General features: G+C 37.6%; 3 protein-coding genes and 1 long non-coding RNA gene across 4 annotated transcripts; 2 read left to right on the top strand and 2 right to left on the bottom strand.

Moving 5' to 3' along the window:
- Positions 1-13,886: 13,886 nt before the first annotated feature.
- On the top strand, positions 13,887-17,648 carry LOC118488951. Its single transcript, XR_004885405.1, has 3 exons — positions 13,887-14,136; positions 14,959-15,024; positions 15,591-17,648. It is a non-coding gene; the product is annotated as an uncharacterized LOC118488951 (long non-coding RNA).
- Positions 17,649-19,372: 1,724 nt separating this feature from the next.
- Positions 19,373-30,470, top strand: LOC110922697. Its single transcript, XM_022166930.2, has 26 exons — positions 19,373-19,699; positions 20,339-20,451; positions 20,568-20,694; positions 20,776-20,874; positions 21,359-21,427; positions 21,511-21,645; positions 21,706-21,774; positions 21,850-21,905; positions 21,983-22,142; positions 22,743-22,907; positions 22,985-23,069; positions 23,669-23,890; positions 24,322-24,416; positions 24,489-24,531; positions 25,069-25,226; positions 25,341-25,451; positions 25,545-25,613; positions 26,522-26,665; positions 26,761-26,835; positions 27,350-27,526; positions 27,613-27,698; positions 28,287-28,341; positions 28,443-28,568; positions 28,669-28,782; positions 29,944-30,063; positions 30,175-30,470. Exons 1-26 carry the CDS (start codon positions 19,583-19,585, stop codon positions 30,238-30,240), a joined length of 2,856 nt encoding a protein of 951 aa, XP_022022622.1. The 5' UTR covers positions 19,373-19,582; the 3' UTR covers positions 30,241-30,470.
- Positions 30,471-31,137: 667 nt separating this feature from the next.
- Positions 31,138-40,934, bottom strand: LOC110922698 (probable sulfate transporter 3.3). Its single transcript, XM_022166931.2, has 13 exons — positions 40,437-40,934; positions 40,261-40,309; positions 39,625-39,832; positions 38,505-38,676; positions 37,914-37,979; positions 35,767-35,880; positions 34,964-35,080; positions 34,764-34,890; positions 33,732-34,018; positions 32,973-33,163; positions 32,290-32,375; positions 31,716-31,792; positions 31,138-31,543 (listed from the first exon to the last, which is right to left on the bottom strand). Exons 1-13 carry the CDS (start codon positions 40,749-40,751, stop codon positions 31,385-31,387), a joined length of 1,968 nt encoding a protein of 655 aa, XP_022022623.1. The 5' UTR covers positions 40,752-40,934; the 3' UTR covers positions 31,138-31,384.
- A 15,490-nt stretch (positions 40,935-56,424) lies between these two features.
- Positions 56,425-57,362, bottom strand: LOC110925307 (myosin-7B-like). Its single transcript, XM_022169263.1, has 3 exons — positions 57,030-57,362; positions 56,667-56,951; positions 56,425-56,565 (listed from the first exon to the last, which is right to left on the bottom strand). Exons 1-3 carry the CDS (start codon positions 57,360-57,362, stop codon positions 56,425-56,427), a joined length of 759 nt encoding a protein of 252 aa, XP_022024955.1.
- Positions 57,363-72,089: the final 14,727 nt, after the last annotated feature.

Below are 72,089 nucleotides of genomic sequence, written 5' to 3'. Positions count from 1 at the left end.
TTAAACCACTCGTCATACGCTTCCACGTCACTAACAATTTTTAGGAACAAAGACTTGGACATACGAAATCTGTGACGAAAAGTATCGTCATTAAATTTTGGATTTTCATCAAAATAATCGGCCATGAGTGTCTCATGGCCCCCCTCACGATCTCGACGGACAACTTTTTTTTTTACTAGACGATGCCGTGTCTAGTAGCTCCGCTTGTTGGATGAGATTTTGGAAGAAAATTAAGCTAGTATCGCTTGACGATGCATCTCCATCGTCGGGAAAGTCGGGTAGGGTAGAAAGAAACGGAAGCTTGGAATCCATTTTGTATTTGAAAGATTTGAGTTTGAGAGTTTTGGTGTGAGTTTGAGAGTGGTGAGTGTGGTAAAAAATTGATTTAGGTTGGTTAGATATATATTGTTTAAAAAAGTTGATTTTTTTTTTTTATAAAAGTGACCGTTGTCAAACGGTCTATTTCCGAAAATCGTGCCAAACCAAGCGGTAACTCCACACCGCTCCCTATCACCGATTCGGGTCCCCGCTTTGATGGCGGGTGTGTTCCCGATCGGTGACTAGGGTCACCGAACCCTCTCCCCGCGAACGCCCCGTACACCCTTAGACTTTAAATTATAGTTCTATACATCTATTATAGTATGTTGAAAATATTATAAACTTGAATTATATAAACTATAGAGTTATTATAGATGTATAAGAGTGTTTATATTTCAAATGTTTTTTAAGAAAAGTTTAAGAATGATTGCAGGTAATGTACATTACGTATTAGAGTATTTGATATTTCAAATTAGAAATGTGGGGCTTATTATGTTTATTTGAAAGGGGTCTGACTTATTATGTTTAGTTTTAGGCTTTGTTTTACATTTGCGGCACACATCTAAGGGGTTGTGCCTTTAGGGGTGTTTAAAAAATTCCGGATCCGAAACTGAATCTGAAATATTTAAAAATCCGTATCTGAAATATACGAAATTTCGGTTATCCGAAAACTAGATAATCCGAATTTTTGGATTCGGATATAAATTTCAGAAATTTCGGGGATAATCCGATTATCCGATATCCGAAAACTATATTTTTTTATAAATATATATAGTATATGACTCTTATATTTTGTTTGAAATATAGTATAAAATGGCAAATAATAAGACGGCAAACAGTTATACCTAATCACTGCTAATCAGATGAGTAATGAATAACTGATACCTAACGAGTATTAGACTATGTATGAGACAATATTATAAACAAGTATGAGTCTGAGATTACCAATGCTCCTTTCATGTCTAGCCTATAGTCAAATTTATTTGTGGGTGATAGTGGACAGTTTGGACGTTTTAAGTTAACATGTTTTATATTCACTTGTGAATAATGGTATGATTTATCTAATTTTAGTATATCTAAATAAACTAATAAGTGATTTATGTCACAATCAAAAAGTTGGAAGTTGTAACTACTTATGTATTTATACGAGAAGTCTAGGTATAGAAAAACTAATAAGCAACCCATTTTCACTGTTTAGCCCATTAATATAAAAATGAATTCGTAATCAAATGGTGTCATTGTGACAGAATCTTGAAAGTAAAGTTAATTGATGGAGCAAAGCAAAGTGGTTGCTATCGGGTCCCATTAGGGTGGGTTAGGAGTAGCTCAGATTAAGTTTATAGATATTTTTTAACGGTAAATTTGGATCACTGACGGATCACTGGGATATTATCGTCGTATCAGCGGAGTCACTCGATTATATCAATAAATCTCCCCTAGGCATAATGCCTATATACCAATTCAAGAGTAGGCCCAATAAATATGAAAAAACCCTCTTGTGGTAATCGAATCCAAGACCTATTGGTCCCAAAGCTTTATGATACCCCTAAAATGTCACTATGTTATAAAACTATGTGCAAGTTTATAAATATTTGAGTGGTTGTTCTCATTTGTTTTTCATTTTCTTTCTTTGATATTTAAATTAATAGTTATCTATGGTTGAGGTTTTTAGTTTATGGTACAATCGGGCCGAAAACTATGATTTTATAAAATCACAAATTGAATTGGGCAGGTTGTGTGCTTCAGCCAAACCGGTCAGTTTTACTAGTTTGCATAAAATGGGTTGAAACATAGTTATCAAATGCGCTAGACGCACTCAAGACGTATAGGTCTCGTCTTAGGCCAAGGCGCAAAGCGCAAAAAAAGCGAGGGACTAATAAAAAAATAAAAAAAAATTATGTATTAGAAAAATAATAGTATTCTTCAAATAAAATAAACAAAAGCTATTATATAACATTTATTGGGGTTTAAACATGTTTTAGATTGTATAAACAATAGTTTCTAACCAATAATTGTTATCTACAACAAAACAAGATTAATGTATAAAACATATCAGAATAAAAAAAGATGTTCATTTAACACAAGCAGTAAAGGAAACGAAAAGAAAAGATATTTAACAATAAAAACGTTAAACTAAAAAATATAAAAGTAAAAAATCATCACACAATGGAGTGACTAGTCATGTTAACAGCACAGAAAAACAAAAGCTGGACACAAATGCGGGACTCACGTACAATAAATTTTAAACTCTACCCTTTAACCCTTCTTCTCTCCCCCTCCCTCGCTCACAACTTGCAACTCCAACAACTACATTTTAGGCTATTTCACGCCAGTTTCAGGCCTCTTTTTGGATGTTTCATACTAATTTTAAATGTTCTGAGCTGTTCAAACCGGATTATGACCGGCATTTGCAGAATCCGACCGGAATTTGCAGAATCCGACCGGAATTTGGCCGGAAACTTGCCTGAGCGCGCATGGACAGCCAAGAGGCATTTTGTTTGCGCCTTGCCTTGTCGAGCGTCTAGATCGCTTTTGATAACTATAGGTTGGAAGACGCTAAAAATATAGTTTTATTGCATAAAACAAATTTGATACTTCGAACAAATTTACTTCTCAATTGTATTTAACACAATATCTATTTGTAAAGAAGTTATAATTTTGGATAACTTATATCATGTCTAACACGTTTTAAAAATTAATTTTCCCTTTTACCACTTAGGCTATGTATTATACACATCCTTTAAAATTATTTTTCCCTTTTACCACTTAGGCTATGTATTATACATATCCTTTATCGTTTAATAATGCAATTACTTCTTATTAATCTTTAACCAAAGTAAAACTAAAACATATAAGATAATTCTTATTAATTTTTTATCCATAGAAAATAAAACCTAATTTAGAAAAAAAAACCAACATCATTTATATTTTTAAAAGCATCATTTTATTGTTAAAAACCTAATTAATATTAACAAAATTTACATCTCTTTAAACTAAAACAATTATATATATAGAAAAATATATCGTACATTACGGCTTAACATACTTCACGTACGACAACGTGCGTGATTTGTTCTATAACAAGCGTGATTAATGTTTTCAATATGCGTGATTATTGTATTTCAACATGCGTGATTTTGGATTTTGGAGTTATAACGTGCGTGATTTTAAAATGAACGTGCGTAATTACCTGTCGTACGTGATGTATGTTAAGCCGTAATGTACATTAACCTTCCCCTCTCTCTCTCTATATATATATATATTGTTGACGAGTCATGATGAATAGTAACTTTATTTTTATAATAATATATATTTTTTTATTATTTTATTATTTAATATATTATAATAGTTTATTATTATATTTACTTTTAATAATAACATATTTTTCTTTTTTTAAACATATATTTCCTTTACCTTTTTTAATAATTGTTTTTTTTTTCTTTTTTTGAACGTATATTAATTTATCGATTAATTTGATACTTCTTTAATAATTTACGTTTATAGCTTTTTTCTAAAAACTTAAGTACGTAGTTATGCTTGATTTCTTTCCCTAACATTCCGTTATAAGTTCTGTTAAAAACGAAGTTGTGCTCAAAATAAAGTATTTATTTGTTATCATAAAACGATACATAGATAAACTAAATCGTTTTAATGGTTTGACTTTCTAAACAACATGTTTTATTTTTAAATCACGTTTGTTTTACATTATCATTTGCTCGGTTTCACGCGCGATATAAAAAAACTAGTTCAATATAATATCAAATATCTAGTCTTCTTCGTTGACTTGACCGAATTGCCATAATGTTCCATCAAATCTGCACGAAGGTTGTTGTGGGTATCTCGGTTGTGTAATGCCCATGTATTAGACTCACGCGGTATGTCATCAATTTCCTCAAAATCATCATCAGTGCAAACAAATCACAAGACCTTCATCTCCGAGATCCGAGAATCATGTTATGCAATATGATACACATATACATTATGTTCTTTGTTTTTTGGCGTGACCATGTGTGTGTCGGATTTTGGACTAATATATACCAACGTTGTTTTAGGACACCAAATTTTTGTTCCACTTCTTTCTTGCTCATTCTTGGCATGCCTTAGATTCTTTCATTTTTTCATGTTTCAGACATGTAAAAGATTTGACTAATATCGCGTATACAGAGTATATTCCGTCAGCAAGATAATATTGGTGCTTGTGTTCCGCTCTTGAAATCACAAACGAAGAATTAAGCGTCACGCTCTTTATAATGTCATTGAAAGGAAGTGTTGGAGAACATTAATGTCATCATTGAGCTGGCAACAACAAAGAAAGCATGTCAAATCCATAGATTTTATGATGACACAACTGCTAACGTTATTGTTAAATGTGACTATGTGAGTGATCACCTCGCAGATACTGACCTCTCCATGCATTTAAACAACTACGACCACGGTTGATGCGTATAATCAATGTTGTCAAACATTCGGGGGAATCTATTTTACGCTTTATGCGCTTCATACAACTATTTGATGTCACTTCAAGATGGTTTACGCAAATACTTCTTATTGTATAGCTTGATGACACCTTTGCTAAATTTATATATATACTTTTCCATGAAGTTTTTCAAACATCTTCAGATACTCATCCCGAAAATCGATATATGTTTCGCATGCCTTTTGACGAATTGCTTTTGTACATTTTTGTAAAGGAGTAAAACCCCATCTACCTATTGCATCCCATGATAATCTAAAAAACGACATTGTCGTTTCCAAATAGTCAATTATTCATCGGAATAGTTGACGGATTTTTCGGAACCGACACTAAAATTGTTCGTCGGTATACACGACGTTTTTGGCAAAGTAGTTGGCAACTAAACGTTCGTGTGCATCTTCATAATCACTATTTAGCTGAGCTTTCCTTGTTCTTGGTTGTGAAGTATTTTGTTCATTCAATAAAACTTATGTCGTCTTCATGAACACTTTGATAAAAAAGAAAAATGATTTAGTCATGATACAAGGGATTTATGTTGAAGTACACAAAATAGACAGAAGATGTGTGTCAACTAGAGGAAGATATAAAGATTGGAAATGGAGTTGTGTAGGTTGTAAAAAATAAGATGTATATGCATCATATAAATAAGTTATAACTAAAAAAAACTTAGATCGTTACCTAACGAGAATACATCTCCTATGGTTATATTTGTGTAAATGATGCACGGGATGGTGGTCATGTTGACCTTGAATTTTCACGTGATGTTCCCCGCAACCCACAACAGCCGGGTCATTGTTTTGCACCCCATGTAAGATTAAATATATTATGTATTAATATTTAATCTATAGCCATCATAATCATTTACATTATAGAGATCAAAATATATTAGAACCTATTAAATAATTAGTTGGTAATTGTTGATGGACCATATTACCCTTATTAACTAATTAGGTTTCCTTCTGGGTGCTTATATAAGGAGAATTATGTGGAGGTTTAAGGGTTACTCAGTTACACAATCACACCACCCCATTAGCCATAACATCATCACGTTGACCTCCTCTCCTAACCGATACCCTTTTCGGTTTCTAAGTCCCCATCATCAGTTAGCACCCTAAGGAGGAACCAGATCACCCTGACAAAGATGTCGAACTCCATGTCGTCTTCTCTCACTGGATTCTCCGCTGCACTATCGGCCATAACAGGTATGTTTACTGTTTTCCTTCATGCATAAACAGAACTGAACCAACATGTGGTATCAGAGCATATGTTGATTAGTCAGTTCTGTTTTCGTATCCATAATTCTGGGATTGAAACTTGGAAAACGGATTTTGTACCTTTAAAACTATCACAGCCGTTTTCGGGTCATGAAGATGGACTCGAAATCATTGTTTTCGGAAAAAGATTAATCATATATTCATTCGAAATTAACTGGGTTTATGTTTTACAACCGAAATCTATTTAGAAGTCTTAAAAGTTTCAGGTTTCGGGTTCCAGAATTTTTTTTTTGTTTTTATGATTAGGGTTCATCATGTTCATGAGAAAATTCGAAAATTCCATTATGTTTTGGAATGATTTAGGATTAATGGGTGTTTTTTCCATGTTTGATCTAAATTTATCTTTTAATTTTATACGAAACTGTTATTAGATAAACAGTTACTATATTTTTTCGAAACATGTTGATAAAATTAGATCATTTTAAAACAGGAAATAATATCTCATAATCCCTTAGATTTCGAATTTTCAGTTATGTTATCACAATAAACAGCTGTAACAGGAAGTTTCGAGATCATCAGATTGCGACTAGAGACCATCAGTCTCGACTAGAGACCATAAGGTCTCGACTCGAGACCATAAGGTCTCGACTCGAAATCATAAGGGAGCAAAGGTCTCGACTCGAGACCATAACGTCATAACTCGAGACCGTGGTTGCGACTCGAGTTCGATCCGCGCTAACGGGTGGTTTGCTATTAATAAATTGGTTTTGTAATTAATTAGTTAAATAATCATAATCAGATAATGTTTTACAAAACCAAAATAGCTTAACTTGCATGAGCTTCTGATGTATCATTTCTGGCCAAAGCTGACTTGATACATCTATTTATCATTCAAGTATTACGAAAGCTATGTTAAGTGTGCATCATAAGCATGAATGTTTTAATATCTGGCCAAAGCTGATTTAATTCTTTCATAGATGGCATACTTAACAAGTGCATGCTGATTTGTTACAACCACTTTACACATATGCTTAAATGATTACACTTCTGGCCAAAGCTGTTTTGTCTTCATTTAAGTAGAATTTTAACTAAGTCTATTATTTTGATGTTAGTAATAGACATTATCACAACTTCATTATGTAAAATGGTCATTATTTTGCCTGCCTTAGTTTAACGTGCCCATAGATCACATTAGGACTTCTTCCTTAGTATCATAACTTGCTCATCTTATTTCCACTATCAGCGCCCAATCAGGGAATTCCATCTTTGACTGGTGACAACTTTGCTGCATGGAAGGATGCTCTCATGCTTACGCTTGGGCTGCTGGATTTCGATTACGCTCTTAGGGAGAATAAGCCAGCGGACCTTACCACTCAGAGTACTGCTGCTGAGCAGATACTTCATGAAAAGTGGACTAGGTGTAACCGCATGTGTCTCATGTTTATGAAGCAGTCCATAAGCAATGCTATCAGGGGAGCTATTCCTGATTCTGAAGATGCTAAAACCTACTTGGCTTCTGTGGAGGCGCAATTCAAGGGGACGTCTAAAGCACACGCTAGTACCCTTATTCTCAAGCTGGTGACAACTAAGTATGATAGGAGGAGCGGCATTCGCGAACACATCATGATGATGAATGACATGGCCAATAAGCTGAAGGGGCTGGAAATGGAAATCAGTGATGGTTTCATTGTTCATTTTATCATCACTTCGCTTCCTTCATCTTTTGAAGCATTTAAGATCAACTACAACACTCAGAAGGAAAAATGGACGATGAGTGAGCTGGTCGCCATGTGCGTACAGGAGGAAGAGCGCATGAGGATGGATCGCACTGCTGATGTTGCCAACTTCACTACCTCCAATCCTAAGAAAAGGAAGAACAATTATCAGAGGAAGGATGCTTCAAAAGTCCAAAGGCCTAATCCTAATCATAATACGAGTGCACCTTCCAGCTCTAAGAACTCCTTGGGCAGTATCCGCTGCAAGTTCTGTAAAAAGACAGGACATATGCAGAAGGAATGCCCTGACTTTAAGGAGTGGCTGGCTAAGAAAGGTAACGATTATTTTATGATACTTGAGTCCTATAATTTAAGTGTTCCTGCTAATTCTTGGTGGTTTGATTCTGGTTCTATGGTTCATGTTACCAATTCTACTCAGGGATTCCTTTCAATCCGGAAGCTGGAAAGAAACCAAAGAACGCTTAAGGTTGGGGATGATCGAGAATTAGAAGTGAAGGCCATTGGAACATTACAATTAGTTATGAAAACTGGTTTATGTATTAAACTTTATGATACCTTATATGTTCCTGAGGTAACTCGGAACCTTGTATCAGGACCAAAGTTAGACATGGACGGTTTTATTGTTTCCCATGGTCATCGCAAACTCTCTATCCTCTATGATTCTGTTCTTTATGGTACTGGTATTCTGGATGGTGGTCTCTATAGATTAGAACTAGAAGATAACTTTTCCAAATCTTTGTTGTCATATAACATTAATGAATCACTCACAAAGATGGAAGAGAAACGAGACTTAGAGACTTCATCCATGTTGTGGCATCAGCGTTTAGGCCACATTTCAAAAGAACGATTAAATCGTCTCGTAAAGGATGAAGTCTTACCTCCTCTCGATTTCTCTGACTTTGGAACATGTGTCAAATGTCTTAAAGGTAAAATGACATTAGCGAATAAGAAAGGTGCCACTAGGAGCTCTAATTTATTAGAACTCATTCACACTGACATTAGTGGTCCCTACCAAATCGCTGGCATAACAGGACATACTTCATTTATCACTTTTATTGATGATTATTCTCGTTACATGTACTTGTATCTTATTAAGGAGAAATCTGAATCTCTTACAACTTTTAAAGATTATAAGGCTGAAGTTGAAAAGCAATTAGATCGTCAGATTAAAGTTGTGAGATCAGATAGAGGCAGTGAGTATTATGGAAGACATACTGATGTGGGTCAAGCTCCTGGTCCATTTTATGAGTTTTGTAAGGGCCAGGGGATTGTGAACCAATACACCATGCCTGGTACACCTCAGCAGAACGGTGTCGCTGAAAGAAGAAACCGTACCCTTATGAACATGGTGCGCAGTATGTTAGCCAACACTAATTTACCATTATTCCTCTGGACTGAAGCATTAAAAGCAGCTGTTCATATACTCAATAGAGTTCCTTCTAAGTCTGTCCCTAAAACTCCTTATGAACTTTGGACAGGAAGGAAACCGAGTCTTAAATATATGAAAGTATGGGGCTGCATTGCTGAAGCAAAACTTTACAATCCTTTCCTAAGGAAACTTGACCCTAAGACAGTTACCTGTTTCTTTATCGGGTATCCTGAGAACTCGAAGGGTTATCGTTTCTATTGTCCTTCCCATGTCACCCGTATTGTTGAGACCAAGCGTGCCGCGTTCCTGGAGGATTTCAAGGTCAGTGGGAGCACTACCAACCCTTACGAAGAATTGCAAGAAGTACAAGACGCGGGGGGGGAGAGACTCGTCGCTTACCATTACTCCGATTACTCCTCTTGTACCCAATGCAATTATTACACCTGAAGCTACTGCACCAACTCCAAATTCACCTCCACAATCAGAACCCATTATACCTCATGACGAAGGCACATCAAACGCTCAAAACCAAGACAACGCTGAACCCGATAATCCACTCAGGAGGTCATCCAGGCAAAGAAGGCCTCCTAATTGGGATGATTATGTTACCTACCTGACTGAAATGGACCCCGGAAAGCTCAATGATCCTATCTCTTACAATGAAGCCATTAGCAGTGATCAGTCTTCTGAATGGAATAAAGCAATGATTGATGAGCTTGAATCCATGAAGAAAAATGACGTTTGGGATTTGGTAGAATTACCCAACGGAGTCAAACCCGTAGGATGCAAATGGGTGTTCAAAACAAAACTGGATCCGAACGGGAACGTTGAATACTACAAAGCGAGATTTGTTGCAAAGGGCTACACTCAGAAAGAGGGAATTGATTATCAAGAGACGTTTTCACCTGTCTCTCATAAAGATTCATTAAGGATCGTCATGGCCCTAGTAGCTCATTTCGATTTAGAGCTGCATCAGATGGACGTTAAAACCGCTTTCCTTAACGGAGATTTGGACGAAGATGTTTACATGAAACAACCTGAAGGCTTTAAACCTGAAGGTCAGGAACATCTAGTCTGTAAGCTGAAGAAATCCATTTACGGGTTAAAACAAGCATCACGTCAGTGGTACCTCAAGTTTGATGAAGTCATGAAGAGGCAAGGTTTTATGAAGAATCAAGTGGATCAATGCACCTACCTCAAGATGAGTGGGAGCGACTTTACTATACTTGTCCTTTACGTAGATGATATTCTATTGGCAAGTAATAGTTTAGACATGTTGCATGAGTCGAAGCGTTTACTTTCGCATAACTTCGACATGAAGGATCTCGGAGATGCTTCTTACGTCATTGGCATCGAAATTCACCGAGATAAAAACAAAGGGATCTTAGGATTGTCCCAAAGGGCCTACATAGATCGTGTCCTTACACGGTACAACATGCAACAGTGCAAACCCTCCGTCGCTCCAGTAGTTAAGGGAGATGTTTTCGGTTCGTTTCAGTGTCCGACAACAGAGGTTGAGAAGGAGCAAATGAGCCAGATACCTTACGCGTCAGTAGTCGGGAGCTTGATGTATGCTCAAGTCTGTACTCGTCCAGATATCGCTTATATTGCTGGAATGCTAGGCCGCTATCAGACTAATCCTGGCTTAGATCACTGGAAAGCAGCTAAGAAGGTACTTCGATATCTGCAAGGGACGAAAGACTATAAACTGACTTATAGAAGAAGTGATCATTTAGAAGTGGTGGGCTATTCTGATTCTGACTTTGCCAAATGCAAAGATGACAAGAAATCCACTTCGGGCTATATCTTTATGTTAGCAGGCGGCCCTATCTCTTGGAAGAGTCATAAACAACAGTTGACCACAACTTCCACAATGATGGCAGAGTACATTGCTGTTTATAAGGCAACCTGTCATGGAATGTTGCTTAGAAACCTGGTCACTGGACTCAAAATCGTTAATTCCATTTCTAGACCATTGAAGCTTTACTGTGATAATTCAGCTGCCGTTAGTTTCTCGAACAGTAACAGTTCGACTGGAGCTGGTTTATATCTCGATACGAAATATCTATTTGTACGTGAACGAGTTGAGGAAAATAATCTTTGTATCGAGTATATTAGTACTAAGGATATGCTTGCGGATCCGATGACTAAAGGTCTCCCTCCTAAGGTTTACGAAGAACATGTTCGGAATATGGGATTTAGTAAAGACCTTATTTGAGCATATTGTACTAGCTTATTTTTTATGATTAATGAAATTTCCTCAGTTTGATTTTGTATGTCTGTTAGAATATGTTCAACCGGTATAATGGCATATAGACAAATAAAGTTACAAGTCAAACAAAGGGCTTACGTGTATTTTGATCATAATGATTAGGTTTTAAATTAAGGCTATAGTATGATTAATAGGGGTCCTGAGTCGCATAATGATTCAACGGCTGTATTTTTCTGCTATAGTACTTGTTTACGCTCTGTTCCCGAGTTAACTTAATAAGGGATAAGAAAAGAAAGCAAAAGTGAGAAAGGAAAGGACGAGAAAGGAAAATAAAAGATGACTTTCCCACCGTTTCCTCCCAAATCGGAAGGAAAGAAAAATTAAAGAATTTAGCCTAGCTTTCCCGTCATTTCCTTTCTTTTCCTTCCTTAAATGAAACTCGGGAACACAACATGTTTTATTTTCCTTTCTTTTCCTTCCTTAAATGAAACTCTGGAACACAAAATATTTTACTTTCTTTTTGTTTCCTTCCCTTTCCTTCCGTTAGTAAACTCTGGAACACAGTGTTAAGGCTAAAATGAGTGTTAACTCCTGAGCAGGCTTATCTAATACTCATAGTAAATGATTACTCGGCTAAGTGGGAGAATGTAAGATTAAATATATTATGTATTAATATTTAATCTATAGCCATCATAATCATTTTACATTATAGAGATCAAAATATATTAGAACCTATTAAATAATTAGTTGGTAATTGTTGATGGACCATATTACCCTTATTAACTAATTAGGTTTCCTCCTGGGTGCTTATATAAGGAGAATTATGTGGAGGTTTAAGGGTTACTCAGTTACACAATCACACCACCCCATTAGCCATAACATCATCACGTTGACCTCCTTTCCTAACCGATACCCTTTTCGGTTTCTAAGTCCCCATCATCAGTTAGCACCCTAAGGAGGAACCAGATCACCCTGACAAAGATGTCGAACTCCATGTCGTCTTCACTCACTGGATTCTCCACTGCACTATCGGCCATAACAGGTATGTTTACTGTTTTCCTTCATGCATAAACATAACTGAACCAACACCCCATGCCACGGGGAAGTGGGAGAGGCATAGTGTTCCTCGCAACCCACAAAAACCTGGTCATTCTCCCGCACCCCATACCACAAGTATAACACTAAGCCTTATAAAAAAAATCTACTAACTTGGTTATAATTTATTTATTTGTGCTTTTCAACAATATTGTACTTATAGGTATACAAAAAATAGTTTGATAATGAATGTTCTAGGAAAAAAAGGAGACAAGAATGTTAAGTTTTCTCACAAGTCACAATATGTTTTTTTTCCTTTTTACAGTCCACAACATGTTAAGATGATGTTCATTTCTTAAAATCATGTATGAGTATTAATAATTGAAATACCGTACAAGTCAAACTACATAATTAATCTATAATACTATAAAAAGGAGAAGTGATGGACAAGATTGTAATTTTACCATAAGTACAAGTCTTGAAGCAGCATGTACAACAAAGTCAAAGCCACTGGAATTGTAATCTGTACAAAATTTTAAGACGATCTGAGGGTAAAATCGACAAACCTCCTCCTCCTACGTTAATTGTCTAAAGCTTTTCAATTACCCTACTCAATGAGAATGAAAGCGAAGAGACATAAGGAGTAAAAACGATAAGGGAGATGAGGATTGAGATCAGGAATGACGAAGATTGAAGCTGCTACGTCTGGTAAACACAATTAGGGTTTCAATCGTGATTCTTCAGTTGTGTTTTCTTTGATTTCATGGCTCTGTTTTCCAGGGACATAACTGTTTGATGGCTTTGTCATCCACAATTGCCGGAATCCTCCATTTTAGGTGCCTCTTCTTCTCTTCTTTGTCCCCCGTTTTCCAGGGACATTATTTAATTATTTTCATCTTGATTTTGGTGTTATTATAAATTGAGTTAGGGTTTTACACTCTTTTAACAGCCGTAATTCGGTTATGAATGGTGGTGGGTTAGGTGGGATGGGGATGATGGGTGGGTTGGGTGGGGCTGGGGGGTTACAGTTGTTGCGGGGTCTCCGGCGGTTTCGTCGGATGGGTTAGGGAAGAGTAATGGGGGTGACACGTCTTCAGTGTCGCCTGTTCCTTATGTTTTAATGGAGTTTTTAGGGGGAGGAAAAATGGGGCTATTGAGAAAGTTGTAGAGAGGAGGCAGAGGAAGATGATTAAGAACCGAGAGTCTGCGGGTGTAGATCATGCGCTTGGAAACATGTTGGTATGCTTAACATTGCTGGTATTAGATTTATTAGTTTTAGTTCCTTTGACAATGTTGACTTTTTCACGTCTATCAAGGTTGAAGATTACCTTAAAATCTTTCGAAGTTTTGCAAAGTTGGTTATCTTCTTATGCAGTTAACCCTTTACCTTTTAATTAGTTTACAAATGAATTTATCCCAAAATTTTTAAAAATGATTTAATTGCAGGGAATTATTTAGAGGACCCCTATATTATGTTTTGATGTTGATTCTATCCACAGTTGTCTTCTAGCGCGAGTCGCAAATTGGTGTGGTTTCACTTTCAATGATGTGTGGTGGTGATGGTATCTTTTGTCAACCTCGTGTAGTGGTGTGACTGATTATTGACTTCTTTGGGTTACTTATTGTTTATATATATTTTTTATTAACATAATACACTCTACAGGTATTGCAGATATCATGGGTAGAAGATTTGGAATCCATAAAATTCCTTACAACAAACAGAATAGTTGGGCTGGTAGCATCTCTATGTTTACAGTTGGTTTCTTAATCTAAACCGGGTATGGGCCGATCTTATTGCTCATTCTTCCTAATCACATGCAGAAAAATTATTTTTATGACACTTAATATGCCATTTCACCGACTGTTTAAACGTCGAAAATGGGCAGATGGGGCAGTTTGATAGCGGGTCAAACAGGTTGGGTTAACATGGATATTATAGTATGGGCTTGAATAGGTCGGGTCGGGTTCTCCACTCCGTGAGCACCTTTTGGTTAATTTTTTAAAAAATGGGTTACAAATAGTTAAGCAATTAATAATACTATGTATTATAATAATAGTAATCTTAGCTTAAATGTATGTTGCTCAATAGTATTTTAACACTCGTTTGGCCTATCAACAATATAATGTTATCTTAATACATGTTAAGAGGTTTTAGTAAAAGTGTAGCTCCGGTTAACAAAAAGTTAGAGCTAGCAAGATGAATTGGTTGGGTAACTGGTCAAAACTGATAGGTTGAAGGCTTGAAGCAAACCAACCAAAATGGACTCCTAAATATATTTTTGTACATCTTTTATAGAAATTTATAAATTATCAATGCTTAAATTAGTATTACAAAAAAAAATCTTATTACATCATAATCTAACTCTAAAAATATGACACTTTAGGAGTTTGACATGTTCCCTTTTCTAGGTATATTTTCATTTGACCTGTATATATGTAAAAGTGTCAAAATTGCCACCTCTACAATAACTGGTGAGCCGAATATTTAACATTTGACTTAAAGGACTATTTTACCCTCTTACCCAGAATGCTATACTACTTTTCGATCTTTGGGTATTTATTTTTTTAATTTTGTGAATTCTTTGTTATCTTACATATAGGAATGAATTCAATCGCTAGAGAGCAGGTCGCGGGAACTGGGGAAGTCAGACTGATGAAATTGCTAGGTATCTTTTTTTTTACTTTCTATATAATTATTGAATTTAGACGTGGGTAAAGGGGTGGCTTGGGTAATGAGCTAAAACGGGTTTGGGTCAAAGCATCTAAATTACTTAAAGGGAATATGGCCAAGCCGCCAAAGTCACCTAAAGTAATCGACTTATTAAAAAGTTACATTATTTTTATAGTGTAGTTTTTGCCATCATCTGTAGCGCATTAATTATTTTTAAAACATAAAATCTGGGCAAAAAGTGTTTCGAGCGTCAACCCAGCCCACCCCCACCAGGTGACTTTGGCCATATTCCCTTTAAGTAATTTATATCATTTGACCCGTTGGGAGATAAAACATGGGCCAAATTGGCTCATTATTAGGTATATGGTTTGAAAGTTTCGCCTATACCATCCAGGCCTAACCCATGCCAAAATTTACACTTTCTAATAATATTTTGGGTCAACCAGACAAGTACAAGATCCACAGGTATGAAACCGGGCATTTGTTTAATAACTTTGTAACATTATGACTATGCTACAAAATCCGTACATCAAAAGTTTACAATTAAGTTATTTATTTCAGGTTCGTGGGCCGAAATGTGCATGCAGACTTGCAACATGGTACTAACATAATCATGCTGGAACGTGGTTATAAAGTTTGGGAAGCATCTGGTAAACCTGTTCGCCGTTGCAGTGGAACGACCTGCAAAGGAGGGTGATAAATCCAAGCCTTGATAACATTATACGCTATTTGCACTATTTATTATACATCATCTGATAAAATACAAGAAGTTTTGCCAGGTTAGTTACCCAACTAAATTCCTTGTGTATAATCTTACATAGTAAACGGCCAATACTCTGTTCATTGGAAACATATATTGATGTTTTGGAAGTCATTATATATTTAAATCCACATGTTATGTACGATATTGAGATCTTTTGACTGAAAAAGTCGAATTACAGTGCAAAGCACTCGGGACTTGACAAGCGAGTTGGAGCAAGGTTTGAAAATTGAAACTTTTTTGATCTATTTTGCTGCAGTATTTTGAATTAACTTCTTTGTGCCATATGGTTTTATGAACATGAATTCTTACTTGATTATAAAACTCTTAATTTAATTAGATTATCATATGTTGGCTGGTAGTTTGTCTGCTTCACGGTTCCGATTCCATCAAATTGCTCTGAGAGAACGTTTTACTTCGGATATTCAGAAGGTTGTTGATAAGTTGAAAATTTGTTTCTAGAACAACCACAAGGAAGCGTCGCCGGCGACAGGAGATCAGATTCGTTATTTTAATTTATTTTTTGTTTTTTATATTCTGACTTGATTTAATTGATTTTGTGGTTTATTAGATTTTGTTCGGTTCAAAAGGTACTGGTCGAAACAGTTCGCGTCGAAACGGTTCAAAGTTTGAAGATCTCAAAATGAAAGCATTCAATGGGAGATGAAATCTACTAAAGGGCATCAAGAAGACGATTACGGCGCCAAAAAGATAATTACCCATCTTCAAAAGGCATGTTTTTCCTTTCAGTTTGATAGATTTTTGTGAAATTGTTGTAATTTTGGGTGTTCATTGAATTGGGGATAGTGCAGATGGGAAGAACAGTGATGCTACTAGGTCCAAGCAATCTATGACGGAGCAACACAGAAGGAACAAGATTAATGAAAGCTTTGTGTTTGTTTTATCATAATTTGAGTGACTTATACTCTAATTTAACAAGATGTATCTCATTTCTTACAATAATACCCGTCTTTAAATTATTATATCCGTCAAACAGTTTAACACCTGATTTACAACTTCAAACATGCCCAACCTTTAATTTTTTTGCTGGCCGGTTTTGTTATAACTAATTCTTTGCTTTTTAATGTCATATAATCACTTTCCGAATGCACATTTAACTACAGACATGATATTATTATTCATAAAAAAACATACATATTCGTGAGATTTAAGGAGTAATAAGTTTAATTTTTGATGTTAGCAACTTAACATGTTGATATTTGTTGTTTTTATAGGTATTGGTGTTCTTTTGGTCCAGATGATCACAGAAAAGGAGGTATAGTTAGACCAAGCAGGAATACTTATGTACCAATGAAAATATCTGCTGGTAGAGTGAACACAAAAAGAGGGTACACTTGACGCTTCATTGTCGAACGTTTAATCGCTGAACCATCTGTGGCGTTAGTCATATATAACCAAGATAAGCATGTTGATAAAGAGAGATTGCCATGTCATGGACCACAAGACAAGAAGGCTATCGGAACACGTGCCATGTATGCACCATTTATTTCAGAGGATCTACGGCTAAGCGTCTTTATTACGCGTCGGAATTCCAGTTGAAACAATTATGCAAAGGCACAATGAATCAGTGGAGAAACAAGGAGGTGTATCTAATAGAGATGATCTTTTAACACATAGTTATGTGAGGATACAATAAAGGAATATCAGGCGAGCAAGTTGTGAACTTGATGAATGATGACGTAAGCATCAGTTTGTGGGTTGAAAGCCATCAGAATCATGTGTTCTTTTATGAGGATTTAACTGATAATGATCCGCTTTGTTGGTGAATTAGTTTGTGAACTTGCTTGCAAGTGTTTTTTACTGCAATTTTATCTGCAAATAAGCTATGATTTCTCTCATATGATGTTTGTAGAATAACAAGCTGTTTATAATTTTATATGGATCAGGTTTGTGAACATTTGTTCTTTTTAAAACATTGTATGTGGTACATTTGTTCTTTAAAGGTTATTGTAAGACTCCGCGGCATCGCGCGGGTTCCCCACTAGTAAACTTTGATATACAACCCAATGATATCCATAGTTTGTAAAAAAAGATTAAAAAAAGACACAACATCTCAACCTGATTAACTTGTTTAATTAAACGAACATAACTCATGTTCGGGTTACATGTTTATAAATGTTTTGAGTTAGGGTTCATGAGTCTAACAAAGATAAATATACGGGTAGTGGTTGAGTTTAATGATACAACATGTTAACTCGAAACGTTTGACGCACTCAGGTGATTCTAAATCTTAGCTTTCGTCGTTTGATCACCTAAAACTGGACAAGACAAGAAATTTGGTTTTATCGTAACCATACAATGACGTCAGTGAGCCAATACTGATCATTTTCATCCACCTTTTTAGGAAATCATGATAATGTTCATTGTTGTTTACTCAATAATTGAATTAATATAAGAAGTTTGACGTTTACATAACAAGTTTAAATAGTAACCTATACACTTAGTTAACTACAAAAATCTCATAGTATGCATGGAAACTATGATTTATCATATTGCTCAGATGCAGACAAATGCAAACAACACTTAACGCCACGTAGAGCCATTATGTTCCCTTGGAATGATCGCTTCTCGACATTGGGAAGATACCACTAGTAGTGGTTAATGATTGGCCCTATTAGCGTTCGCCCTCCTCGCTAGTTACATGATCCAAAAGTATTGTGCAATCCTTTAGTAAAGACTAACACTCGAATTTATTAATTCCCATTGTTATCATTCAACATGGATACCATGTACGCACACAATACATACTTTTTTATTAATAACCAATGAGTCTAGGCTTGTAAAAGCAGCCTTACATGAATTTGAACTCCAAGTAGTATAATTGGAAATTTTTTAGTATTCCTAAATATATGACAAGTTGTCATTTTTAACATGTGATTTAGATGTATCATCTGGCTAGAAAAAACACTACGTACTCACCTGAGATTTGCTATTAGTGTCATATTATCAAAATCCCGAACTTCAACAACTTTTAAAATTGTACACCTTATGATCCAACGAAGATTACCAAATTATCACCACTCTAAAACCAAATAGGACATAAATGACTTATCCAACAAAATGTTTAATCCCCTTAACATTTGAAATGAGACATTAGGGAGTTACTGCCCACTCTACCTTCAATCTTAACAAAAAGAACTCTCAAACCCTCACTTTTCTTATCTAGGTCAAACTCTCTCTCTAAGTATTCATCTTTGGAACAAAATGAAACACATATACAACCCCTAATTCAAGTTTGCCTAAGTTACATAAAATGTCCCTCCACACTCCACATCCTTACCCAGACACTCATCTCAAACTTAGATTTACCCAAATTTGGCTACATACCAGTCGTTTATTGTACTCTTAACATCATCATAGATTACATCTCTATTTTAATAACCGCAGTTAACAATAACAATAAACGTTCACGAACATCTTCTAACAACGAAAGTAGAGAAGTTGAAAATCCCTACTAAAGTACAGTTTCGCCTCTCAACGTAAAATAAAAATATAACAAACAAATATCCATATATATATTTTTTTATAAATCGTGAACTCAAAAACAATTTACAGTCATCATCAAAGTATCCCAAATCAACCAAAGGCAGTTGTAGCATACTCAAACATGGTCTATGCGTATACACAAAACCTTTACTAAAATAAACAATCTTATTCACCAGATTCCCTCTCTCTCTCTCTCTCTCTCTCTCTCTCTTCGTCTTCTTCAATTCAACTGTCTACTTTCCGGCAACCCCAAGAAATTACAGACAAAACCCACAACAAGATCACCATGGATGACGATGTAGTTCACCGAGTTTTACAAGAAGGTGGCCGCGATTACTACCAACAGACACCCTCCACATCCTCATCGTCGCCGTCTATTCTCCAATCTCTCCCTCTTCACGCGGTTGGTTGATTTGGGTTTCTTTTTTTTTGGGGGTTTTTTTTGTGCATGCCAAGTGTTCGATGAAATTCCCCACTGAAAGTTTTTGATCTTTTTATGTTTGGATCATGACCCACTACATTATTGGGGTAATTGGGTTGATTTAAGAGGCTGGTGCTCGATTTTATTGCCTGATTGACCGTTTCTTGAAATGATCGTTTCATGTTCCAGATAAAGAAATTTATAGGTTTTGATTTAAAGGGGTTTAGTTTTGACCCCCCTAATTAGTTAATAATAATGTGACCTTTCGTGGAATTGGGATAAGTTTGATACTTGCATTACATTGAGTTATATTTATGTTACAAAATACAAATTAATCATTGCCATTTTAGACATAAAAAGTTGAGTTTTGTATGTATTGTAGTTGCTTTTAAGGTTATATAGCTTTTATCTGGTATAAATTGTAGTTGACTGCATATGATGGAAATCAGTCGTACCTAGTGGAAATCGATATGCGATTTATTTCGATAACTTCTGATTTAGATAGTGGTTAAGTGGGACATTTGCAGTGTTTAATGTTATGATCTGTACACTTGTGATCTTATAGAGTTGGAAACTTGATAACTTTTTTAGTAACTACTTTGTGGTTTGGATCTTTTGTAGTCGTTCGACCGTGGCTATTATTTGTTGGTAAAGTCAATTCAAGAACTTCGGTCGAAAAAAGAAGGTATTGTCGCAGTAGGCATCGGTGGCCCAAGCGGATCCGGTAAAACAAGGTAATTGTGATCCACCTGATTCGCAGAACACCCTTCATGTTAATTAGTAAAATTCATCGTTAATGTAATCGGAATGCATATAAATATGCACGTTGATTGAACGATGATGTGTGCAGTTTGGCAGAGAAGGTGGCATCGGTGATTGGTTGTAGTGTTATATCGATGGAAAACTATGGTACCGGTGCTGATGAAGGGAATGATTTGAACTCAATCGATTTTGATCTTCTTGTGCAGAATCTTCAGGTTTCCTAAAAAAGATGTTCTAGAACGTTCCGAAAGAAGTTATTTGGCGTTTTTATTACTGAAACTCTTTTCTTTGCGTAGGACTTGTTAAGGGGCAAAGATATATCGACACCTGTGTTTGACTTCCAACAAAAAAGACGCGTTGGAACTAAAGAAATCAAGAGTACTTCTTTTGGTGTGGTGAGCAACTAAGCACGCATAATACCAATTTTCCATTTTATTTTTAAGGAAAAATTACAAGTTTTGTCCTTTATCTTTATACCACTTTTCAGGCGGTGTCCTTTTTAACGAATGTTGACAGGCAGTGTCCTTTACTAGGTTTTTTGTTGCAAATTTAGTCCTTTACACCCAACCCAGTTAAAAAACCCTGTTAATTGTTGACAGGCGGTGTCCTTTACTAGGTATTTTGTTGCAAGTTTAGTCCTTTACCTAGGTATTTTGTTGCAAGTTTAGTCCTTTACACCCAACAGTTAACAGGGTTTTTTAACTGGGTTGGGTGTAAAGGACTAAACTTGCAACAAAAAACCTAGTAAAGGACACCGCCTGTCAACATTCGTTAAAAGGACACCGCCTGAAAAGTGGTATAAAGATAAAGGACAAAACTTGTAATTTTTCCTATTTTTAATTTATAGTGTTATACATCATATGTTCTTTATTATTTCAGGTTATAGTTGATGGTACATATGCTCTCCATGCAAGACTACGATCGCTGCTAGATATTCGTGTTGCAGTGGTAATTTCTTTGATCTCATTATTATCGTCAAAATTTGCACTAATTAAGTAAAATATTAATTACAAATTTCGTATGAATTTCAGGTTGGTGGGGTTCATTTTAGTCTACTTTCTAAAGTTCAATACGATATCGGAGATTCTTGCTCATTGGACAATTTAATCGATAGCATATTTCCGTTATTTCGGAAACATATCGAACCGGATCTTCACCATGCACAGGTAGGACATTAAAGGTTCCAACTTTATCTTATATATTTTCCTGATAAATTGATTTTGCAGATTAGAATTAACAACAGTTTTGGTGCATCGTTTCGAGATTCAATTTACAAACTCAAATGTAAAACCGAGGTCTGCCTATTTCTTTATTGTTTGTTTTGTTGATTTCATTGGTTGACCGTTTTAATAAGTCAACTGTTGTATCAGTCAGAAAGTGAACAATCAGCATACTCTTTTCCAAAGAAGGAAGCACAGATCGATAAGTCAGTCATCAACTAGTTATACTTTTTTTTTTATATGTTTTGGATTTTGTTAAAACGTCAACAAATACGATTTTCAGTTTTATCGAGATGTACTTAAGGCCTCCGTCTGCAAGTGAAGAGGCGCGTGTTAATGACTGGATTAAGGTTCGCCAGAGCGGCATCCGATACTATCTTTCACTCGGTGATCAAAGAATTGTCGACAAAAATTTCATTATTAGGCCAAAAGCTGAGTTTGAGGTAAACATAGTTATATTGCTAGTTCTAGGGCTGCAAACGAACCGAACAAACAGGAACAAGACCTTGTTCGTGTTCGTTTGTTAAGGAAATATATGTGTTCACGAACACTTACCGAACGAGATTATCTGTTCGTGTTCGTTAGGGATTGAACTTGTTCATGTTCGTTTGTTAACTTTTGGTAACGAATGCAAATGAACGTTCATGAACACAAACAAACACAAACTAATGTTAATGAACACAAATGAAAGCAAACGAACACATACAAGCATCCATGAATAGAATATATAACACTGATACTTATTAAATACTTTATTTGTCATAATTTTGAGGTATCTAAATAAATATAAAAATTTAAAAATTAACGAACTATCGAACACACACAAACGAACATGCTACCGAACATTCACGGACATAAATGAAGGAACACGGCCTCTGTTCATGTTCGTTCATTTAACTAAACGAACAAAATTTCTTTTTCGTGTTTCTTAAACGAACTAACACAAACGAACTTCCCGCCGAACGGTGGTTCGTTTGCAGCCCTAGCAGGTTCTTTTTTTTTTTTTTTTTTAAAAATCCAGTTTCTCAATTAAATTTTAACAGGTTGGAAGAATGACCCTTGGTGGTTTGCTGGCTTTGGGGTACAACGTTGTTGTCAGTTATAAACGGGCATCTAAAGCGATTGTTTATGGAGATCTTTCAATATCCCTAGAGACCATAGACACTCTTTCTGAAACTTACATAGTTCTCAGGGGCAGAGATAGAAAGGTATGTTTTTGTATCAAGGGTATTTTTGTCTTTCAACACTGTTAGCATGCACGCATAATCTATTTTCTTTTTATTAGATGGTCGAAGCAGAGGCATCAAGACTCGGAATCACCGGCCCTTGGATCACTAAATCATATCTTGAAATGATTCTTGACAGCCAAGGTAAGTATTATTATTATTATTATTTTTTTAACTTAGCGACCACCAACACTGAAGTTGTGGCGTGTTAATGTGAAGAAATTAGACCGAAACATAAAACATAGAAAATAATAATTAAGTCGATCCAGGACCCGCACATTGCGACGAACCTATCAAACGGGAAAAAAAGACGACGTAAAAACGCTGAACCACACAAGCACGTTGCGCCGTGTCACGAAGCATTTTATGAAACGTAAAAACGATTTAACCACACACGCATGTTGCGCCGTGTTAAGTCGCAAAATTTAGAGCGAAACGTAAAACAAAAAAATTGCGAAAGATGAAAAGTATAGGGGACCAAAGCTGAAAGTAAAAATGTTGTGAGGTTAAATTGCAAATGATGAAAAGTTTTGGGTTAAAAGTAAAAAAAACAAATAGTTTTGGATTAAAAGTAATTTATCAAACACTTTTGGGTTAAATGTGAAAAATCATGTTTTTTGAAAACCCCCCAAAGCATTAGGTACAACACCTCTATGCACAAAAAGTTATTAATTTATACTATATAGATGATGTTAATCTAGTCATCTACTATGTTGTTTTAAATTAATTTATTTTAATCACAGGTGTTCCCCGCCTTAATACACCTCCGCCTATGGCCACCAGACCGTCAGGAATAAACAGAGAACCCCCAATTGTTGCACCGAAACCTCTTCGGATACGACCTGATCTCGTGAACCGGGACGACGATATAACTCAACCGTGGACCCGATCACCGACCAAGTCGAAAATGGACCCTGTCTTAGCCCCATGGCGGTTCATATCATCAGACGGCTCAGTTGTTGATGGTATGTATCTTTTAGTAAATAAGTATATGTATCTTTTAGTAAAGAGTTAATTACTGTTTTCGTCCCTGTGGTTTGTCAAAAATCACTATTTCAGTCCATTAGTTTAAAATTGCGATTTTAGTCCTTGTGTTTTCACTTTCGTAACCATTTCAGTCCCTGTGGTTTCACTTTCATAATCATTTCAATCCATTATTCTGTTAAGTACAAGGACTGAAATGGTTACGAGGTGGACTGAAATGTTTACGAAAGTGAAACCACAGGGACTGAAATCGCAATTTTTAAACTAATGGACTGAAATAGTGATTTTTGACAAACCACGGGGACGAAAACAGTAATTAACTCTTTAGTAAATAATAAGTAAATAAAGTATGTTTTCTTAAATGTAATATGTGTACACATATGTATTGTTACGTCTCATCTTGCATATGCAGATCCTTCTTCTTTTAGGGATACTCTGCAGCTTGCCCCAATGCCCGATTCTTTTGATCTTGATAGAGGACTGCTTCTTGCCGTTCAAGCGACACAGGTCAGCCTTATAAAATTTTGGACGGGAATATCTTATGGAAGCTTTAAAATAAAAAAAATGTTTATTTTTCAGGCTTTGTTAGAGCACAAGGGGCTGCCAGTGATCGTCGGGATCGGTATCTCTCTCTCTCTCTCTATATATATATATGTGTGTGTGTGTGTGTGTGTGTGTTAGAGATTAACATGATTAACATAAATTAACATGATTGACTAAACATAAATGAACACAAAGTATTTTTTTTTATATAAATTAGTGATTAAATATGATAAATTTCATTGGAAAACTCATTTTTATTACTAGAAAGCCCAATTACCAATTAGTTATATTTATATAAGTAGTTAGAAAGCTTCTTTTATGTTTAATATTTATATAAATATGATTACTTATGTATTTACATTGAAACTAACATAAGCAAATGTAAATAAACGTACATAAATGAACAAACAAAATGTGTGTTCATGTTCATTCATTTAACTAAATGAACAAAAAGTTGTGTTCATTTTCGTTTATTTTATTAAAGAAACAAACTTCCCGCCGAACAAGTTCACGGACAGTTCATGAACATTCAGTTCGTTTACAGGCCTATATATATGATATATGTTTATTGATGCAGTTACTATTTTAACACGATATGGTATTATTATTATTATAGGAGGTCCAAGTGGGTCTGGAAAAACTAGTTTGGCACGTAAAATGGCAAGTATCGTTGGTTGTGAAGTTATTTCACTCGAAAGCTATTATAAGTCTGAGCAGCTAAAGGATTTTAAGTATGACGATTTTCGATCGTTTGATCTAGCTTTACTCACAAAGGTAAAGAAAGATTGACTATTTGACTCTTTATTTTGCATTAGAATCTTGTCACTCAATTTCAATGAATTAAAAAAATAATGAAATCTTGAAATACTGACGGTGTATTTATTTTAGAATATTGGTGATATCAGAAGAGGTCGAAAAACAAAAGTACCTGTATTCGATTTGGAGAGCGGTGCTCGAAGTGGATTTAAAGAACTTGAAGTTGATGAAGATTGTGGAGTGGTATATAACTATATACTATATAGTGATTACTATATGTATTGATTAATAATTAATGCGTATATATGTTCGTAACTAATGTTGTTACTTACGCAGGTGATTATTGAAGGTGTCTACGCTTTGCACCCTAATATCAGAAAGTCACTCGATCTTTGGGTTGCTGTTGTAAGATTATCTCATAACTCTGTTGACTAGGGTTACTCGTTGCTGTTGTTAATAATTAGTGATAACAAATAGGCGGGTCTAGTAAATGGGTTGAAATTAGGGGTGCAAACAAGCCAAGCCCGAGCTTGATTAACTTATGAGGGCTTGAGCTTGGCTCGGTTCGAGCTTTGTTTTCAAGGCTCGAGCTCGGCTCGTTTATAATCTATTAATTAACATATTAAATAAAAAATATAAATAACAGACTCGTTTAGGCTCGCGAGCTCGATAAGTGAAGCTCGGGTTGGGCTCGTTTACTAAACAAGCTTATTTTTAGGTTCGGGCTCGGTTCGTAACAAGGTAAAATAAGCTCGGTTAGGCTCGTTTACTAGACAACTTTAAACAAGGGGTAAATGATATTAAACATTAATAAGAACTACTATTACACTAAGGCTTGATGAGCCTGGTGAGCTTCACATGCCAGGCTCAAGCCCGGGCTCGATAAATAAATGAGCTCTATTTTAGGCTCAAGCTCGGCTCAGGCTCGATAAGGCTCGGCTCGTTTCTAGCTTTTTCTCGAGCCGCTCGGCTCGTTTGCACCTCTAGTTGAAATTGCCACCTTTGAGCATGGTCAGGGGCGAAGTATAGAAGGGGCGGGAGGGGGCACCCGACTCCCCGAACTTTTCGTTGAGTAGTGTTATATATGTAGTTTTCGTATAGAAATTTTTGGGTATATATGTTTTCGACCCCCCCGATTCTATAGAAAATTTTGGGTATATATGTTTTCGACCCCCCCGGTTCTATAGAAATTTTTTGGGTATATATGTTTTCGACCCCCCCCCCCCCAGTCATTCGGGTCAAGCTTCGCCACTGAGCATGGTCTAACATGAAAGCGCTAGATCTAAATTAACCGTTATTGTATAAAAATGCAGGTTGGAGGTGTACATTCGCATTTAATTTCTCGAGTTCAAAGAGATAAAACTAAAGCAGGATGCTTTATGTCACAAAACGAGATCATGACAACTGTATTCCCTATGTTCCAGCTACACATTGAACCACATCTTGTCCATGCACATGTTAGTTTATTAGTTCAAGTCTTAATTTAATTTAATTATTTAAACAACTTTTAGTTACTATTTACTTAAACTTATTAATCATTTTTATCGTACAGCTGAAAATACGTAACGATTTTGATCCAGTTCTTTCCCCCGAGAGCTCATTGTTTGTGTTAAAAAGCAACACGCAAGTAAGCTCACGATACCTTTTGATTTAAATTATAAAGAGTAAAATGCCATTTTCGTCCCTGAGGTTTGGCCAGTTTTGCGACTTTCGTCCAAAGGTTTGTTTTTCCGCATCTGGATCTAAAAGGTTTAAAATCTTGCCATTTTCATCCAGCTCGTTAACTCCATCCATTTTTCTCTGTTAAGTTAGGGTATTTCCGTCTTTTTTGTTAACTTTAACGGCGATTCGGTTGGGGTATTCGGTTTTTTTACATAATGTGAAAAAGACCGAATCGCCCTTTAAGTTAACAAAAAAGACAGAAATACCCGACTTAACGGAGAAAAATGGATGAAGTTAACGAGCCAGATGAAAATGGCAAGATTTCAAACCTTTTAGATCCAAATGCGGAAAAACAAACCTTTGGATGAAAGTCGCAAAACTGGACAAACCTCAGGAACGAAAATGGCATTTTACTCAATTAAAAAAGTTATAAGTATTATAATAATAATTTTATATTAAACATGCTAATTGTTTCACAGGTGGCGTATCAAGATATCTTGAAGTTACTCGATCCCGCAAAGATCTGCAGCTCGGCTCAGAATTTTATTGATATTTACCTTAGACTTTCGGGAATTCCTGCTACTGGACAATTAACCGAAAGTGACTGTATGAGGGTGCGAATATGCGAGGGCCGGTTTGCATTGCTGATACGCGAGGTTCGTGTGCCTATTTTTTTATTGAAAATTTCTTCTCATTCGTATATTATTTTTTGGTTTCTTGAAAATTCGTTACTTGATATTAGCCTATAAAAGAAGGGGATTTTATAATTCAACCCAAGGTGGACTTTGACATCAGCATCAGTACAGTATCCGGTCTTCTTAATCTTGGGTATATCACATATTTATGTTTACATTTTTTTTTTATATTTGTGGGTAGGGCTGTAAACGAACATGAACAAGGCCTTGTTCGTGTTCATTCACTAAGGAATGAACATGTTCATGAACGGTTCACGAACGCTTAACGAACAAGATTTCTTGTTCGTGTTCGTTCATTAAGAAAATAAACATGTTCATGAACACTTACTGAACACAAAATTTTAAAAACTAAAGCCAATAACATAAAAATATAACATAAAAAAACCTTTAAATCGACAAGCACAAATGAACATAAATGAACTAATTACCGAATGTTCACGAACATAACCGGACGAACGCATCCCTCTGTTCATGTTTGTTTGTTTAACTTATCGAGCAAAATTTCTTGTTCGTGTTTGTCCGTTTATTAAACAAACGAGGAACGAACATAAACGAACTTCCCGCCAAACGGTTCACGAACTGTTCGCTGAACGCTCGGTTCGTTTACAGCCCTATTTGTGGGAATATATATCTAAGGGCATGCTCAACACAGAACCAAACTTAAGTATAGAACTGCAATAACCTTTAAAAAATTTTCAAATTGTTTGTTTTTTAAATATAGGTATCAAGCTGTAGCTTACATTGAAGCATCAGCATATATCTACCAAGATGGAAAGGTAATTTTTTTGTTGTTGCAGGATGGAGTTTTTATTATTATTATTTTTTTTATTATAATTATTATTACTTTAATTTAATTGGAGATATGGGTATTTTATAGCTTTTAATAGAAGTTGATCATCTAAACGACGTACCGGGCCCGTATATACAAATCAAAGGGGCAAACAAAGAAGTTGTTATAGCTGCCGGTTCAACGCTTGAGCTAGATGGTTCATATACCACAAAAGTATTCCCATTTTTCTTAATTTTCTTTATTTTTCAAGCATTTACGCATTTACTTATTTTTTTATTCGTTTTATTTATCTTTTTTTTATTTGTGTTTTCAGAGTTACCTTGAAATAGTGCTGGAAAAATTGCCGGCATCCGAGAGAGATTCAAACGGTATTCACGCTCAACAAGCTGCACGGTTACAAGAACTTGTTGACAATATCCAATCTCAGGTATATATACAAAAACTTGTTAATACAAACATGTTAACCAAGAATATGTATTAATTTTAAAACAATTACTTATTTAGATTTTAGATTACCACTGGGTTTTCGTTATTTGCCGTTTACGAGGCCAATAAATACTTTATTTTGAATGCAACTTGGTTTCGTTAAAATTTATATTGGAATGTTTGTCAATATATTCAATATCTACAAACCCCATTTAGGGTAATAGTGCTTGACGTCGATTGGCTTAAATGGGCGGCTGCCCTATTTTTTTTTTCTTTTTTAGTTTTAATTTAATTATTGTTAGTATAATATAATATAATTATAATTGGCCCTTTTAAAAATTACGATTTCACCCTCAGTTCAAAATTACGTTTTTGCCATCAGTTCAAAATAAATTTATTCTTTTGTCCCCAGCTAAAAATTATGATTTCGCCCTTAGTTCAAAACTATGATTTTTCCACCGTTCAAAACAATGGTTTTCCCCCCAAGCTAAAAATTACGAATTTGCCCTCAGTTTAAAATTATGAGTTTGTCCTCTTTTAAAAACTTATGATTTTGCCCCCAGTTAAAATTTGGAGTCTTGCCATCGTTTTTTTTTTTTTTCAAAACTATAGTAGTTTTTATTTTACTTCGTTTACTCAATCTAACTTTTTTGTGAAGCAGGTGCCTGACACTCGCTCATTGTTTATGACAATTTACTATTTTGCCCCCAGCTCAGGCTTGCCATCTTTTTTTTTTAGCAAAACTATGGCAGTGTTTTGGTTTAATTGGTTGAGTCGATATAATTTTTTTGAGATCGTGTTATGAGTAGTATGCACAAGTAACTAAAATACATGCGTACATGTTATTAAACTAAGAAATATTCGGCTTAACGCCCCGCAACGTGGGCGGGGCATCCAACTAGTTTTAAAACAAAACTGTGTATTTGGTTTAAAAAAACTAACAAGCACAAGTTATTAGAGAAAAATGCAAATTAAATGTTAAATAAAATATTATTAAAAATATATACAAGTTACAGTCAATAATAAAGAACTTATGATATCAGTTAAGGGTGCATAAAATCCTTTTTATTCTTTTTATCACGCTATGTCTTGAATTAGAGCTTTGTAATTTTGTAAAAGTATATTGTTGATATTAAATATATATATTTTTTGGAATAAACAGGGTAGTAGCACATCTTCCGAATCATCACCTAGTAGGGAGGTTGGTTCACCTGTCGAAGGTGTGATTGAAGATATGCAATCGAGAATCAAGAGACTCGAACGTTGGCAGGCAATTAATACAGTAAGTAATTTCGATCGTTCAGTACTTATCTATCACAAGTTAATAACAAAAATTATTCCATCCACTTGTTTTGTTATGGGTCGTTTGAATGATTTTTTCAATCGTTTGTAGGTGCTATGGACGTTCTTGATGTCGGCTTTTGTTGGATATTCACTCTATCAAAGGAAGCATCAGTAACTATAAATTTTATACAATTTTATATAACTCAGAGATGAACATTGACTTACTAACCACATAGCGGTAAATACTGGAAAAGGTTTTTTTTTTTTTTTTTTTTTTTTAAATACATAATTGAAAATGTTATACTCTCACATATGTAGAGTATAAAATAGGGGCTCGGGTATAAGTATTATACAACGATCTTTGTCTGTCATTGCTCAAGATGAGTACTCTGTTCTTAAAGCAAATTTACCCGTACTGTTTAATCGAATCCTGTGCATATCATGGCGCGAGTTACTATTGAGTTATCGAGGATTTGAAATCATATTCGGATCCTAACATGAATGTTTAGCAGTCTTGTTCAGTCACTAAATGTTGTATGTGACAACAAAGGTGTTAAGTGATGGATTCTTGTTAATTACTAATATCGTATTCACTCGAGAGATTACACATCGACCACTCGTTTGCTGTCGCTAAATGGTTTGCTTGGAAGTGGAGAAAGTGGGGTTAACACCAATGACTTCATGATGGTTCCGAAAGGTGGCAGCCCTTCGAAGTTTGAACTAACTATCGTAATAAACCGAACAGTTGTGACCCTTGGATTGAACCAACGTGAACCATCCCGTGGACTGGACGTTTTCAACCCTTAAATTGAACCGTTTCTAGCCAGCTTGAATAACCGGTCTCAACCTATCTCTCTAATAGACGTCCAACTGCAGTAACTCCAAACCCGCCCAACTGTGGTAACCACAACGGTTTCTGACCCACATATGTCATATCATAGTCTGCACCATACTCCCGTCACCGATTAATCAGACCAATGGAACCATTGTGAACCACGCAAATCGCTATGTCTCACGAGTCCAAGAGTTTTGAACCGTATTGAACTAAATCTGACTAAGGTTGTCAAAAATATAAAGGCGACTCTCAAGCAGCTAAAGTGCATTAACAAAACACGACATAAGTCAGCGAAACATTACATTGTAAATGCTTCACATGTCCTTTTAGGAACCTTAAAACAATATTTGGTTCCTAACAAACCCTAGATACAACCTAAATACCAAGAATCTAAATCTTTGCTTTAGATTGCAATACTTGCATCTTTTCCCCCCATCATACTACATTTTACAACTGAAACACCCAACCTTCATAATTTTTTCGTTTAACCATGGCTTGACGACCCTACCTTCATCGATGAAAGTAGTGACGATACGGCTTCTCCAACCGTCAAGTAAAGATTATTCGGTTGCAAAAGATCATTTGTCCCATCCGCCTTTTGCAGTTTCTCTATCACTTCCCCGACCGGATTCACCAATACAAGCTGTAATATGTTTAAAATGACAAATTTTAAAACACTTTCGAGTACAATATGCTTTAGTACAATTAAATAAATAGGTAGAAGCGTTCATACGGTTCTCGCAACTAGTAGAATAATGTTTGTAGTATAAATAAATATTTAAAAAGAAGTAATTAAAATGTTGCATAGAACTTGCCTCAACACCCTTCTTCTCCAATACCCTCCTGAGTTCTTGGAAAAACGCCACACCATTAGCATCAATGGCACTTACAGCTGAATATTACACAAGAAGAAAACATTCTTTTAGATATTAACATCTTTGAACCATCTAAATGCTTCACACAACTAAATGACTAATATGTTATGTATTTATTTTGTTTTTCAAATTTGGTGACACGGAGGGGTCGAACGAGTAAGGTAGCATATCAAAATCGTGGTTTTTTAGTTTGCGTTGAGTCGTATTAACTCGTACACACTTTTTCATCTATTTTTATTTTTTTTTATAAATAAATAATATGTTAAATATAGTTAGTTATAACTACCAACAACTATGTTGTTATAAATTATAATAGTAATTTGAATTTTTCTAATAACGAAATTTAGGAGGTTAAATATATACAATCTGGTTGATTTTCGACCCAGCTTGTCCCGTTAAAAATAAAGTACGACTCAAATCGACCCATTTACTCGCAAGAGCTCAAAATCGTCACCCTTTGGCTTATTTATTTATTTATTTATTTATTTTTATGTAAGTGAAGTTTAGGAGTTACCAGCAAGATCTAGAATTACAAATCTGAGATCAGAATGACTTTTGGCTGCTTCTTCCTCCTCATAATCTAGTATCCACCTCAAAATCCTTCAAGAAACAATTAAAAAAAAAGAAAAAAAGAATTTCACTTGGCAAGCACAAGAACACATAACTTCTAGTCTTTTTTTTTTGGTAAAAACAAATCTTCGTCCTTAAAATTCAAACACGTATAAAATAATTACGTTTAAACTATAACATTGCTAAAGTTTATTTCTCTATTTAACTTTTAATTCAAAAGTGGTTGCGGCGCAGCTTGTTGCCTGTTTACCTACCATTTGTTTGTAATTTGTTATCTTGCCAAAAAGAATATAATACTATTTTTAATAAAAAACACTTTTAATTTATAACACAGCCGGTTTAAGTTATGACACAAAACACATATTTTAAACTATGCAAAAAATAAAAAGGTTAAACAGGTCAACCTGCCGTGTCGACCCAAACCCGACCTGTTTAGCTAAACGTGTTTGGAGGTTCGACTCGAAACTGGCCCAACCTGTTTAGACTAAGCCCAAACCCACGGATTTTGTGTTGGGTTCATGTAGTGCCGGAAATTCAGTCTTTAATATTGTTGATGTAAAGATATTTATTTATAAAACAAAAATACAAACTTAACAAGTGAAAGGTAATAAAATGAAGATGAATTACCTTTCATTGAGATAATTAGAGTTGGCAAAACTGATGGGAGCCTGGATACTTAAAATCAAGAAACCTGGGATTGAGACAGCATCCTTGTACTGATGTTTGTTTCTAAATATGTCAGTACCAGGTATGTTTCCCAACACCACTGTTTTAGGTCTTGTCATCTGCAATACCATCTTGAATATAGAAATTCCCACCTAAAAAAAGTACAAAAAAATATATATTTCACTTCTTTTTAAAGATTTTATAAAAATCACATAAACAACTTTTTGACCAAGAAAATTGACAAAACAGTTATCTTTAAATTTTTCCGATTAAAATAAAATGTTTTAACGAAAACTATTGGTGGTTTGACACCAGTGGCGGATCTTGAATTTTTAGTGGTGGTGGTGGTGGTGGGGGGGGGGGGTTGTTCCTCCTCAGACCCAAACTAAGCTACACCATTGCTTCACACGTGTCAAACTCTCATTGATTTATGTTCTATGGCGCGAAGTATGGATAATCTTCACCAAATTTTTAGTTGGTGGGGGGGGGGGGGGGATGTGATGACATTTGTTTGCAACGCACAAGATTGAATGTCGTGCGCTGATTGGTACACAATACTTTATGTCCTGTGCCACTTGGTGCACATATCCATTTCTTTGTGACACGTGGCAAGTTTTCATTGGAAGAACTCATTTAAAAAGAAAAAAAAAACGTTTACGGCTATTTTTTTAATTTTCTTGGTCAACAAGGCTATTTTCGTGGTTTAAAAAGAACACTTACAGCAAGCGCGAGTCCTTCTTGGACCGATATAAAGATAACACCAAAGAAAGCACATAACATAACAACGAAGTCGAATTTATCGACTTTCCATATTTGGTACGCCGCTGGGATGTCGACAAGGCCAATGACCGCAGTGACAATGATTGCACCCAATACTAGGTTGGGTGTATACCGAAACAATGGCATCAAGAACAGAAGTGTGACCATAACCGTCACAGCCATGATGATGTTGGAGACTGCTGTTTTGGCTCCTGCGTTGTGGTTCACAGCTGACCGTGAAAATGCACCTGTGACGATGATCAGCTGGTTGTTAGAACACAAGTAAAGATTCAAGATGTATAGTTAATCACATCAGGGTTTCAAATGGGCATGTCGGTTTCGGTTGTGTAATATATAAAATAAGTAAATTGTTGTTGGGTCAAAACGGTTCGGGCACGTCTAGGTTTCATGTCTAAGTTGTATACTAAGCCTGAAAAAATGGATGGCTTGGGTTGGGTTAGGTAACGGGTCAAATGGGCCGGGCATGTCTAAATTGTAGTAGTCCTAAAAAAAATGGACAGGTTGCGTTGGGTTAGGTAACGGGTCAAATGGGTGAGGCAAGTCTAAATTGTACTAAGCCTGAAAAAATGGACGGGTTGGGTTGGGTCGGGTCGGGTCAGGTAACTGGTCAAATGGGCCAGACACGCCTAAACTGTACCACGTTTCACGTCTAAATTGTACTATGCCTGAAAATTGGACGGGTTGCGTTGGGTCAGTAACAGGTCAAATGGGTCGGGCACGTCTAAATTATACTAAGTTTTACGTATAAATTGTACTTAGCCTAGCAAAACGGACAGGTTGGGTTGGAACAAGTAACGGGTTAAAACAGGTTCTGACCAAAATAGACTCGAGTTGATATGAATTGTTTTAGAAAAAAAAAAAAAAAATCAAAACTGGTTCACCCGCTATCTTTTTTTAGCCCTTTAAAAATCCATTAGTAACGCAAGATGTACGGTACAAGTCTTTAATGCACGAAATCGTTAACTACTTTACCGGTAGTGACATAGCATGAAGTGGTAGAACCAACAACATTCATGACTCCAATTGCAATCATTTCTTTGTTACCATCAACTTGGTAATTCTTCAAGGCAGCAAATGTTCTTCCTACAGCAATCCCTTCCTATGTAAAAAGACAAAAATACCCTTTTAAAAAAATGAGCTTGTAAGTTATGCATTGCAAGTTGTACACTTACAGTGAGGGAAATGATGCCAGTTACAAGACCAGTTTTCAAGACTAAACCAATATGACTTCCATGAAAATGCAACATGTTCCATGAAGGTGGATTTAATCCTTGTTCTAATTTTCCAATCTATTAATTAACACATAAAATAATATATTAATTAGATTTGAAATTACAATTAGAGTTAATTACTGTTTTCGTCCCTGTGGTTTGTCAAAAATCACTATTTCAGTCCATTAGTTTAAAAATTACGATTTCAGTCCCTGTGGTTTCACTTTCGTAACCATTTCAGTCCCTGTGGTTTCACTTTCGTAACCATTTCAGTCCATTATTCTATTAAGTACAGGGACTGAAATGGTTACGAGATGGACTGAAATGGTTACAAAAGTGAAACCACAGGGACTGAAATCACAATTTTTAAACTAATGGACTGAAATAGTGATTTTTGACAAACTACAGGGACGAAAACAGTAATTAACGACTTAAAGAGTAAATTACGATTTTGGCCCCTCTGGTTATATCACTTTTACCGTTTTAACCCAAAAAAGAATTTTTTACATCTGAGCCCTCAACGTCTTTTTTTCTAACCCTTTTGGCCCCTAACACTAACCCTATCCATTAAATGTTAGGGGCCAAAAGGGTTAGAAAAAAAGACGTTAGGGGCCAAAAAGGTTAGAAAAAAAGACGTTGGAGGCTTAGATGTTAAAAAAAAAATTTTAAGCTAAAAGGGTAAAAGTGATATAACTACAGGGGTCAAAATCGTAATTTACTCTTAATTAAATTTAAAGTAAATAAAAAATTTATTAAATATTTACCACAGAAATGCCATGGTGTTGTGCTTTGGAAACAAAAATAATGATGGTAGAGAGGACCACTGAAAGCAGAGGTGCTCCTGCTGATATCCAAAATAGCTTTGGTTTTTTAATGCTCTGCATACATTAACAACAATATTTAGTAAAGGTAAAATACCAGTCATCAGTGGCGGATTCAAGATTCTTTTAACGTGGGTCGAAATTTTTGAGTGTGGTCGTTTATTTGATTTTTTTTTTCGGTTCGGGTCACTTAAAAAATAAAACCAAAATTTTCGGCCCAAATTTTTTCAAACCTAAGTTGCAAAGCCGAAAATACCAAAACCGAACTGAACCCATCTTGAAAACCGAAAATGTGAAATCAAACGCTTTTTAAAGACCCAAAAACAAATGGTTTGGTTTGAGCCCAAAATTGATCCATGCACTGCAGCCGTGGGTATCTTGGCAGAATCGTCGATTCTGTTTTTAGTTTGAAAAGTCGACTTGTGGGTTGAGGTGTACAAAAAAACCGGTTTTAGAACCGTAACCGGAAAAAAACCGAAACCGGTTTTAAATTTTTTAAAACCAGTTTTAGAACTAAACCGAACTGGCTGTTTGTGACCGGTTACTATTCTTGATCTGAAAAAACGGTTAATAACCGAAACCGGTTTAAAAAAAACCAGTTAAAACCGTTTTTTTTGGCAAAAACCGGTTAAAAACCGATCCCAACCAGTTACACCGGTTACTGTTTTGGACTTGAAAACCGGCTAGTAACTGATACCGGTTATTAAAAAAACCGGTTTTTGTATTGGATAAAAAACCGGTTCGGTTAAAAACCGGACCTTTAAAAAAAAAACCGATTTGTACACCTCTACTTATGTGTGGAGGTGCTTAATAAAAAAAATGTCACTCTATATTTATCAGGTTAATCTTTTAATTTTAAAAAATGGGTGGACTAAAATGCTAAAAGGTTTTAAAAAGGTTATTGGGTATTTGGGTTTAATGGTTAATGAATTTAGTTTAATATGGGCTTATTTATTTAGTTATGCAAAATGTGGAATTGTCTTATATTTTTTTTTGTTAGTTTATAATAGGTTTATACAATTATATTTGTGTGATTTTAAGATCTTAACTTATATTTTTAGAATTGGTATCAAAATTCATGTGCCAGTTTCAAAATTTCATGAGGGTCGATGTTAAAATTTCTTGAGGGTCGCTTGAGATTAAATTGCAAATACACTAAAGAAAATTAAAAAAAAACATGGGGTGCAGGACTGCAGACGCACCCCATCCTACAAGCCTAGGTATGCTAATGGGAGTCAGGCGAAAAACCACAAACGCGTTTTGCTCGTACACATTGTTGATAAGACGGGAACTCCACAATTAAACGTGTGTGAATAGTAGTAGTCAGGCAATATCGATTACTACGAGTGATGAAACCTTACATGTGAAGGCAACAATCAACTGCCACAAAGGTGGTCATTTTTGTTGTTATATGCTTGGATATTATTCTTACAAAATAAATAAATAAAAGCATTTCAATAATTTGTAAAAGATTCTGAAACTAACTTTTTATTTATTTAAAAAAAAATTATGAGATAAATACCAAACTAATTGGTTCGTGTGCATGTGGATATAATTAAAAAAAAAATAAGCATGAAATCTAAAATTATATATTACAAAAGGGATTTTGTTTCGTACAAACACAATCAATTGCCACAACACAAAGGTGGTCATTTTTGTTGTTATATGCTTGGAATATTATCCTTCGTACCAACATTCCTTGTGACATGAGTTTTTGGACCCTCGTGAGTTGTTGTCCCAGGTGTTCTTGTTCTTTTGTTACTATATTTTAGTTATTAAAAACAGGGTCGGATTGATTCTGTCTCAAAACCGACGTTGTATCATGTTATGTTATTCATGTTATATTATGTTAAATAAGAGTATCGAGTATCAACGATTTAACAAATAACAAGTTAGACTTGTTGGTTGATCTGGTTTTCAAAACATTGATTTTATCTACTCTTGTATGTAAGACTTAAAGTGAGTTATGAATTATTTAATTTACGACTATTATTATGAAGTTAACGACGCGTTATGGACTTAATTGGTATAAAACTACAAGTTATAAGTATTAGCAATATAAACAGTTAAAAACACACATAAGTACTTACAATGTGTCTCGTCACAAGCAGGAATACGAGAAAACAAAACCCCATCAAGATCGTTTGCCACGACCACTGCACCCGAAAATTAAAATACAATAAACACATTATAAAAATGAGTACAAAATCGCGTATAGCCATATCCAAAACAACGACGCGTTGGCTATTTTTAGCGTCATACGACTGGCCCTTTCTATGATATTGTAATAATCCTGTTATAAACAAATTGAACGTTTAGCTAACGTTTGTGAATTGTTTTGCCAAAAAGTTCGTTGATTGTCATTTATATACTAAACGAACGAAGGTGAACAAAATTTTATATAAACTAAAGGACTACTACATAAAAAAAAAACTAATAATATGTATGCATATGTATATAACTAAAGGACTACTATATAAAAAAATAAAAATTATAATTACTCTAACTTCAATAATTTTTTTATGATAGACTATTATTTAAATAAATATTATTCATTTTATGTACGTTTCTTAACGAGTTAAAACACAACTAACCTATGTTTATGTTTATTTGGTTTGTTTATAGTCCTTGTAACGATTAGTTTAAATGTTAAAATAATATAAAATTAATAAAGAAAATACCTCTTTAGTGTTGTGAAAGATAGAGGACATAACAGGAACCAAACCCATTTCTTTAGTGAAATGTGTGATGCCAAGAAGAGCTTTCAATTGTTGAAGTGATACAATGATTGCAGCCCCAGCCATGAATCCAATAAGTGTAGCCTTTGACAAGAAGTCAATAATGAACCCAAGCCTATACACAACATCACATTCATGTTTTAATGGTTTGTACATCTAGCATTAACATCCATACATTTATTAGAAAAAGGTGTTGGTCCCCTTATGGGTATATGGCCCATAGAATGTTTTACACATAGAGAAGTCAACATCACCCCCCCTGCAGACTTTCATTTGACCACTAAATGACCTATCTTACAATAAAAAAATTTCATTAAATATACATCAACATATTGACCTAACTTCAATGGTTGGATTTTGTGACCACTGAAATTAACTTAACATATTGGATCTGCTTTCAATAGTCAATTCACAGCTAAGAGTGATGCTAACGAGACACCATCCAAAATTTGTACATCAGCGTGTTTGTCGTATCATACGGGCCTTATGATGTCAGATTAAGTATGCATACGGCATACCAAAGCTTGTCAAATCATACATGCCATATGATAGAGCGGAAAATGATCATACGGGCCATACCACTTTTGTCAGTGGTTGCATCAGTTATTCATCATTCATGAGTCAGTTAAGTTAAACAGGTCATATGAGTCATATGATGCGGTGAACACCACCTCATACAACCCGAATTTCAATAGTCACAATCCATGGTCAATAGTGACCATTGACTTTATTTGACCATCAATGGTCACCCTAGCTATTGAAACCAGATTAATATACTTGATGTAACCTCACTAGATTCATAGTCAATGATGATGGTTGACTTCATTTATTTACAAACATGTCACTTTCTCATTTCTGAAAAAAATTAACATATTTTATCTAGTCTAGTTAGTCAATTACATGGTCAAAGATGATAGTTGATTATGAGTTTAAGTGTTAATCACAAGTATTATTGTTGTTGTTGTTACTATTATTATTGTTATTGTTATTATTACTATTATTATTATTATTATTATTATTATTATTATTTATATATATAAAAGCTTTTATGAGAGGAATAGACCTTAGAAACCCAAGAGAGGCTTGAAAGAGGCCAGCAAAGAAGGTAGAAGTGAAGGCCAATTGAAGAAACAAAAGAGGGTCTTGGGTTGGTGACACTTCTTGTCTTAGCATTGACCCCATCAATAGTGATGCTATTGACACTGGTCCAACTGCTAGATCTCTTGAGCTCCCTAACACAGCATACACTAGTGGTGGCACAAAGCTTGAATCTACATTATTTAACAAAAAAATGTATTACATTCATAAATATCTATAACTATTTACATTTTGTTTTACGACACACTTTTGTTTGTTTTTACTTTTATTTCAACCATACAGTCTTACTTTTCTGTACGCGTTATATGATTGTACTTCATAACATAGTGTACAATATTATGTTATACGTATGAGTAAGACAAAAAAGATATAACATACTTATGTCACTCTACTAATTTTTAGTTGTAAACAAACAATCTTATTTTATGAAAATGCAAAAAGAACATTATGTTTTATATGATGGTGCAAAGATTCTTGTTGCACTCATTTCACAATTGGAAACTATTTATTCATGTAAAGTATAGTGTCCTTTTTGGCATTTTCACCAAAAAATGATTCAAAAAGAATATAATCCTGCCAATGAAAGAAGAGAAATAATTACATAGACCAACAATAGGAGGGAGATTGGCAAGCTTTGCATAGCTTATACCCTGAAAAACAACATAAAACCAAAAGGGATTAATATCAGAAAATCCAAAACACATGTTTTATTCGAGTTGTTTTCTTGATCGAAAACGATATATAGAATAAACCGAAAGAAAAAAAACAAAGATTTACCTGAGGAATGGCTAAACTAGCAATTGTTAGACCAGAAACAACATCAGATTTGAGTAGATTAAGGTTGTAATGAGGACCCCATTGAAGTATAGGAAAAATGTATTGAAAACCAAGTAGCCATTTTCGCTTACTAGATTGCCCTTTGAACTGCCTAAGAGGGTCATCAGGAAAGAAAGTTTCTTTGAGCCTATTCTTTATCTTTTGAAAACTGCTTCTCTTTGGTGGCGTCTCAACCTTATGAATCTCCATATCTATCTCTACACATGGATGATGATGATGAGAACCACCTAAGCCTTGTTCAAACTTTCTTTCCATTCTTTCTCTTGACCGAAAGATTGAGTCTTTTCGGTAACACAAATTCAAGATGATTAAAAGAGTGTACAAGAGATAGAACTATGAGATTGAGCCAATATGAGGGGGTGTTTGCACTTATAAAGAATCATGAGTCATGAGTTGGTGTTGTTTATGTCATCTTATGAGACATGCATCCCCACACATCCATCAACTTTTTAAATGGGAGAGAGAGAGTTTTTATTGATTTTATTTCTTTTTTTTTTCAAGAATATAGAGGAGTGGAATGAAATAGTGTATGGATGAGGGGTATGGAATTTTTAGGATTATGGTAAGTTAAAAAAGACAATATACAAATGGGTTTTGGTTGGTTTGATGAGTGGATCATTATTGAAATGGGTTTGATTCATACAAAAGTGGGTGATTGGTTTTAGGTGATTCTTGGTTGCTATTTAGCTATGGATAGTGCACTTCTCTAAGATGGTAATGAATCCAATGATGGACAGTTGATAGAACAAGGTTTGAATGCATTTCTGATGAGAAACTTAGAAGGAAATACACCGTAGTATGACGGTATTGATAACGTAAGAAGGTATATTCGATCTGAATTATCGAATATTCTTTCACACGTGTCATTACTTTATGAGTTAAGTCGGCGAGACAATTGTAAAATCCACACATGCACATATGTATATCTTCTTTATAAATTTAGAATAATCCAAATTAATTACATTTATATTTATACAAATCTTAGTAGAGTTACTTAAGGTCGGTCATAACTAGTTAAAGATTTGGGTATCAATCTTGTTCTCCTTGTTCAATATTGAAATAAATGCAAATTTGTTATTTTCTATATGTAATTTAAAGTCAGTGTTTTTGTTAAGACAAACATGAGTAAAACCTATTTGATTATGAAAATAGATAACTTTATGATGATTTATCGCAGTTCTACCACTGATAAATTTTTCTATACTAATAAACAAAAATCCTTTTTGGACACGTGTTATTCTCTGATAATTTCTCACCAAATAATTTAATAATAATACTAATATTAAATATCAATTTAACTAAATCTATTTATCTCTTTTGTTTAATTGATTTCTTTTTTAACTCTAAAGTTTCAATCTTTGTTATTTTAATCCATTTGATTAATTTGATTTTTCACTTCTAATTCAAAAGTTTTCATCTTTTACAATTTAACCCCTTTAATTTTTTTACTTTCAACCCAAAGCTTTTCATCTTTTACAATTTAATCTCAACACTTTTTTACTTTCAACTTTAGTCTCTTATATACTTTTCATCTTTCATAAATTCTCCGTTTAACGTGTCGTTCTAAATTTCCGACTTAACACGCCGCAACGTGCGTGTGGGGTTCAACGTTTTTTCATCTATTTTTTTTCCTGTTTGACATGGTCATCGCAGCGTGAGAAACATGTGCCTTTCATCTAACATGATATATAACTAATGAATCCTCCGCAACATTGCGGCGGACGATAATACTAGTTAAAGTAATATTTTTCTTCAAAGTTAAATTGTATTTTTTGTGGTCTTTTTTATCATTAGTCCTTATTATACATTGGATCCGACCCATGGATGGAAAACTTTATATTATCTACAAAAAGTAACTTATGGGCAAGTTATGCTTTTCAACAGATAGGTTGGATATGGCAAGTATCGCTATGAGATGTAGGCAAATAATTGGTCAAAGTTTTCTCTTTTAAGAATATACTACTAATTAGACCCGTGCGCGTTATGGCGCGGGTACATTGCAAATATCGAACGTTAGTCGAAGCGTTATGTGATGTGTTAAATATATGAAAACGTACGTTCTGACATATCCAATTTAACTCAATAGCATTGGTGCTGGATACAAATGTAAAGTATATCATATTTATATTTATATGTGACCTCACCATACATTGGAAACGTATAAAAAATCGTAAAACGTGTATCAAGGGAAAACTAACACGTGTAATCGAAAGACATATTCATATCAAGGGCATAAAGTTTACCCCTAGCGGGTTGCGGTGAGGTCAAAACGTAGAAATGGAAACGCACATAAAGTAAGCAAAAAACATATTATATTTGACCTGACTTGCTTCCCTAAAAAAGTTTATGTCGAAATGTAGACAAACTCGAATTTATACTGATACATAAATTTCAATTTTCATAATACGACCCGTAAGCGATTCGCCGTGGACACGTCGCAAACACCAAATGGATTAGTTCAAGCGGTATCTCATGTGCAAACCATATGAAAGTGCATGTTTCAACGTACTTAGTTCACTCAATGTACGGTTGAACCAAAATGTAAATTAATTCGAATTTATACAAATTAGTTCTTTAAAAAAAAATCAGTGAACGGAAATCATTAAAGAATACAATAGGTCAAATACGTATATTATGCATGATAACGGGATAAAGTTGAACATTAAAAATTTTAGCGACTAAACCTTGAGGATAGCAAAGCCAATAGACTAATATTGTAGTGTGGTGAAAGTTTGGGTTAGAAAGGCAAGGGACTAAAAATGCAATTTGATAAAACCAAAAGCAAGGGACCAATAGTGAAATTTGCTCAAAGTAGGAGAGGAAAAAAAGAAAATGTCTTAAGATTATAAATTATTTGTACGTAGAACTGCTTTGGTCCAAAGCCAATGGATCTGAAGCCATGCATTTTGACGAATATGACAAAACAAAAGTAGGCGTAGGCCATACATGTATAAGCCAAAATAAAGGAGGGGCTATCTAAGTAAAATGCACCGACATTTTAATTTAAAATAGTATAAATAAATGTGTTCTTGTTAAACATAATACTTTGTCATTGTCACGTGCATAATGGCTTTAACTAACCCACTCTTTAGCTACCATATTGTAGTTTAACTAAAATTAAAAAAAAAATAAGAAAGAAATGTGATTGGTTGATTTTTGGTGGCCCCATAGTTGCAATAAGGGCATGGCTCCCCCTTGGTTAATGCCCCACTTTAACTAGCCCCGACACAGTGTTTGGGGCTTTAACAAGATGATGTGGCTAAGGGCGTTAAGTCACAACGCCTAGTCTAAGTTGTGTCTTTTTAAACTATAACTAATAACGGTTTTAAAAGTTCATACATTTTACCACTTTGTTATAATGGATACAATATTTGGGTCGATATGTAACTCCATGGAAGCTTGTTAAAGTCGGGCTCAAATCCAATAGAATTTAAAAGAATTAAGAGTTTGAATTTGAGCTCAATTAACATATACGGAAGCCTGATTTTATACACCAAGTTTGATTAGTCTTGTAAATGAACGTGTCTTACTACTTGTATACACTTAATGATATTTATATAATACGATACTAAGTAAATAAATATTTGTACCGCGTTATATAAATATTGTTATATTCATATATATAATAAGATCCATTCAAGTTTACAAGACTAATCAAACTTGGTGTATGAAATTCGGGTTACCTCGTTTGTTAAATGAGCTTAAATTTTAAACTCTAATCCGTTTAAGGCTTTAAGCCCTTAACAAACTGTTAAGAACAAGATATCAAGAGCAAACAAACTATATTATAACAACAAAGTCGGCACAGATTGCTGGAAATCAAAAGTACAAGATATCGATGAACTATCTAACTGCACAGATTCTGCAGAACAGCAGTAAACGAAGATCAGACGCTCTCGAACAGCAGCTACTATTGATCAAAACAGATCACACGCAGGAGGTTCTTGAGAGGAAAATAAGAGAGTGCAGCACTAATAAGAAGTTGAGTGTTTTTTGTATATCGATCCCCAGGCCAGCGCCTCTGCTATATACGGGAAACAAGGGCTTTAGCCCTACTCGAACAAGGAGGCCCAAAAGACAGCATCCCATGAAGCAGCAACGGATACATGAACCAAAAAAGGAAAAGATTAGACTGAAATCAATTAAGGAAAAGGATAAAATAAAGGCCACAAAAAAGGACATATTGAATTGAAAGAAGGCAATAATATAGAGATATAGACTAAAAATATATTTCAACACCCCCCCTCAATTCAATATGCAAAACAGTTAAAAAGACCAATTTTGGCACAAACCTTGTCATGAGCCTGAACATGCAATCCTTTGGTAAAGCCATCTGCAGTTTGATCTTCAGACGAGACACCAACGGTCTTGATAACACTTTTTGAGATTTTTTCTCTTAAAAAGAAGAGATCAATTTCAAAATGTTTTGTACGATCATGAAAAACAGGATTAGCAGCTATTGAAATAGCTGCTGTATTGTCACAGAAAAGGGAAACTGGAAGTTTGACATCAATTTTAAGTTCATTTAATATGTTGAGAAGCCAAATGATTTCACATGTCGCAACACACATAGTACGATATTCAGCCTCAGCAGAAGATCGAGAAATGGTAGACTGTTTTTTGCTTTTCCATGAAATAAGAGAGTTTCCTAAGAAGACACAGAAACAAGTGATAGATTTCCTAGAGTTTACACATTTACCCCAGTCAGAATCAGCAAAGGCTTTAAGCTCTAAGGAATCCCCTTTTTAAATAATATACCTTTCCCAGGAGAACCCTTAAGATATCTTAAAAGTCTTAAAGCGATTTTAAAATGAGCATTAGTGGGACTGTGCATATATTGACTTAGATATTGAACTGAATAGGCAATATCAGGTCTAGTATGAGAGAGATATATTAGTTTTCCCACTAATTTTTGATAAACAGATATATCAGGTAAAGTTTGATTATCTTTTTCACATAAATGGGTTAAAATATGATTAGGTTCAATGGGAGTGTTAACTGGTTTACACCCAGTCAAACCAAATTCAGCAAGTAAGTCAAGACAATATTTCCTTTGTGATAGACATAAGCCATCTTTGGTTTTTAAAACCTCAATCCCAAGAAAATATTTTAACATTCCCAAATCCTTAATCAAAAATTTAGATTTAAGAAGGGATTTAATTTTAGAAATCTCAGTAGAACAACTACCAGTTATGACTATATCATCCACATAAACAAGTAACACAATAAACACAGATTTACTTGTTTTGACAAACATGGAGTGGTCACACTTACTTTGTTCAAAACCAAGTTCAAGCAAGACATCAACAAGCTTCTCATTCCACATCCGAGGAGCTTGTTTAAGACCGTAAAGAGACTTTTTAAGCTTACAAACTTTATTAACATGGTTGGAATTATAACCATCAGGAAGGGTCATATAAACTTCTTCATTTAAATTACCATATAAAAAGGCGTTATTTACATCAAGTTAATGTACATCCCAACCATTGTTAATAGCAATAGTTAGAACACATCTAACAGTTACCATTTTCACAACAGGTGAGAATGTTTCAAAGAAGTCTATACCCTCCTTTTGACTAAAACCCTTAGCAACAAGTCTAGCCTTGTACCTTTCTATTTCGCCTGAGGCTTTATATTTTATTTTGTAAATCCATTTACAGCCTATAGGTTTCCTATTGGGAGGCAAATCAACTATTTCCCACGTATCATTCCTGTGTAAGGCTTCTAACTCATCATTCATGGCAATGACCCAATTGTTATCCGATTTAGCTTCAAAGTAGTTTTTAGGTTCACAACTTTTATTAAGCATAGAAGCAAAACACATACTTTCTGAATCAAGATTAGCATAATTCAACACTTTTTCAAGACCATATTTGACTTTGCCATCAATAACAAAGTCATCAAGTTTAGAAGGAAATTTTACATTCCTAGAAGATTTCCTTAAAACACTGCTAGGTTGCCCTATATTATCTCCCTCAGAATTGCTAATGTTTTCCTCAGCGTCTAAATCAGGCTCAACCCTACCAGTTTCTAACTCAACATTACTTGGTTGTTGTATTTCAGCCCTGCCTAAAGCATTGTCAGAGTCATTAACAGGTTGCTGAGAATGATTAAGGACTGCAGGATTCATGCTTGTGTTATCATCATAGGGAGTAGAGTCAGATTTAGAATTTTGGGTGTCATTTTGATCAAATAAGTTAAAAAAATTCAAGGTATTAATTTCAGAATCTGGATCAAGAGAGATTTTCTTTTCTTTAAAAGGGAAAACGGATTCATAAAATCTGACATCCCTAGAATAAAACATAACTCTTTGATCGAGACTCCATAGTTTATATCCTTTTTTCTCATTAGAATATCCAACTAAAACACATTTTTCAGCATGACTATTAAACTTATCAGAATTGTTTAAAACAGTGCTAAAACAAAGACACCCAATAATCCTAAGCTGACTCAACACAGGAGCAAAACCAAACACAAGCTCATAAGGAGACCTACCATTTAAAACAGAAGACGGAGTCCTGTTAATTAAATAGGAAGCAGTTAGAATACACTCAGACCATAATTTAAGAGGAAAACCAACTTGGAATAATAAGGCTCCAACAATATTTAAAAGGTGCCTATGTTTCCTTTCAACTATCCCATTTTGTTGTGGGGTATGAACACACGAGGTTTGATGAATAATACCATGATTGTAACAAAAATCTTTCATTTGTTTGTTTATAAACTCAGTGCCATTATCACTCCTGAATATTTTAATGTGTTTACTAAATTGGGTTTTAAGCATGTTAAAGAACCCTTTAATATTATAAAACACTTCATCTTTATTTTTCATAAGGTAGACCCAAACCGCTTGTGTGTAATCATCAACCACAGTGAGGAAATATCTAAAACCATCCCTACTTTGAACCCTATAGGGACCCCATACATCAAGATGAACCAGGTCTCCTAAAGACTTTGTCTTATGTTCACTTAACGGAAACGGTTCCCTATGCTGTTTGGCCCTATGACATGTTTCACAAGGTTCAAGTTTAACATCCTTTTTAATATCTAGTTTGTCTCTTAAAGCATGTAACGCAGGTTCAGCAGGGTGTCCTAATCTAGCATGCCAAAGATTAACATCAAGACTAGCATTACACACCTTTTCAGACATAGACGAGCTACCACAGAAATACAGACCATCAAGTTGACTACCAGTCACCAGGACTTTCTTTGTTTGAGAGTCCTGAATATAACAATTATGTTCATCAAAAGAGACAGTAAGTTTGCAATCTTTGGCAAGTTTATGAACAGAAACAAGATTGACACAATAATCAAGAATAACAAACACATCATATAGGATGACCTTATCACTTAGTTTAATATCACCAATCTTAGTTACTAAAGCACTTGTCCCATTGGGATGTTTAACTTTGATGTTATATTCTGTAACATCCATTTGATTTATAAGATTAGTGTCATCTGTGATCATGTGTTGATTTGCCCCAGAATCAATAATCCACCCAACCTTTTTTCCATTATTTCCAAAGTTGGAGAAACAATAAGCAGGTTTAAAGTCACATGTAGGTTTAAACTCATTAGTATAACTGTTAAAACAAACATAATTAGACCTACCAGCAAGGTTGCTGCTTTGAGTTTCACTTCTGGACTTATCATTCAACAGGCTAAGTAATTGAGCAATCTGTTCATTAGTTAAACCATTCACAGTAGACGATGAAGTAGTTTCAGAAGCATCAACAACCACATTATTACTAACCCTGCCTCCCTTATTACCACTGGCTTTAGATTTCATCCAAGAAGGATAACCAACCAGTTCATAACATCTCTCAACAGTATGTCCAGTCTTGTTACGATGTGAGCATTTAAGATTTGGATTAGGGGGTCTAACAGTTTTCCTTTTTGAATCAAAAGATTGACTGGTTTTAACAGCAAAGCCGACGGGATTACTAGATATTTTTTCAGAAAAATTGTTTGAATTTCTGTGAGATTCTTCTCTAGAAACAACAGAGAAGGCTTCCTTCACAGAAGGAAGAACTTCCCTAGTTAGTAAAGAAGTTCTTACCGGCTCGTAAGTACTGTCAAGACCCATTAAGAACTGCATCAGTTTAATTAAGTGATTGAAATCATTAAATTGTTTGGATGCATCACAAGTACAAGTAGGAAGAGAAAGAATTTGATCTAATTGTTTCCACATGCAATTAAGTTTATGATAATACTCAGAGACAGGCATGCCATTTTGAGAAAAGGAATTAATCTTTTGATACAAATTAAAAACCACCGACCCATCAACCTTATCATATGTTTCCTTTAGTTCTTTCCACACAACAGAAGCAAGCTTAGAATAAACATGACCCAAGTATAATTCCTCAGACACTGAATTCAAAATCCATGTAAGAACAATAGAATTACAACGATCCCACTGTTTTCCTAACACTTCATCAGTAGTAGATCTAACACAAGAACCATCAATAAACCCTAATTTATTTTTAACTTGTAAGGCCAGGTTCATAGCATTAGCCCAAACATTGTAATTATCAGTGCCTTTTAGTTTTAGATTAACAATCGTCAAATTAGCCGAGTCACTAGGATGAAGGTATAGCGGGTCACCGGCATCTATTTTACTAACAAGAGTGCCACTAGAGGTAACAAGAGAATCGCTGTCCTTATTAGACATGAACACAGGCAATCAAGAAAAAACACAACAACAACTACTCAACAAGAATGCAACAGAGAGGAAAAAAAATAAATAAATCAAGAAAGGGTCAGAATACTCTCACAGCGGGTGCGTAATACTCTAGCAAATCAGGCTTGTAACCTTCACTTAGGGTTACAAGCAACTGATTAGAAGAAAGAATGCCAAAATTCTGTTGGTTTGCACTTTTAAAAAGTGACCAACAAGAACCCCTTCAAACCTTACGAGACCCTAGAAATTAGGGTTTCAAAAAAAAACCCAGACGACTCCACGAAGATTAACACCAGGGGATTTGGAATCGGCAGATCCTAACGAAACCACCAGAGTTCCAATGATCAGTAGACCTTCGCGAAACCTCCAATAATCGGCAGAGAGACACCCTTGAATTGCAGCGGACGATGAATAACCCCAAGAGCACAAGCTAGTGCTCTGATACCATGTTAAGAACAAGATATCAAGAGCAAACAAACTATATTATAGCAACAAAGTCGGCACAGATTGCTGGAAATCAAAAGTACAAGATATCGATGAACTATCTAACTGCACAGATTCTGCAGAACAGCAGTAAACGAAGATCAGACGCTCTCGAACAGCAGCTACTATTGATCAAAACAGATCACACGCAGGAGGTTCTTGAGAGGAAAATAAGAGAGTGCAGCACTGATAAGAAGTTGAGTGTTTTTTGTATATCGATCCCCAGGCCAGCGCCTCTGCTATATACGGGAAACAAGGGCTTTAGCCCTACTCGAACAAGGAGGCCCAAAAGACAGCAGCCCATGAAGCAGCAACGGATACATGAACCAAAAAAAGGAAAAGATTAGACTGAAATCAATTAAGGAAAAGGATAAAATAAAGGCCAAAAAAAAGGACATATTGAATTGAAAGAAGGCAATAATATAGAGATATAGACTAAAAATATATTTCAACACAAACCTTTAAGGCTTTAACAAGCCAACATGAAGTATGATATACATTACATATATAGCTAAAAAGAACAACGCCACCTATATTATGTTATATATAGTTATAGTTTTAAACATATAAAATACATATATAATAAACGAGCCAAATTCGAAGTATGCTTAGCTTAAAATTTTACTTTTTTTAAGAGTGCTTGATGCCAAATTCGAGACATTATTAAAATATTTACTATTTAAAAAAAACTCCTTTTCTTTTCAGGCAAGTGTTCAAGTCCGGCAGTGCGCTGTTGCTGCTTTGAACCGGTGTACCCTGGAAACAGAACGCGAATCTGTTTAAGGGAATTGTGTCAAACACAAGGCCGGTTCATCGTTCCTGTCTCGTTTATTTTACTGTTTCTGTTTCAGCTTTCTTGTTCATATCAACAGGTTTCTAACAAGTATTTAATGATATCGAAAAAACTAACACATCGTAAAATTCTCAGAAATAAATAATATAAATTAGGATCTTTTATGTGAGAGAAATGATTACTAAATTTTATATTTTATTCAATGAAACTAAAGGTTTTTTTTTTAATTTATTTTTTCGATTTGGAAATCTCATTTGAGTTCCGACGGATTTTATAAACTTGGTTTTTTTGTTTTCTTTTTCATCGATAAAAGTATTTATTTTTTCAGTAAAGTGCCAATGAAGTTGAACAACCTGCTTTCAAACAACATATTTTAACTATAAACACAAAATAATCTAAAACCCATTTTACTTTTAAATCTATGAGACAAAATTCTTAGATATTTTCCCAATGCTTTTCCAAAAAAAAGATATTTTCCCAATGCTTTTCCAAACTTTACTAAACGTATGAATTCTTTTACACAAAGCAGATAAAAGTATGAATTCTTTTACACAAAGCAGAAATTGATTAGACAATTCTTTAAAATTGGGGAGAAAATTGGATCGGTCAAATCTATACTTTTGAGACCCTAAAACCCATAGTTCTCTTAACTTAAATCTATTCAATTTTTTTTTTTAAATCCTAAAACTAGTATCACAATAGTAGTTTAATTTATCCAGAAAATATTTTATTCATTTTCAAAATTTTATAATAATAGTTTATAAATTTTCTATTTTAGCCTTATTTAGGCTACATGACATTTGGTGGATTCAATGTCTTTCTTTTTTCAGGGTGTAAGGGGTGCTCACCTAATAGGTGAGTCCCCCATCTTACACGTAACCAATCAGATCAAGCCACGTCAACTCCCCTAATACACTCCCCTAATACCCCTTTTTGATGGCGGCACTCACCTATTAGGGGAGTTGTTTTTTTTTTTTTTTTTGTTTTTTTTCTAAAATAATGCATGTTTATAAATTAAAAAAAGATTAATAAAAATAAAAATTAAATAAAAGACATTTCATTAAATTAAAAAAAAAAACATTCGAACTAGAAAAAAAAAATACATTCAACCTAGAAAATATAAAAACAAACTACTCCTCGTCCGAATCAACTTCAAGGTGAGGCAAATCTAAACTTCCGAGATGCTCAACGAGATCGTGTTTTAGCCTCCAATGCGTGTCTTCGTCAATGAGCTCCGTATATGCTGTATCATCGAAGACGGGTTCGACTGGAGGATCTTGAATATGAACCGGTGCTATCGCCCTTCCGTCGTCTTTTATAATCATGTTGTGTAAAATAAGGCACGTATACACGATGGACCTTATCTTTCTCACCGTTTTCGAACGCATTGGACGATTTAGTATTCCCCACTTCGACTTTAACACACCAAACGCCCGTTCCACATCTTTTCTTGCGGCCTCGTGTTGCCTCTTGAATTTTTTTTCGTTCGGGTCGTGTGGATATGGAAAAGACTTCACAAACACGGACCAGGTAGGGTAGATCCCATCAGTAAGATAATACCCGCGTTTGTATAAGTGGTTGTTCACTTGAAATGGACAATTTGGCGCCGTTCCGTTTCGTTGAGCAAGAAATAACGGAGATTGTTGCAGCACGTTGATATCGTTTTGTGAACCCGCTGGCCCACAAAAAGCATGCCAAATCCACAAATCTTGAGACGCTACCGCTTCTAACATAACCGTCGGGTATTGATGATCGCCTCTCATGTATTGTCCACGCAATTCTGTGGGGCACATTCTCCAGACGAAGTGTGTACAATCCAGACTCCCTAACATACCAGGTAGGTGATGCCTATCCTCATGAGCCTGATACAATAGCGCGATGTCGTGGCTCGTTGGTCTACGTAGGAATTCACCGCCATACCTTTTAAAAATAAAAATTAAATAAAAGACATTTCATTAAATTAAAAAAAAACATTCGAACTAGAAAAAAAAATACATTCACCGCCATACCTTTTACATACCGTCTCGCAGAAATATTCAAGGCACTCACGAGAGGTCCTTTCAGACATATTTAAATACTCGTCCCCCTCGTCTGGTGGGTTACCGGTTGCAAGTTGTTTAATTGCCGAAGTAACCTTTTGCAACGGTGTAAAGCTTTTCTTCATTCTCCCGTCTAAGCCTTCTTGAAACCACTCGTCATACGCTTCCACGTCACTAACAATTTTTAGGAACAAAGACTTGGACATACGAAACCTGTGACGAAAAGTATCTTCACTAAATTTTGGATTTTCATCAAAATAATCGGCCATGAGTGTCTCGTGGCCCCCCACACGATCTCGACGGACATAATTTTTTTTACTAGACGATGCCGTGTCTAGTAGCTCCGCTTGTTGGATGAGATTTTGGAAGAAAACTAAGCTACTATCGCTTGACGACGCATCTCCATCGTCGGGAAAGTCGGGTAGGGTAGAAAGAAACGGGAACTTGGAATCCATTTTGTGTTTGAAAGATATAAATTTGAGAATTTTGGTGTGGGTTTGTTGTGAATGTGGTAAAAAAATGAATTAAGATTGGTTAGTATATATATTGTTTTAAAAAAAATTGATTTTTTTTAAAAAAAATCTGACCGTTGGTAAACGGTCAATTCTCGTTCAGCGTGCAAATTCATTCGGCAAGCCCACACCCAAAAGCCACCCCGATTCGGGACCCCGCGGGGATGGCGGCGGTGTTCCCGATCGGGGAAAGGCTTCACCGATGGCTTCCCCGATTGCGCCCCATACACCCTCATAGATGTTGCCACACATTTAAGAAGCCTTTTGGGGAGGGTATCATATTCCTATAATATCTTATTTTGAAATGTTAGTTGGGGGAAGGGATTTCTTGTTATCCATTAAATCATTTCATGGTTAATTAGGGGTAATGGGGTATCCAATTTGCCCTTTTGGATAGTAAACAAATAGAAATAAAAGAAGGATTGGATGCCTTGAGATCAAGTATGAGGGATAACATTGTAATTACAATGATTTATAAATGTTTAATGAGTGAAGATACTCAATCAAAAGCTTATTGATATGATAAATTACTTATTGAAATTTTACTTTTAAAAAGCAAACATGTCATCACTAATCATAATAATTAATGTACAAATATATACTTGGGGAAGCCATTCGCATTTATTCGCTTCATTCGAGTTGATGATCCTATTAGTTTTGGTAAGAAACTTACGCGCAACATGGTGCAAAGTTTGGAATTCACCTTTTGTACTTTGATTTGGCTAGAGTTAGTAAACAAGAATCGAAACCGGATGATGTGATCAAGGGTAATATGGAATTGAGGCCTCATTATACTTTCATTCAGACCCAATAACACACTAATCCTCGATACAGAACTTCTAACATGGGTTCGCTACTTCAGTGGTTAAAGGGCACTAAGTGGGAACACGGGGTAGTAAGTCTTAAACAAAGGCCGAAGGGGTTACCCACCCAAACCAGCGAATAATTAGATTAGAGGTGTGCAAAAAACCGAATTAACTTCCCCATAATCAGGTGTGCAACACTAATCCAATTGAAAAACCATTGGGTTGGTTAGTTGTTTTTTCTGAAAACAGAAAGTAGTGAGTTGGTTATTCTTATCAATGTTTCCATATCCGATATAACTAAACCGGACCGACATTTAGGAAAATCTTTGTTGGATTTTGGATATTTCACTATTTTTTCAATATTTAATGTTTTTGATTGAACGTTTGTTTGAATTTATGGGTTATACCTATATCATATTGTTTTGGTTAGAATGTTTGTTTGAATCTATGAGTTATATCATATTTTGTATTATATTTGTATTTTTTCTAAAGCTATGTGATATACTAATAATGTACAGAAATGTGTAATAACATTTATGGTCAAAAAAATTCAAGCTCAAACTTTCAAGCCCAAATAATGCACAATATACTTTTAGCTAGGCTCAAATTCGCGGTTAATGGACCCCTAACTGACTCGCTATAACTTATAAAGACAATTAACCAAAACTGTCATAACCAATCGTTTATGGTTATCCATTGACCAACCTCTCAGTTATGGTTTTAGGCCAAAACTGACCCATATACCTCTAATTTAGATGATGGCAGATTATCGTATTCGATTGATAAAGTCTAACATGTTGCTGGCTCAAGTTAGAGACGCTTATATAATTAATATGCTTCACCTAACGATTTTAAGAGAGTGGCAGAATCTTGGGGTGAAGTTATGTTTTATGCAAAAGATAAAGATGAGAGTCCTTAGTGTGGCGAATGTGTATTAAAACTTAGGCAAGGTCTAAAATTTCTATAAAAAAAAAGTGACAATCTACATTGAAAGGATTAACTATCTTGAAAGATAAAGATAAGAGTCCATAGTGTGGCGAAAAAAGTGACAATCTACATTGAAAGGATTAACTATGTGTTCTTAATTTTCGTAAGGAAGCGCAATCTAAACACTTTGTCAGATGACGTAGATACGGATCTGAAAGTGGGTGAATTTACAGAAAAACAACATGCCCAAGCTGAGCATGCTCTGTTAGAAAAGCTAAGAGATCAAACACCACTTTTTGAATAACATGAATTGTATGTTGATATTAATGTGGGAATTACGAGGGGGAGTTAAGAAGAGAATTTAAGACGATAGACAAAATTAGTAGTAAGGTTAATGACGCTTGCCAAATTAGGGTTAATGATCAAGTTGAGGTTTGGTTATCCAGGTACCAGAATAAGCAGGCCGATAAAAGACCAGTGGTGGGGGCTTTTGATACTCACAATATGGAATCGTTTTCTACTAACTTGTTGGATTCTGTAGAGGCTAAAGTTAACGTTGAGTTTCAAGTTGGTTCTTTTTCGGGTATGAATTCTAAAGTTGGTAATTGTGTTCGTCAGCCCAATTTGTGATGGCTTGATTATGTTAGTCTATCAACAGACAATGTTTTGGAAATAAAGAATAAATGGCTATACAAAGATCCTTGTGGGAAAATACAAAGCCCATTTTCTTTATTTCATTTGCGTAAATGGTTCGAATACCTCCCTCTGGATTTAAAGATATTGAAAACAACAGAAAAAGAAAAATATAGTATTCTTCTAATGAAGAGGTATGGTCCCAAAAAGCCGCACAAACCTTTTTTCAGGTCGCGCGATGGACCATACTCCTTATTCAGCAAGCTGATCAATCTCAGTCTCGCGCGGGTTACTTAAACAAAGATGACCTCGCGCGAGGTCCAAGCAAGAGGAAACATCAGGTTCAGCACTTAGCATTCTGAATAAGAGCCTTCAGCACCTACAACCCTGCGCGGGCTAGTTACGTGCTCAGCAAGGGACGCGCATGCGTTAAAGCGCAAGGCCACTTCAGAGAGTACACAAGGTACAAGTGGCAGAAGAAAGGGCCAATTAGCGTCCACCAGGCTGTGCTCTATCGTGCTCCACGATCGTCTGACGTGCAGGAGACAATAAGTACACAAGGATACCTACGTGGCACCAATCAGGGGGAGGCGACACCTGCCCCATGATCTCCACTTACCTGCTGATGGCAAAGGGACAACAAGGCCGACAACAGGGACACGTGGCTCCAATCAAGGTGCGCCAGCACTAGAGAACTTCTAGAAGGCACTAACGGTCGATACCAATGAGACAAGAAGGATATTCTCTGTTGTCGCCTTCCGGCCCAAGGCCCATCAGCCCACCTCCTCTTCACACCTCTCCGGCTATAAATAGAGACCTTCATGCACAGGTTAAGGGATTCTGCTCTCTTTACTCTCACTCTTAATACACACTTATTTCCTCAAAGCAGATACTTATTCTCATGCCGGAGTCTGGCTAAGAGGGAAACCCCCATATTCCCCTCTTAACAAGGTAACGGTGTTCTGTTTTGCAGGAAGATCGGACCATCAAGGAGCTCAGGAAAGTTATAAGAAGATTAACCCTCATGTTTGAAACATAAACCAAACTAATTAACCCTAAAATTCCTGTCCAAACGCCTCTTCAACATGTTGAGCACACTCTAGATAACCTCCACGGTGCCCAACCGCGCGTGAGGCATCTATGAGAACGGCAACAGCCGCATCTAGCTCAGAAGCATTCAAAATGGAGTTAGCCATCTACAAAAAAAAAAAAAAAAGAGGCAACGAATAAGAACCAAGACAACAAAAATTAAACCTAAGTTAGAAAGAGGAGGATCCTACCAGGACTACCCCTCTACCGCGCATCCATTCAGCCTCGGAGACCAGCTATCTACAATTGATTGAGCTTCAGCATAATTGTTTTGGGCTACATTAAGAGCAGAGGTGCTAATCTCTCGCGCCTCGTCGGCTTTCTGTTTGGCCTCCTCGGCGGTAGCAGCCTTAACTCTTTCAGCCTCCAAATCAATCTCCAACGATTCGCTCTTGTTAGTCTGCTCACGCAATCTACGCTTCAACTCCGCAATCTCTACATCCTTGGCATGCAAGTCCTTGTCCTTGCTGACCACTTGCGCTTTTAACTCAGCCTGCGAAGAATGAAAACGAAGATTTAAGCAATATTTTCTACAAGTACAAAAACGAGAAGGAAAGGTTAAGACTGGCACCTCAACGCGCTCCTTGTCCGCTCCAACATCCTTGACCTTCTTTGTTAATGTAGTGATCTGGGCCTCAAGGTCGGTAATCTTATTGCAAGCGGCATACATGCGTTGGTTGTCTTTCTTACATACTTCCTTCCATTCAGCACGCTCTTTCGACAAGAGCTCTTCCGCAGCACATAGCTTGCCCCTAAGGCCGTCGTGGCCCCACTCCTCCGATTTCTTATCAGACTCGAACTTAGCTTTCTCTTCGGCAAACGCAACCTTAGCCTTCTCAAAGTCCTTAACTTGCCTCACCAGGCGCTCACGGTGCTTTTCCCATTCAGCCAGTTCTTTAACCATTGTACGCCACTCGCGCACGATTTGGTGGTTAGCGGCGCGAGTGTTGGCTTCCCCAACAACATAAGCATGGTATAGCCCATCGTGAGTTCGCGCCCTTTGCCGGTTGACCTCACCGGGGGGGGGGGGGGGGGGAGGAATTCAGGAACCAATCGCGACATGGAGCAAACTCCAAGAATGTGTCCTTCTGTTTTAAACCCCAGTGAGCTTGATGCGGAGCATCACCGCGAGCCTCCTCGGTGTAAGTTTTGTAATAAATATCGCCTACGGTATCCTTAGGACCGATAGGAGTCTGTGGCATGGACCCTCCAGCACCACCTGCAGCAGTGGTAGTTTCTTTATGAGTAGCAGCAGCTGATCCCCCAGCAGCAGAAGTCACTTGCGCAGTTTGGGTGGGGGCATCAACCTGTGTAGGCTTAGTAGGCTTAACAACCTCGGGTCCCTTCCCCCGAGTAGTTTCTTTTTTTTTCATGCAAGGGCTGGTCAAGCCCTGTAATGTGGACGACCTCCGGACCCTGCTCTTTATCCCGCGCGGTAGTAGCAGCGGCCCCGGTCTCCTTGGATTTATCGCCCTCAGGCTTTTCCGCAACCTTCTCCTTCTCTTTCTCTTTCTTTTTTTCCTTATCAATAGGCTTTTCAAGAGCTTTCTTTTTCTCCTTCTCAGCCTCCAACCCAGTAGACTTAAAGGGCTTGATCACAACCCTGGTTCTCTTCTGCGCTGGCTCTTGGGGGTCTTTAAACTCAACACCCTTCTTTTTAGGGGTCTTCTTCTTGGCCTCTGTAGAAACCAAGTGTTAAAAAGAGATTATATTAAGGAAAAACATGAAGTCACAACTAACCTGGAGAGAATTTGTAGAGAGAGCGCAGACTGCTCTGCTAGCCTATTACTGGGGCTTCCCTAGTCTTCTGCGCCACCGACGCGCCCGCAGTAGTATTCTCTCTGCTTCTCTTCCTGCTTATTAACTTGACAGCAGGCTCTTCTTCTTCCTCTTCCTCTTCTTCCTCATCAAGCGCGATGGAAGAGGGAGTAGCACCAACATCTGGGTTCCGAGAACCCGCTCTCCCCGAGCTCTTTGAACCAGCGGCGCCGGTCTTCTTCTCGCCAATACGCGATAAACCCTCAAGTGAGTCACTGGTAATAACGTAGTCCTCCAAGTTACTATGACGAAATCGTAGAGTATCTTTATCAGAAGCACCAGCAGTCGCGCGGCTACTCCCACCCTTCTTGCTGGTCACCTCAGCATCGATGGTAATAACCTTCTTCTTCTTGCTTGGTTTTTTCTTCTTCTCCTCTGGGCCAATCCCAAGGTCGCGCAACACACCTGCAAAGATATTAGACCAGTAACTTAGCTCCACATTTGAAGACCCTACAGACTCCTCGCTGGAAAGATAAAAAATCTCTTTCCCAGCAGAAGTCATAGCTCGTAAGGGTCTGGGGTTAGGTATATGCGCACCTTCGGTTGCGGCGGGTGGATTGGCAAAAGCTCCAGCAAGTGGATACAAAAAATGGCCTTTGATCCTCTTATACCAATATTGCTCCCCTGGTTCCAGCAGAGGCACGCCCATGGACCCACCGAAGGTGGGGAAAGCAGCTTGATAAAGGCGCACTTCTACATTCAAAATCAACAATTAAGCGCAGCTAAATTACTAAAAGAGGAAATAATCAAAGAAGTAACTAACCTCTATCTTGAAACTTCAACACGGGCACTTCAGTGTTGTCTTCCGGTCATTGGTCACTCATCTGCGCCGCGACCAGAACGTTTTCACCAAAACTCGATTAGGCGTGGCAGTAAGCTTCACGTACCACTCTTCTTTCTTAGGAATCGCCAGCTCATCCTTCTCAATCACATCCGGCGCACGGAAGATCATGGCTATGGGGATAACCTCCTCCCTAATGAAGAAAAATTTCTGTTTCCAGTCGTGGAAACTCTTCGGAGGGTTAAGCAGAATCTTCTTGGCAGACCCCCGGTTGCCAAAGGAGTAGAACCCCATATTCCTAATCAGCTGATAGAATACCCTAAACCCTAAAATTAGTTCTGTGTTTCTTCACCTAACCAATGTTTTACATGGGCGAGTTCAAGATAGGATTGATAGAGTCGGTTATGAGATTAATAAAGTCTACAAGGAATTTCAAGATTAAGGATGACAGTTAGGTCGTCTTGCATTTGTGTGATTGATGTTGCTAGGTCGGTCAAAAATATACTTTAAAAGTTTCCTATTCATCTTTACTAGTAAAGAGCAAGTAGGGTGTCGAATCCACGGGGAATCAGTGGAAAGTGTTGAAATTCATTGCTTTTTGTAATTATCTAATTCTAAAACTATTGTTTTTGCTAATTGAGATAGGTGTTCTGAAAACAAAGTTGATTGATTTGAGAAAACAACTATGAGAAGAACGTAATCTACTCCAGGTTTAGATCTAATTAACTTAGTGAGAAGCCATTAATGGTGGCCCGTGCGTGAGTTAAACAAGTGATGGCTATGTACTAAACTTGTTGGGTTTATACACATCACATCACATCAATTCAATCATATGAATATATAAACCAATAAACAAATCATAGAGAAAAAGTCCATCAATTTAATACCCAAAACAACCGAACAATTTAAATTTAAAACCACGGTTAGATTTACTAAAAAATTTAAAGGGTTTAAGAATCTAATCTCAAAACTAAGAAAATCAATCAAAGTGTTTATCACAAACCCTACACCCGGAGGAAATCACGAGCGGATTAGCCGCGTTTGTTCTTGATCAAACCGAAAGACATGTTCTTGGATTGTTCTTGCATCAAAAATGAGATTGGAGGGTGTTTCGGGAGCTCTGGAATGCCTCTAGGATCACCTGGAGAATGAATAATTTCGTAACCCTAAAGCCTCCATTTATTTGGGGTTGGAATCCCCAACTTCCGCAATGAAATCGACATAGAGCGCCGGTGGCGCCCTATACTGGGTTGCTGGCGCCCTTAGGCTAAGACAATGGCGCTTTCTATGCAGTTGTTACACTATCTTTGGCCTCTGTTGTGCGCCCTCAAGTGAGATAGTGGTGCCTTCCATTGAGACAATGGCGCCCTCAATGAGGTTCTCTCTATCTTCTTCATAGGTCAAATACCTCTCTAACCATGCAACTTCTAGCTTCCACCAAGCTTCCTAAATCCTTCAATTGACATCTGAATTACATCAATTAAGCTCCAAACACCTGCAAATCACATAATACTCAAAGTAATTCGATTTCACTCATAAAAACACATAAAAACTTATTATTAAACGTATTAGAACATGGTTAAACACCCTCTCATCACTGTGGTATAGTGTAACGGCTTTTCGGTTTTGTCCTTGGGAGTTTGTTTTCGTATTTCTTCTTATGGTTTGTAATTTTGGTATTGTTTCATGTACTTTTTTTTCCGTGTGTTTCTTGCTTCTAGTCTTGTTTTGTGTTTGAGGGTCAATTTACTAAACCAGTTTGTAATTGTGTCTCATTCTGTCTAGTTTCTTACTAAACCTGTTTTTTAATATAAGTTTAGCCGGAAAAAAATCAACATATTCAATTTTCAACATAAGTGACACGTGCAACACTAGTAGTATAAGCTGACTTTTATTTTTTTGACAATAATTTGTCGTAAATATGCTATTTTCAACTTAATTCTTTTTAAATACAAAACAATTATCAACGTGAGCAATTTTTGTCATTCCTCTCTCTCTCTTCCGCTCCTTTATCCTCTCCCTCGCTTCTTTTTTATTGCTTCTTCAATCAGGAGTGTGTATCATGCTCAACGTTTCTCTCCATCCCTCATCTCCGTCACATCATCTCCGCCTCACCCAATATTTTTACGTGCCATCGAGTCCCACCTTTCCACATGTCCATTATGTCATCCCTAAAGCGTCACTAGCTTTTTTTTTAATCACTTTTGTTGATATAAATCCGTTAATAAAAGTAGCACTAAAATAGGCCGTGTGATATGATTGGAACTTACACGTATCTATTTATATAGAAATTATATATTTTCTATGTATAATCAATCACCTTATACAATTCCATAAATAGATGTTTACATAAACCTGCGTTTATAATTACATCCAGTTCTGTGATGTTACAACTTTTCTAGGTTTTAACATAGAATAACAAGTAAATATTTTTTTAACTATTTCCTACTAGAATTAATCAGAAAGATATGGTATTGTCATATTTCGGTTTTGATCCACAAATTTCATTTGTTACCCTTCTTGGTCTCTCATTTCTTATAGCCTGGAGGGGATGTTAGTTAAAAAGTTTCGTGTTTTAGCTATGTAAAATTTCCATTTTACCCATTTAACATGGCCTGAACTATCGTTGCCACCAGTCTATAGTGACGGATCAGAAATTATTTTCATGGGGTGTGAACGAGGGGTTTAACCAAATTTTCAAGAGATGCGATCGGGATCTTGCCCTATAAAATACACTATTTTTTTCAAGGGATGCGCCCGCCCACCCACCCAATCCACTACCTAGGTCCGCCCCTGCCACTTGAATCACTAATGGAACCGCTATTGGCGGATCTAGCTCAAAAATTCAGGGTATCTGAAGGGGTATGGTCCCAGATCTCGCGTCAGCATCGACCGCGAGTGACCATTACCCTTATCAAAACCCCCACCAGCTAACAACCTACTTGTGCCCATGCGAGAACGCGTCGACACAAGGGTTGAATCCAATCTATCTAGTAACGAAGGAGGACTTACATGGAACATGAGAACGGTTCTTGCGACCGGCCCAACCAATGAAGTCCAAGAAAAATCAGGACCTCACACTCTACTGTGAGTACCACAAGGACTCGGGCCACACCACCAACAACTGCATCAGTCTCCGGCTGGAGATTGAGCGGGCCTTAAAGGAGGGGAAACTGCAACACCTTTTGCCAGGTGGGCAAAAACCCACCAAGCGCATCACCCCTCATGGCGAAGGTACCTCCTCCGGGAAGAGGACCATGTACGTGGCTTCCACCCACATGATCCACGGAGGCAAAGGTAGGCCGCGCAAAGCGGCGAGAAGGCCGGACAATGACTGGAAAGACGAGCAAGTCGTCTTTCCAAAAGTCCGAGTCGGACCGCGCGATAGGCGCGCCGTCGTTATTTCAGGCCAACTAGCACACTACTGCACCGAGCGTCTATTCATCGACCCGGGCAGTACTTCTGATATAATCTACGAACAATGCTTCAACCAGTTCGACCAGGAGGACAAAGATCGGTTGCAAGCAGTAGATTACCCGTTGGCTGGGTTCGCAGGGGAAACTGTCTTTCCCCTGGGCCAGATTACTTTTCCTGTGCGTCTTTCCAACGGAAGACACACAAGGACAGAAGAGGTAAACTTAATGGTTTTACCTCACACCTCTAGATATGACGTACTCCTCGGGAGAGAATCCCAAGGAGATTTCAATATGATTACATCCGTCCCCCACTCTGCGGTCGGTTTCCCAACCGAATCGGGGGTCGCGATAATCTATGCCCGCAGGGACGTCATGATGTCGGACGAAGTACGTCCGAACAAGGTCGCAAGGCCCACTCCCAACGACCAATCAGAAAAATGGGTTCTCAACGCGAGATACCCAGAACAAAAGGTCACATTGGGTCACGCCTTGTCCCCGACCACCAAAGCGCACCTGAAGCAGCTTCTCTTCAGGAACCAAGACATCTTCGCATGGACACCCGCGGACATGACCGGGGTCCCACGTGATATCGCGCAACATCACTTGAATACCTTGCCAGGTATTAAGCCAGTGATCCAAGGCCAACGCCACCTTGGGTCCGCTAAAAATCAGGCGATGCAAGAGCAGATCGAAGAACTGCTCTCCGCAGGCATCCTGCGGGAAGTTAAATACCAGACTTGGTTATCCAACCCAGTCATGGTAGAAAAACCGTCCGGGGGCTGGCGCATGTGCGTCGATTACAAAGACCTTAACAAAGCCTGCCCCAAGGATTGTTACGCGCTTCCAGAAAAAGACGAAAAAGTCGATAATCTCGCACCATTCAGGTGGAAGTGTTTCCTCGATTGCTACAAAGGTACCACCAAGTACAAATGGCAATCGAGGATGAAGACAAAACGGCATTCCGGACTCCCACCGGAAATTACTGTTATAGAAAGATGCCGTTTGGGTTGCGCAACGCGGGCTCAACCTATCAAAAATTGATGAACGACACTTTCCGCGGACAAATAAGCAAAAGTGTCGAAATCTACATGGACGACATGGTCGTCATGAGCATGGAAGAGGATACCATGCTCACGGATATTGAAAGAACATTCCAAACTCTGCGAAGCGTAAACATAAAGCTCAATCCAGGGAAATGCTCGTTTGGAATGGAAGAAGGCAAATTCCTTGGGTTCATCGTGACTAAAGATGGATTCAAGGTAAACCCGGAGAAAGTTTAGGCGATCGAGCGCATGCCATCGCCTTCATCGATGAAAGATGTGCAACGACTAGCCGGCAGGCTAGCGGCACTCAACAGATTCTTAGCCAACCATGCAGCTAAGTCTTATCCTTTCATCAAGACCCTGCGGAGCTGTTGAAAGAAAGAACAATTCCAGTGGACCGCAGAGGCTGAAAAGGCCTTCCGGGAAATGAAGGAATGTTTGATACAACTCCCAACTCTAACCGCGCCACGCAAGGATGAGCCACTCATATTATACCTATCCGCCGCGGACAACGCGGTGGGTGCGGTATTGATAGTGGAGCGAGAGGGGGTTCAAACACCCATCTATTACATCAGCAAGATGCTCAACGACCTAGAGACGAGATACTCAATAATGGAGAAGTTGGTGCTAGCATTAGTGCACGCTTCAAGACGGTTGCGACGCTACTTCGTAAACCACGTCATCACAGTGCTAACCAATTACAGGATCGGCCCGATCCTATCCAAACCTGACATCTCTGGGAGATTAGCAAAATGGGCAATCGAGCTGGGCGCGCACACGATACACTACAAACCGCGCCCCGCGATTAAAGATCAGATCTTAGCTGATTTCGCCACCGAAGTACCGGTTAATCGCATCCAAGAATGCGAAGAAGCACAAACTCCTGCACCAACGCCATCCTCCTCAGAAACATGGGCACTATTTACCGATGGTGCCTCCAACGAGGAAGGTGCGGGCGCAGGTCTGCGACTCGTCAGCCCTGACGGCCAAGAGCTTACATATGCAATCCGCCTCGACTTCAAAAGCACAAACAACGAGGCAGAATATGAGGCCCTGTTAGCGGGACTACGTTTAGCAGTCAAACTCGGCGTGCAACACCTGGAAGCGCACGTCGATTCTTTGTTGGTTGCGGGACAAATACGCGGTGACTATGCCGCAAAAGGGGACATCATGATCCTCTATCTTGAACAAGCCCTGCAACTAACATCCAAATTCGCTTTGTTTAATATCCGACATATTAATCGAAGTGAAAACAAGTCCGCAGATGCACTCTCAAAACTTGCATCTACCAGCTTCCAACACTTGGCAAAGGAGATACGCATCGAAGTTCTGCAAAATCCTTCGGTACCCCTGCGCCAAGTCAATGTCATTCAATACGGTACAACATTATGGATGACACCTATTATCGCATATCTGCAATCAGGTGTGACTCCCGAAAGCAAGTCCGAGGCACGCAAGTTACAACATAAAGCGTGCCACTATCAAATGGGAGACGGTATCTTATACCGAAAATCATACCTGGGACCACTCCTGCGATGCGTCAACCCCCAGGATGCCACATACCTCATCCGAGAGATACACGAGGGCATATGAGGCATACATGCCGGACCGCGCATGGTAGTGGCCAAAATCATGAATGCTGAGTACTACTGGCCCGGCATGCACCTGGACGCCGTCAAAGAGTTGCGCAAATGCATTGACTGTCAACGTCATGCTCCAAAAACTTTGCGGCCAAAGAACAACTTAGTCCCCGTCACAACCGCATGGCCCTTTCAGAAATGGGCAATTGACGTTGTGGGACCTTTCCCTGACGCTCCGGGTGCAGTCAAATTCATCATAGTAGCGGTTGGTTACTTCACAAAATGGGTAGAAGCAAAACCGCTCGCCTCAACCACTGCTATGATAACAAGAAAGTTCATTTGGGAGCACATCATCTGCCGTTTCGGTTTACCAATGTGCATTGTCACCGATAACGGCACCAACTTCGCGGCCGACGAATTCCAAAAATGGCTAGAAGAACTACATATTGAGCACATATTCTCATCAGTCGCACACCCGCAAGGGAACGACCAAGTTGAGAGTATCAATAAAAGTCTAGTCGAAGGGATCAAGGCACGGTTGGGAACGGCCAGGCGTGGCTGGGTCGATGAACTCCCAAGTATCTTATGGGCTCACTGTACAAGCCCAAAAACAAGCAATGGGGAAACACCCTTCAGCCTAGTCTACGGTTCAGAAGCGGTGATCCCCGCAGAAGTAGGTCTCCCCTCTCCTAGAATGTTGGCTATTGAAAAACTAGACAACAGCATGGAACGCAGGATCGATTTGAACCTCTTGGAAGAAAGGCGCGAAAACGCTGCCATCAACGAGGCCAAATATAAATCCAAACTTGAAAAGTACTACAACACGCGTGTCCGCGTTTGTACTTTCAATCCAGGAGACTACGTCCTACGCGACAATGAGGCATCTAATGCCGAGCGCCCAGGCAAACTTGCCCCCAAGTGGGAAGGACCTTACCTCATCAAAGAGGTCTTAGGGAAAGGCGCATACAAATTACAAACGCTAGATGGCGAACCTATCGCACGAACATGGAATGCACAACAGCTTCGACGCTGTTATATGTAAGCCATGTTCTTACATTTTCTATGTAACCCATCGGGTCGCAGGCCATTTGCAAATAAATAAATAAGCAATTTTATACATTATTGTTTGTTACTACTATTACAAATGCGCGTTCCACTTTGCGGTATCCCAAAAACAGATTGGCAAAATCTTCATTCGCGATACCCATACAAAGTGGTAACCACACACAAATATTGTAATAGGCCAGCAAAAGGCAAAAAGACTTGCATATTTATCCGGCCGGATAAACAAGTTTTGTTAACACTTAACACAATTCCTAAACCCTAACGGGGTAAACAATGGAATTGACGCGTACTCATACGACAAAGGTATGGAGTATACTTGACCCCATTCACAAATGGGTAGAGGTCCGAATATATAAGTTTTTACAAAGCTTCCACAATTCTAAAACCCCAACGGGGTAAATAACAGAATTGACGCGTAATCATACGACAAAGGTATGGAATATACTTGACCCCATTCACAAATGGGTAAAGTTCCACATACATACGTTCAAACATGCAAGAATTAAAAACACTTGTACAAATTGAACAAAAAACTTTATATTCAAAAAATTCAAGCACCCACGCGGTGCTTAATGGATTTACATGAAGTTCCTAATATATACAAAGGGAAAAACAAAAAGGGGGCACACTTGCCAACCTAAACCCTATTTCGTACCGCTGGTACCCGCGTCATCTCCAGCACCACCAGCGGGATCCTCCTCTTCTGCATCAGCATACAGCCTCCGCAGCCGGTCAACGTAATCAGCAGCCTCTAAACAGTCGTCCAACTCCTCCACACAAGCGAGGGACGTATCATAAAAAGCGGCTACAGCTGCGTTCAGACGACCTTCGGTGTCCACGTCACGGAACCCAGATCGCTCTGCAGTAAAACCGCCTTGAGACATGACGTTCATATGACTGACACAGCGGCTGTAACCAGCTTTAAAACCGGCATCGCGGGCACGTTCCTTGACCAAGCGTAAACCAACTGCGGTCTCAGGTGCATCCATGATAGCCTGAACAATCTGTAGTAAAAGGATGATAAGTCTCGGATACTAAGCCAAGCAAATATAAAGGCAAGGGACACTTACACGCGCGATACCGTGACTCCGCATCCACTCGCGGTCAGCCTCAAGCTGGTTAAACGAAGAGGTCAGAGCATCTCTGGCCTCAACAGCAGTGTTAGCTCGTTCTTCCGCTGCAGTCACGCGCGCGGTGAGGTCTGTAACCGCGACCTCCCGGGTCTGAACCTCAGCCTGTCAAAAGAGCAGAAAACAGTTTACTCAGTAAACATTCTCAAAAAGCAGGGAAATATAAAACAAAAGTAACAAGTCATACCTGAAGGTTGGCAACAACTTTATCCAAACGAATGCGCTCAGCATTCGCCTCTTCAAGAGCCTTGGAAGAACGGCTCTCCCTCTCTTTGGCCTCCTCCAAGGCCTTCGCAGCACGCGCTCCGGTTTCCTTGGCCTCTTCAAAAGCCTTTATGGCCCCGGCCTCTGCCTGCTGCGCCTTAACGCAATTGCCTCAGCTGCAGCTTTCTCTTTGCCCAAGGCAACGTTCGCTGCCTTGGCATTCGTCAACTCCTGCCGAGCACGGAACAAATTGTCATTCTGCTTAGCCCAAGATTCATTCCACTTCTTGCGCTCGTTGGACAACTTTTCGTTCCAACTCTTGCGTTCATCAGAAAGGAGTTTAGCAAGAGTACGAACCTGTTTCAGTTGAGCAGAGGCAGCCCACTCCGAGGTCTGCTTCTGCTTCTCAAACGCAGCTCTATCCTTCTCAAGCTGCTCCGCACCCGCACGAGCAGCCTTGATCAACTCTTCCGCTTCGGCCCGCATGCGAGCAGCTTCATCCTCTCTGCGGCCTAACACCTTGTAGTCTTCCAAAATGGCGTTAGCCACTATGGAACTTCCTACTAGCAAGGTGGAGAGTTGATTGATGCACAATTCACGGGGGGCGGCACGGGCACGTTCCACTTCAAAGGGGGTGCCCAAACCACCCAGAATCTCCTTACACGCAGAAGGGTCATTGGAAATATCATCCCCCTGCATAACAGTCCAGGGGGGTCGGTGATAAACAGTACTTCGACCCTGGGTATAGGTGCAGTAGTAATACTCCAATTCAGACTCCCCAGGCTGAATTGGAGGCCCATCATAACCCGCACCACCGGCAGACGAACCGGTACCCTTCTCACCAGCAGGAGACTTATGCGGCTCAGCATCATGCTGCCGCACGTCAGCATCAGTTTTCTGCGGTTCTGCATCAGACTTTTGCTTCCCAGAATCAGAAAACCGCAGACCCAAATTATCTCCCTCATTGGAAGAGATCAGATTGTTGGACGAGTCAACAGTATCGAATATCTGGGTCGCAACCTTCTCTGCGGTACCCTCCTTCCGCACGGTTGACTCAGGCACCACCTCGACAGGAGGTGTCGAAGGTTCCTCAGTCACACCCGCACCCGCATCATGCGGGGGTGATTCCGGAGCATCAAAGATAGAAAAATCTTTATCTTGAAGCTCTGCAAAACAAAGTCAAATAGCTATCAAAACACAGGTCGTACATAACACTTGAGACAAGCTAAACAACACTTACCAACAATAACCGCAGGTTTCTTTAATGTCGGACCAGTCCTCTTAGACTGCAACCTCCGACGTTTCGGTCCACCGGCACCAGTGGCCGTCTCTTCCAATTGCCTCTTCCCAGCACCAGACTGCGAGCCCGCAGCTATACCCAAACCCTCAAGGGTATCAGATACTATCACATAATCCAATTATCTACGGAAAGAAGAGTGAGAGATACCTGCCGCCTGCGGCACCAGATGAGGCACAACAGTGACCTCCGGTATTTTCTTTTGGCTAAAGCGCACGCCTTTCACCGTTTGCCTCTTAGGCACACCCTTCGCGTCAGGGTCCCCTAAGGCCCCAAGATCACCTGCATGGAAACCATCCAAAAGGTGAGTCAATGGAACCAATATTGTTATCACAAGGAAAAAAGATTCCTAAATATACCTTTGCCCCGCGGCAACTCAACTGCCAATGTGGCCTCAGTAGGCACCCGGAAGTTATCTCGGATGATAACATTAAACTCCTCCTCACCATCCGCACAAACAACTGTTTCAACCTTACCCAGGAAATCCGGGGCAAACATCCTCCATAAGGGAGCGTCCTCTGATAGCAAGCGCACAAGTCAGTAACGCATACGAGGATAAGAAAGTTAAACAAATGAAAAGTACGTACCACCACTTTTCTCCCGCACCACGGGCTTTGACTTCTTGTTCCTCCTCGTCAACATCATGCGCAACACCCACAACTGTGTGTTGTTCAGCTTCACAGACTCAATGGTCTGCAACTGCGGAAACCACTCCACCGTCTTCAAACTGGGGACCGCAATGGTCTCTGCTATGATTGTTTCGGTCACATTCCGAAACGTCATCTTTGCAACAATGGCAGCAGCCTTGATGTAAAAGAACTTCATCTTCCACTTCGTCATCCCCTTGGGAGGAGTCATCAGTTTGGGGCTACCATCTCGTTGACGGAAAGAAAAGAACCCCAAGGACACCGTCATTTGATAAAACCGCCGGAAATCTCCAACGGTAGGCTCTATGCCAAGAGCACGAAAGGTTGATTCAAAATTTCGAATTCGGATCATACCAAACGGACTCAGCTGAGAAATGTGGATCTTGTACCACTCCAAAATCTCAACAACAAAAACAGTCAAAGGTAACCGGAGATTACAGTCACCAAAAAAGTCGGCCCACAAGGTCACATAACCGGCCGGAGCATCAGCACCGGTGTCACCTTCCGATGGGTAGACTGCCCCATATTCAGGGGGCATTTGAACGTCAAGCATTAGACGATCAAAAGTCTTCTTGGTCCACTTTAACACCGGGCAACCACCACCGGCGTTTCCTCCCTCTTCCTCCTCTGCCGCCACCGGCGAGGAAGGCTCTGGGTTTTCACCCTCCACATTATGTAGACTTAATGGTTCAGCCATCAGATATATCAAAGAAACGAAAGAAAGTGAGTGGAAAAAGTTAACCCCAACCTCACCGGAACTTCAACAAATATAGTCGGAGAAGACAAAGGAAAAGTTTTCTCTCACCGGCAAATTTTTGAAATTTCGAACAAGTGAGGGGAAACCACGAACGGTTTCCCCTTATATACCCATCGCAATTAATGCGGAGGGAGAAAACGAATCATCATGTTCAAAAAGAACGAATTGCGCGACATCACGTGTCAAGCGCCGTTTTCGCTGACGGTTATCACGCGCGCGTGGCCGCTTACGCGCCTGACATAGGAGACGTTTTGTCACACCCCGATTTCCACGTGTCTCACCGGTGGGCCCGGTGGGGGATTACCGTGACGATGTTGGCAACAATATAGTCAAACCACACAATTATATAATGCACAGCGGAAGCATAAGATAAATATATAAACTTCAACCTCTGATTGTAATATCAAAATGTATTACGGGGGTTGAATATATCCACAATGGATCGTAAATAAACATAAAGTATTGTTCCATCAGATACTGCAATCAAGCTTGCGAGGCTTATCCCGACGCTAGGGAGCTAATACCAGCCAATTACGTTTAGGTACCTGCACTTAATCTTTTTGGGGAAAATACGTCAGTTTACATTGGTAAATACATTCAACTGGCACATTTGAAAATGTTTATTAAAATTGATTTGAATGCACAAGGCACAAACTCTTTTATAACTTGGGAAAATTATAGTAAAATCTTGTGAACGTTTTACATGTTCTTTTATGCGTTCAGTAGCCCGGGTCGTGCCGGGTTAAAGATTTATAGACACACCACGTTTGCGTAAAACCGTAGTATGAAAACCAACGGCTACGTCTTTTAATTTTAATGTCGACACTTTATACCGGGTGTACGCCTACACCGGGATGTCGATGGTCGTGGCCATTTCGTAAAATGATGCCAAGGATATCCGGGACAACGGTCATTAAACCCCCCAAAGGCTTATAAGCAACAAAACTGTTTAAATGAGCCAATCATATTTAATCAATTAACCACCTAAGCGATGGAATTATATAATGCTCAATCAAGCGGTATTAATATACCGTAACCCAAGCCCATATAGGGGAAATAAGTTAAAGTATTTACCTTTGCAAGTATAAATCCTTAATTTAGATCAAGTCACCGATAGCTTTTACTGGGGCTCCTAATCTGGAACGAAGGTTTTAATTAACCTCTTAGAATCCTAACGGTCCTTGTATTAGCCGTAGCTTAAACCGGTTGATTCCGATATATAGTTATGGTTAATTCGCACGAAAAGACGAAAACCGAGAATGGAGTATGATTTGGACCCAACAAGTTCAGAGACTCGTTTTATATGGGTTTCTAGTTCATACTCTGGATTTTGGGGTTCAAATAATATAATTTGACCCATATCGGCTATTGCATGAAAACTAGTTCCATGGGTCGTACCGTGTGCGCAAATAGGCGAACGGTTAACCATAAGTGTCCTACGCTTATTTCCTAAGTCAATATGCCTTAAAAGTATTTTGGTATCAGTAGGATACCTTCCGTAATGCCCGTAACGAGTTTAAGTTAATATTATGCCCCGTAGGGGCTTTTCGGTCATTTTAAAGACTTTAAAAGGGCTTTTCGAGTTCTACAGGAAATCTGAGTTTCCCGAACATCTTATAAAGCTTAAAATACTTTATTTATTATTTAAAACCAGTAGCAACTGGAATCGGGTCAAAAGACCTTGTAGAACTCCTGTTTTGGCCAAAAAGGGCATATTCGGTATTTACCGAACCGTAGCCATAACCGCAGGTTATGAGCAAGGTAAAAATTATTAAAAATCTTTAAAATTCCCAAAATATTATTTTACCACAGTGGGTAAAAGTTTTGGTGACGAAAACTTGGGTTAGATGGGCGTTATGCTAATTGCGCCGTTAATTACGAAACTTTCTTAAA

This window comes from Helianthus annuus, chromosome 17 (assembly GCF_002127325.2).
Source record: "Helianthus annuus cultivar XRQ/B chromosome 17, HanXRQr2.0-SUNRISE, whole genome shotgun sequence".
Lineage (NCBI taxonomy): Eukaryota > Viridiplantae > Streptophyta > Magnoliopsida > Asterales > Asteraceae > Helianthus > Helianthus annuus.
The sequence above is the reverse complement of the archived record's forward strand: the minus strand, read 5'-3'. Positions and strand labels throughout refer to the sequence as shown.

Bases quoted from the DNA above. Each gene is read 5' to 3' on its own strand.
- LOC110922697 (XM_022166930.2), top strand. From the start codon at position 19,583: ATGGATGACGATGTAGTTCACCGAGTTTTACAAGAAGGTGGCCGCGAT. The intron at 25,614-26,521 runs GTAAGATTATCT...ATAAAAATGCAG, and splicing joins TCGATCTTTGGGTTGCTGTT to GTTGGAGGTGTACATTCGCA. The intron at 28,783-29,943 runs GTATATATACAA...TGGAATAAACAG, and splicing joins TTGACAATATCCAATCTCAG to GGTAGTAGCACATCTTCCGA.
- LOC110922698 (XM_022166931.2), bottom strand. From the start codon at position 40,751: ATGGAAAGAAAGTTTGAACAAGGCTTAGGTGGTTCTCATCATCATCAT. The intron at 37,980-38,504 runs GTATTTTCTTTA...TTTCGGGTGCAG, and splicing joins TCTTTCACAACACTAAAGAG to TGGTCGTGGCAAACGATCTT. The intron at 35,081-35,766 runs GTAAATATTTAA...GTTAATTAATAG, and splicing joins AACACCATGGCATTTCTGTG to ATTGGAAAATTAGAACAAGG.
- LOC110925307 (XM_022169263.1), bottom strand. From the start codon at position 57,362: ATGGTTAAAGAACTGGCTGAATGGGAAAAGCACCGTGAGCGCCTGGTG. The intron at 56,952-57,029 runs GTGCCAGTCTTA...CATTCTTCGCAG, and splicing joins CGGACAAGGAGCGCGTTGAG to GCTGAGTTAAAAGCGCAAGT. The intron at 56,566-56,666 runs GTAGAGGGGTAG...TTTTTTTTGTAG, and splicing joins CGAGGCTGAATGGATGCGCG to ATGGCTAACTCCATTTTGAA.